The sequence below is a fragment of the Glycine max genome, chromosome 20 (assembly GCF_000004515.6).
Source record: "Glycine max cultivar Williams 82 chromosome 20, Glycine_max_v4.0, whole genome shotgun sequence".
NCBI lineage: Eukaryota > Viridiplantae > Streptophyta > Magnoliopsida > Fabales > Fabaceae > Glycine > Glycine max.
This window is the reverse complement of record NC_038256.2, coordinates 4,498,804-4,570,892: the sequence shown is the minus strand read 5'-3', so window position 1 is coordinate 4,570,892 and position 72,089 is coordinate 4,498,804. Positions and strand designations below refer to the sequence as shown.

Genomic DNA, 72,089 nt, shown 5'->3' with positions numbered 1-72,089 from the left:
TGCATCATGATGGTTAGTCTTTTTCTATATATCTATCCAAAAGCATATACTACACACCGTGTCATGAATTGGATTATTGTAAAGAGAAGATGGAAAACTATATTTACCAGTATTTAATATGGTAGTGCTACGATGAATGTCTAACATGATTATATTTCTCCATCTTCATCAAGGAAGATCTCTGGGTGTACTGCTGCCCTAGTGAAATTTAGATCTCTCTTTAGCTTGCGATGGTCGAATACTTCAACTTCAACCAAGAAGGCTGAACTAACTGGTCTATGATCCAAGAACTTAATTTCTGCATGTCCATATTGTAGTTGTTTTATTCCTTTGCCTAGCCACAATATACGATCACACCTGCAAAATCTTACTCACAAACTACTGCACTTTACATTGCCTATTCAATAGTGTTTTTCGTTTTTGGCAGGTGAAAAGTTTAGATTAGGGAAAGTAGCTATTATAATATATGATGTACCAATTTTAATATTCATAGGTTTGTAACCCTATGTTGCACTTACCAGGTTGGATATCTTTTTTTTTCCTCTTCTTTTGGCCTCTCACCAACATATCTATTAGAGTTAATTTCATGCTTGTAAGTGGGTGGGAAGTTTATCAACCCCTCTTTCCATCCATCAAATACATGCCCCATACACAATTCTTTGCTTAGCTACAGACAAATTAGGTTAACCAACTAGAAGTTATATAGGATAGATTGTATTAATTATAAAGAACATAATATAAAAATGTACAATTGCCTATCTTGCTCATAATAACATTGTAAAGAGCAGAAAAATGAAAACAACAAACAATGATTAGTTAATAAAAATAATGGTCATTTACCCTTCACGTGCTTAGTTAATAAAAATAAAATATCAACAGCTAATAACATATTTTTATAAAGCCAGTCAAGCCCAAATAATAAGAGATGGTTTGTGTAGGGAGTTATCATTAGCTAACATCATGGCCAAAACAAGTAGCTAAAGTAGAATCCTTTATAATACAATTTTATATTAATTTTAGCATTTTAATGACATGCCATTTTCTTAAAAGGAAAATTCAGTTATTTTACATATGCATTGTGTAGTGCAAAGTAAGCATGCTGACCTTTATGAACGGGACAAGAGGAAGTTGAACAGAAGTTGGATAACAACCAGGATTAGCAACTAGACGTGCATTCTTTATTTCCTCCCTTAAAACCTCTGTCAATCCGTATATAGCTTCTTTTAGATAACAATATATACATTTCACTGTATTCAAAATTACTGCTTATGTTTGTCACTTACACATTTTGTGATGTATTGGTTGTAGGTAATACTTTTTGAGAGGCATTGGAAGTTAACGTGCGTTTATCTTCTTGTTGCTTTAGTGAAGATACATTCATATAGTTTTTAACCTACCATCACCGCACTGCAGGTATGTATTTTGGTATCCCCCTTAATTGTTAGAATTGTCTTAATATATGAATTTTTTTATTATTAAAATTGTATGCATTATGAGTGAACCTTAGTTTCTCATTTGAGGTTCAATACAATGATTAATACAGACAGTTTGGATTAATCATTATTTTGAATCTTAAATTATCCGTTTGGACAGTTTGGGAACACTTTTTTTTTTTTTACTTCATTCACAATCATAGGTTAAGTATGTTGTGTTAGATTTGATGAAATTTCGGTGTCTCCATATTGCTTTGTTCTCTGGGTGCATATGTGATCGTGGTCAGTTGATGTGACTGCTTTCATTTTGTGTATTTAGAGACCAATGCGAAATGCTGCCGAAATTTCATCAGATTGATCATAACATACTTAACCTGTACGAATGAATGAAGTAAGAAATAATGTTCCTAAATGGGATAAGGCGGGCCTTACCTTTATATGAAAAAGTGAGATTTTCATGCATATATGATAATGTAGTCGGTATGACAGACTACAAAACATGGATCAAAGTTTGATTAAATCACTGCACATAAGTGACGAGTATCAGAACGGGGTTTAAAGTTTCTTGCATTTTGCACAAGAAAATGGATCAGCACTAGGTGGAAAATATTTTTGTCCTTTTGTTAAATGTGTCAATGAGAGATGTCAGTCAGTGAATGACATTAGATCACATCTTATATGTGAAGGCTTCAATCCGACTTACACAAATTGGATATAGCATGGTGAATTGGCACAAATTTCAACTGCCCCTGACACTAAGTCAAATGATGCATAAACAACAGATCGTATGGAAGACATGATACGCGATCTTGGGCAAAAGGGTTTTCGACAAGTTCATGCTTTATTATGAAAAATTAGAAATAGATTTAAAGATGCCTTTGTATTTGGGATGCACATCCTTCACTCAGTTATCAACGGTGTTAGGTTTGGTCATCTTGAAGGCTAGATTTGGGTGGAGTGACAAAAGCTTCACTGACTTGCTTGTGTTGTTGAAAACTATGCTTCCTAAGGATAACATGTTACCCAAGAGTCACTACGAGGCAAAGAAAATATTATGTCCCGTGGGTATGGAGTACTAGAAAATTCATGCATGCCCTAATGACTGTATTTTGTACAAAAATTAGTTTGTGGAAATTCACAATTGCCCAACATGTGGGGTATCACGATACAAACTGAACAATGACCAATGCAATGATGATGGAAGCACAAAAAAAATCGTCCAGCAAAGGTTTGTTGGTATCTTCCAATAATACCAAGGTTTAAGAGATTGTTTTCTAATGCGGAGGATGCAAAATACCTTTGATGGCATGCATATGGTAGAATAATTGATGGTTTCCTCTGGCATCTAGCTGATTCTCCATAATAGGAGAAAATTGATCGATTGCATCCGAAATTTGGACAAGATCCCAGAAACCTAAGGCTTGGTCTTGCTTTAGACGGAATGAATCCCTTTGAAAACTTGAGCACCAACCATAGCTCATGGCCTGTTTTGCTAATGATTTACAACCTTCCTCCTTGGTTGTGCATGAAGCAGAAATACATTATGTTGTCTATGATGATACCAGGTCCAAGATAGCCTGGAAAAGATATTGATGTCTATCTGACTCCCTTGATTGAAGACTTGAGAAAATTGTGGGTTGAAGGGGTTGATGTCTATGATCAAAGTGTTCAACAAAGCTTCAGGTTACGTGCAATGATATTTTGTACCACAAATGACTTTCCGGCTTATGGGAATTTGAGCAGATATAGTATGAAAGGACACCACGCATGTCTTATTTGTAATTAAGACATGAGTTACATTCAACTTAAACATGGAAAGAAGACAGTATACACAAGGCACCAAAGATTTTTAAAACCTTTTCATTTGTATCAGCAATTGAAGAAAGCATTTAATGGACAAAGTGAGGTTGAAAGTGCGCCTAAACCCTTAGGTGGACATGAAGTGTATGATTGGGTGAAAGACATCTATACTATCTTTGGTAAGACACAAAAATGGGATTTGTGTGGGAATAACATTTGGAAGAAAAGGTCAATATTTTTTCATCTTCCTTACTGGTGTGATCTACATGTACAACATTTTCTAGATGTCATGCATGTTAAGAAAAATGTGTATGATAGTTTGATTGACACCCTTCTTAATATTAAGGGCAAGACAAAGGATGGTTTGAAATGTCGTCAAGATTTGGTTGACATGGGTATACGAGACCTACTACATCTAGTTGCACAAGGTTATCAAACATATATGCCCCTAGCATGTCACACAATGTCAATGATAGAGAAGAAAAGTTTTTGTCATTGTCTTAAAAATCTTAAAGTGCCACAAGGATAATCTTCAAATATTAAGAGCCTTGTGTCAGTTAAGGATATGAAGTTGGTTGGTTTGAAATCTCATGATTGTCACGTGTTAATGCAACAACTGTTGCCAGTGGCCGTTTGTAGTATCTTACCTAAAAAGGTTAGGTTTGTCATATGTCGCTTGTGTTTTTTCTTTAATGCTATTTGTAGCAAGGTTATTGACCCTCAGCAGTTGGATAACTTGGAGAATGAGGCTTCGATCATCCTTTGTGAATTGGAGACGTATTTTCCGCCATCATTTTTTGACATCATGATTCACTTAATAATTCACCTTGTATGGAAGATTTGGTTCTGTGGTCCGGTCTTTTTATGTTGGATGTATCTTGTTGAGCGGTACATGAAGGTGTTGAAAGGATATACAAAGAATCAATATTGACTAGAAGCAAGCATTGTTGAAAGATATGTTGCTGAAGAAGCTATTGAATTTTGTTCAGAGTATATTAATATCGCTAAACCAGTCAGGGTTCCTGAAAGTCGTCATGACTGCAACATTGAAGGTAGGGGTACACGAGGATTCAATGTTGTAACCATGGGTCACCAACAGTTGTCACAAGCTCATTTAGACATATTAAACAACACAGCAGAGGTGATCCCATACATAGATGCTCACAAAAAACATGTCACCGCTACTCATCCAAAAATGAACAAGATGAGGTTGTTGCAAGAGCACAATAGAACTTTCATTAGCTGGTTTAGAGAAACAATCTTGGCAGATGACAGTGCTTCAAAGAAATTAAGATTTTTAGCTGTTGGTCCAAATCTAAATGTTCCAACTTGGAAGGGATTTGATACCAATCACTATTCTTTCTACATAAAGTCATAGGATGCAAACAATAGCGTGCAAAACAGCGGGGTCAGTGTTGACGGTCATTCGAATCACTTTTGTAGTGTTTCTGATAACAATCCAGTTCAAGCGTTCATGCCTTACTATGGTGTGATTGAAGAAATTTGGGAGCTTGATTACTGTGAATTTAGAGTGGTTGTTTTCAAGTGTTTGTGGGTTAATGGAAATACTAAAGTACGTAAAGACAAAATAGGATTTACTTTGGTAGACCTTCAAAAGGTTGCTTAGAATGATGATCCATTCATCATGGCAGCGCAAGCTAGATAGATGTTTTATGTCCAAGATCCATGTAACTTAAGTTGGTTAGTTGTTCTACAAGGGAGAACAACTTGTATGGGTGAGCGGATTGATGGTTCAACACTTGATATCAGCGAGATGCCGACTTTCTGTGAACAAATGCCTTTCTTAACTGGGGAACTTCGAGAGGATGATGAACATGCAAATCGTAACAATCATGATGAAGGTGTATGGGAGAACATTCGTACATAACTGCGTATGAACAAAGTAATGTGTTGGATCAAGTGGCCTCGAAATAATTAAGAAGGGGGGGGGGGGTTGAATTAATTATGAACGTGTCTTGACTAATTAAAAATTTATCCTTCTTAATGTTACTAGATTCAATTTGGCTTTTACTACTAAGTTAATAAAGTAAAGAACAGAAACAATAACTTAATCAAAAGTTAAAGCGGCAATTTAAAATACACAGCGGAAATGTAAAAAGTGTAGGGAAGAAGAAGACAAACACAAGATTTATACTGGTTGGGCAACAACCCGTGTCTGCATCTAGTCCCCAAGCAACCAACGGTTCTTGAGATTTCTTTCAACCTTGTAAAATCCTTTACAAGCCAAAGATCCATAAGGGATGTACCCTCCCTTGTTCTCTTTGAACAACCAAGTGGATGTATCCTCCACTTGAACTGATCCACAAGAGATGTACCCTCTCTTGTTCTCAATATAACAACCCAAGAAGATGTACCCTCTACTTGTACCACAAAGGATGTACCCTCCAATGTGTTAGGACAAAGAATTCTTAGGCGGTTAGTCCCTTGAATTTTCTGTGAGGGGGATACAAAAGATATCTCAGGCGGTTAGTCCTTTGAAATCTTTTGTATAAAGGGAAAGGGAAAAAGATATCTTAGGCGGTTAGCCCTTTGAAATCTTTTGTCAAGAGGGAGAAGGGAAGAAACAAAAGAATTCTCAAGCGGTTAGTCCTTTGAATCTTTTGACAAGAGAAAGAAGTGAATGAAGAAAAAGAATAGCACAAGTTTTTAGTCAATGAACTTTTCTTGAAAGAGAAAGTATTGAACAAAAACTCCTAGAAAGATGAAGAGAAATGAATGAAAGAAATTAGTCTTAGTTGTATATGAAATTCGTGCCATGGTCACATATTTATAATCATTTGATGACTCAAGTTAAAGTTTGTGACTCTTGGCAATTTCTTTAAAACTAGTCACCTTTTAAAAATTGTGACTCTTTTGAAAACTAGTCACTTAAAAAGTTGTGACTTTTGAAAAAATCTTCAGAAACAAGTCACTTTAAAATTGTGACTTTAGGAAATTTATTTTTCGAAATCAGTCATCGGTAATCGATTACCATTATAGTGTAATCGATTACACATCAAAAGATGTGACTCTTCATGTTTAAATTTGAAAATCAAAACGTTTAGAAACACTGGTAATCGATTACAAGTATTGTGTAATCGATTACAAGTATTGTGTGATCGATTACACAAGTTTATAATGATTTGAAAATGTTTTATCACTAGTTGTGACTCTTGAAATTTGAAATCTAACGTTTTAAAACATTGGTAATCGATTACATGATTATGGTAATCGATTACAGCTTTGTAAACCTGTTTTGAAAATAATGCTGGTTACTGGTAATGAATTTCAACTAATCGTTTGTGTTGTAATCTTGTTTAATCACCTCTAAAATAAAATTCAATCGATCGTTTATGTTGTAACCTCGGTTAATCATCAAAAAGGTAAGTTTCAACCGGTCATTTACTTTAAAAGATCTCTTTTAATGAGTTGAGAAATAACCAAGTGAAACCAAAGAGAAAATCAACTCACAGATCAAGCTTTTGTCCACAAGAAAATCATTTGAATTCATTTAAAGGTCCAACGCCTTAATGCCACCCTTTTTTTTCTTTTATCGGTTAAAGCAAACCATTTAAAAGTCTAAAATCAACACCCTGCATAACTTTCTTGCTTTTCAAAGAACTACGTAGGTATGAGTTCCTCATGGCAATTGAGAATATGTAGGAGCAAAAGCCCCACTTTTGTCGACCCCAAAAAAGATAAAAACATATAAAAGGGAAATAAAATAAATTTGAAGTCATGATTTTGCATATTTGATTAAAGGCTGTCGTCCCTTATGAGAAATTCCTACTTTTGTTGGGTGCTAATACTTTCCCCGTGCGTAAACAACTCATGAACCTTTTATTCTTAAAATTCATAGACCCTCTTTGGTTTTTCTAAAATTTTTCTCAATTAAACGTTGGTGGCAACTCCGTGTGTTTTCCTTCCTTGGAAGATGCACCTGTGAGCCTCGCATCGCCCTCTTGCTGAAGGGTAGGTTGCGATAGTTGGCGACTCCACTGGGTATTGTTTTTAGAGAGTTAGGCCATTTTAATCTGTGTGCATTCCTTACTATGACTTTCTCTTTCGTTTGTTTCCCTTTATTTCTCTTATGTTCTTGTATGCATATAACTCTTTGATGCTTTTAGTGTAATTGTTTATTTAATGTATGCATTGATAAATATTTGTTCATTTGATGCACATACAACACCTACACTTTTTTTGCACACACGGTGAGTTGTTAAGGGCCCTATACCCGGGTCCATGGGAACATAGGAAGTGGAGGTGAATCTATGGTCATGCTAAGTCTCCGACTTGCTTGATGACAGTGAAATCTCATCTAAAGTTTTTCTCTTTGATGATACGTTGCCGCTGGTAGTCCCTATCACCACAATGTTGATGTCAAAGGGTATGATACCTCTAGAAACCCTTGAAAGTTAGATACAACCACCTTGGGAATTATCACTAAATACCTTTTAGTTCCCCCCATTTAGGTTCCTGAAACAGGGGCACGAAGGAAACACACTGCGTGTTTGTTACCTTGATATTGCCATGCATATCTTTGTAGTGTCATGCTTATGTGCGTCTCTGTTGTGTCATTATTTGATGATGTTACCATGCTTGTATGTCTAGTATGTTTCTCTTTTGTGCTATCAACCTTGTGCTCTCACACATGGATGCCTATATTGCATCACTCATGCATTGCATTGGTCTCATTATTTTGTCACGGGAAGTCGGAAGGTCCGCATCACCTTCTTAAATGTATGCATGGGGCACTGTGGTGATGACTGCAAATGAACCATGATGCTCAAATGTTGTGAGTAAGAAGATATGATCTTTCGGGCTCTCGTGTCTGTAAAACGCATTTGTGTCATGCATAGCATAAGCAATTCTTCATGCATTCATCGTATTTCCTCCATGATAGGGTGTCGAAGTATTGATCAAACAAAACTTTTCATTCTTGCAAAAAACATGGGATCAAATCAAGCACCTTTGTCTAAGAAAAAGTTCTATCAAGTCAAAATTAAAAGCCCAGAGGTTGCCAGTTTGCAAGAATTGGGGCAATTGATGGACCGGCTCCAACGCTAAGCCTTTCGTAAAACCTATGGGAAGATTTGGGGTCTAGCTATGATAGAAGTCTCTACGGAAGCCATTGCATCCCTCACTTAGTATTATGATCAGCCCCTAAGGTGCTTCACATTTGGGGACTTCAGCTAGTGCCGACTATGGAAGAGTTTGAAGAGATCCTGGGATGTCCACTAGGAGGAAGAAAGCCGTATCTCTTTTATGGGTTCTATCCCTCCGTGGCAAGAATAGCCAAGGTAGTCAAAATCATGGCACAAGATTTGGACCGAGTAAAGAAAAATAGAAATGGAATAGTCGGAATACCAAGGAAGCATTTGGAGGAAAAGGCGAAGGCATTGGCGGATCAAGGTGAATGGGCTTCGTTCATTGATGTCTTGGTGCTATTGGTATTTGGAGTCATCCTCTTTCCAAATGTGGATGGGCTAGTGGACCTAGCGGCGATTGATTCCTTCCTTGCTTATCAACATAGCAAGGAAAGTCCGGTCGCTGCTATTTTGGCCGATGTCTATGACACATTCGACCAAAGATGCAAAAAGAGCGGTGCGAGAATCATCTGTTGTACACCTACTCTCTATGTGTGGCTAGTCTCACATCTCTTTCTCCATGAAAGTAGGCCCGCTTGTCCCCTGCAAGGTCACAACATATGCACCGAGAAAGGGAAGGCAATCTGGGAGCAACTCTTGGCTAGTGTGGTAGGGGCATCTATTAATTGGTTCCTCTGGTGGAAGGAAGGGATAGTTGGGGTTTTGTCTTCATGTGAAGGATTCCCAAATGTTCCCTTAATGGAAACGAGGGGTTGTATTAATTATAATATCATCCTTGCCATAACACAACTTGGCTACCCCATGAGAGGAGCACGTCAGAGGAAAGCATCACGCCTTTCATCGCACGGGATTTCAGTGACCCCAATGCGAAGATACTTCAAGGAGTCTGTAAGGCATGGGGCACAGTGCAAAGGAAAGATAAAGAGCTTAGGGGAAGCAGTAATGGTATCATCGGCGACTATCATAAGTGGGAGACAAGTTGGAGGCTTGCCAAAAGTCCAAAAGGAGTTTGTCCGAACAATTGGGCAAGACGGAAGAAAACATGTGGGCCATCATTGACCAATACAAAGAGAAGCTAAGTCTAGCAGAAACCCATGAACAAAGACTAGAGGATGAGTATGCAAAGGTATTAGTCCTGCAAGCAGAAAGGGAAGCAAGAGAGAGAGTAATCGATTCATTACACATAGAAGCAATGATGTGGATGAATAGGTTCGCTTTCACCTTGAATGGGAGTCAAGAGCTTCCGAGATTGCTAGCCAAAGCCAAGGCGATGGTTGATGTATACTCGGCCCTCGAGGAAGTTCACGGGCTCCTTGATTATTGTCAGCATATGATCAATCTGATGGCCCACGTAGTTAGGAATCGCTAAGGTGTTTGTAATTTCACTTTAATTTTGACGAGATGAACAATTTTGTTCCTTAATAAAAATGAGTTTGGTTCAATCCTATGTTTTTGCTCAAAACTCTATGCGAACCCAATACTTCGACAACTTATCTTTGGCATGCACTCATGTTTAGTTTCCTTGTCACATTACTCACTGCATTTTTGTCCTTACCCGAGAAAACACCATAACTAAACATGCTCTAAGGCACCCCTATCAAACCCATTCTATGACTAGAGTCATGGGTGACGTAGAAGAGGTGCAAGAATAGATGAAGGCCGATATGGTGGCCTTGAAAGATCAAATGGCTTTCGTGATGGAAGCCATGTTAAGCATGAAAAGACTGATAGAAAGTAACGCTACCACGGTTGTCGCTGCTAGCGTTGCCGTCGAGGCAGATTATTGGATTTCCCCTGTAGTTACTTTTTGGTCCACTTTTTCTTTATACAAATATGTTCAAGGGAAATTCGGTTTGCTGGAAAGCGCACCGGATCGTCAAGTATTTAAAATTAAAACGGATGAATCCGAGTATCGAACTCAGGAAACTAGTCTTAGACAGGGTTAAATTCAGAAATAAGGCATTGTTGAAAGAAACATTGATAATTGATGGTTAAGAACATAATTAAACTAAATCTAGGCTAAAAATAGTAAAAATGCAAGTAAAATTGACAGTTGTAGGTAAAGATGTTGGGTCTTTCTAACAAACCAGCTGATGTATATAAAGATGTTTATCTAATTAATCATGCGTTTGTGTTCTATACTATAGCCTAAATTACTAAACCTCGATCCCTAGTTAGACTGAATCAATCCAAGCTTCATCCTTAAATCCCTCTTGTTGGACTAGGCTCAATTTAGATAGCCCTCCTAGGTTTAGACTAACTTAAACTAAGCTTCATCCTTAGATCCCTCTTGTTGGACTTGACTTAGCTTAAATAGCTTATGAAAGTTTAGACTAATTTAGCCTAAGCTTTGTCCTCAGATCCCTCTTGTTGGAGTAGACTTAGACCAAACAACATTATTGTAACAACATATTTAAAATCAAAACTTAATCTACAGATCCCTCTTGTAAGACTAAGTTTCAATCCTGCTTCATTGAAGTTTTAAGGCAACAATACATTTCCCAATGCTAAAGTCACCTAACTATGCACATAAATGGGTGATCAGACGAAGAGCATACAAAATTTAAGCATTAAAAGAATCATTGAACACAAGAAACACAATCAATTAGATATTAAAATAATTACATCAGTTGTTCTTTAGAAATCTCCAACAAGGGTGTTTAGCCAGCCATTACAGAAGAAACCCTAACAATAATGAGATTACAAAACCTAGGTATCTCTGCAAAAGCTGCTCCTCTTGCTGCCTCCAGAGCTATTTTCCCGAAATAGACATTGTGGTGTGCTCTGGAATGTTGTAAAAATATGTTGTAAAAGTGTTGTGCCTTAATTCAGCACAAGACAGGCTTTAAATAGGCTCTGAATTCGTGATGTTGTGCTTAGCGTCACCCTCATGCTTAGCGCGAGTAAGTGGATTTGAGCTAAGCGCCAGTTATGTGTTGAGCCTGGCTGAAGACGACTGCTGCGCTTAGCGCACTAATCTCGCACTTCGCGCGTGGCCTTGATACTGATGCTCTGGTAAATTCTTCTGTCATGCTAAGCGAGCTGAAGCTTCACTTAGCAGTGGATGCACGCTTAGCCCATTGATGAGCTAAGCTCAACTGTCACTTTTAATACTTCATAACTTAGCCTCTTTTTCACCTGAAATTGCAGAAATTTCATCATTAAATCCAATGGACATATTCTATAGACAACTTTAACAATAAAACAAGATCTATTTACAAAATCACTACAAAATAACCATAAATTGGGGGAACTATACATGTTTTGGAAAATGTTTTCAATACAAAAGTTAGTCGTATAAGATGACTAAAAAACTCCCCCAAATTTATAGTTTTGCTTGTCCTCAAGCAAAGAAATAACAGTTCACTTGTCCTCAAGTGACAAGCTACAGTGGTCACTCAAAATGGTGCTTTCTTCACAAATAATTCAACCATATGAACTGAATATCATGGACTGCTTCAATCAATTGATTTTCACAAACATGCAACTTTTCAGAGATCGGAACATACACATTAGAGTCACAACTGAAATAAGCTAGTAAGGATTGCAGAAATTGAGGAAGGATCATCAGCCACAACCTCACAGTCATTGTTTCACTCAAGCTCAAGTGTTTAGGCTCATTCCATCATAAACAACTAACACAAGTCCCAACCTTTGCATTTCATCTCATGTCACACAACAATGAACACACAAAATGAATCCGAAGGAATTTCTAGGCTTGTAATGTGGTTAGGCTTCCAACAAATCATGGTTTTTCTAGGATTCAAAAGCTTAGGTTCTAGGACAACATTCATCCTTAGATAAACCTTCAATTTTTCATTCATTCACATCCCATACTTGCCTTTTATTTAGGCACTTAGCTTCATTTCATTATTTTGCAGCATACACACTTATTAATTTCATTTGTACTTACAGTTTTTTTTTTGAACACAAGAAACAAAAACATTATGTGTATATACAGCAATAGTGTGTGTATGCTATTTACTTTGACCATTTCAATTCTTACCAAGTGCCTCCCCCAAATTTGGAATAAATTTACCTTGATGATTACTCCCCCAAATTTGGGACAAATTTGCTTTGAATCACACTTCCTGTAGATGATGCTCTCCTACAACCTAAGTCAAGGTAGCAGAAGATAACACTGTAGGCTCAGGGTTCAATCAATCGATAATTCATTCAGCTCAAACTGGGTACAAGGGATAATTCATTTAAGCACATGGTCAACTTTTTGGCTAAGTGGCTATCACAATCAAACATGGCCTTCATCATCCTCAATTTCATGCATTCAGTCCATACTTCAGAGATTCACGCAAAAATTAGTACTAAATGATAGTCGTTTCTCTCAAAATTTAAGGATCACACTCTCACCGGGATACGATTAATGTATTCCTTCACAATCAATCTGACAAGCTAACTAACATTTTCAGTCATACTTCCGATCACATGCTCATTCTCTTCTAATGGCTACAAGCTTGATCAAAACAATTATCTAATCATTCCAATCCACTCAAATCATACAATTGCTCATTCAAATCATTCTCAAACACTTATTTCATACCAAACAATCCACTGCATATCATATTCAATTAGTTCACTGTTCAAACATGCTTTTGGTACAAGCAAACAACTCAAGGTGCTGAAATTTAAATAACTAAAATTTAAAGAACTGAAACATAAAAACTGAAATTAAAATGACTGAACATAAATAATAAAATAACTAAAAATAAACTAAAATGTTCAAAATGCACAAATTTAAATGTCTTGCTCTTGTGGTTGCTCCTGTGCATGCTCATTAAGGTCCAACACCTGAGCAGTTGGTGAATCCTAAGAGATAGGCTGCTCTAACTCAGATGCTGGTGCAGATGGTATGGCATCATCTGGTATGGATGCTAGGGATGGCTCTGGGATCTGGTCTGTAGAAGTCTCCTCCTCCTCCTGAGCCATGTGTACACCTGCATCAAAATAAAAGGGCTCAGGAGGGGTGAGCTCATCCTCCTCCTCTGCTGCTTCTGCTCCTGGCTGCTCTGGTTCAGGCTCCTGGGCTGCGGAGGCCCAACTCCCTCCAGAAGGAGAAGGGTGGGCTTCTGGCCAAGCCACTTGCACATCAAACTCATCCATGCTCCTTTGTCAAACTCATCTGTGGTGTAAATATAAAGTCTGAAGGTCCTGTAGATAGAGGAACTAGAAGTGGTATCTGTGTAGATGTAGGAGGAATAACTGAAGTCTAAATGGGAGGTACTGGAGCTGTGGAAGAAGAAAGAGCTAGTGTCTCTGGTGCTGCTGAAGTAGTGGGGACCTCTGATCTCTTACCCCTAGCCTTCCTTGGCCCTCTAAATGTCACTGTTGGATCATCAAGATTCCAACAGTTCTTCTTAATATATGCCATGTTAATGGCAGGGCTCAAGTTCTCCAGGGATATAGAATCTGATTGGATTCCTCTGGCCTTGTATAGAGCTATGATCAAGGCAGGGAATCCAAGTCTGGATGAGTCATGCTGTGCAATCAGAGAGATCTGGTGGGAGAAAGAAGAAGATTTCTCCTTAGCCCCAAAATTCTATGAATGTGATCAATTTGGGCACATGAGATTCAATTGTCCTATCTTTAAAAGAAGAATGGAAAAATCTGACAAGAGGAATTTCAAAGAGAAGAAAGAAAAGAAAGCATCCATCACACTTGGGAAGATAATGTCATAAATTCTTCAAGTGATTCAAAAAATAAAATCATATGTCTGGGTCTCATGTTGAAAGACTATAAAAGCGGAGAAGAGGAGATGCATCAAAGGTTATTCATATTTCTCCCCAAGATAGTGAATATGTGATTTATGGAGAAAACAAACAAAGGCCACTTGATCATCAAGCCCAACAAGTGATATCAATGATACCAAAAAGGTCAATTATCTTTGATTAATTACTTTTGATTATTTTTGCCTATGATTGAGTTTTGATGCTTGTTTTCTGCTTAAGTTTTTGATTGTCATTGATGATTATGATTGATAGTTATGTTGATTGTCTTTGATAATTGTTTTTGATTGTGTTTTGATGATTGCTTTTGATTGGTTGTGTTTGATTGTATTTGATGATTGTCTTTGATGGTTGTTCATGATTGAGTTTTTGATTGTCTTTAAAGAATCTATTAAACTTTTCAAATTAGTTTCATATTTTAAGAAAACTATTTCAAATTTTGAAAAGGAAATTTTAAAATTGAAAATTTAAATTTGAATTTGAAAATTGAAATTTGAAAAGTTAAATTTGAAAATTTAAATTTGAAATTAAAATTTGGAAGTTGGAAGTTGGAAGTAGAAGTTATTGGAAGTTGAAAATGGAAGTTGGAAGTGGGAAGGGGAAGTTACTGGAAGTTAAAGTTGGAAGTTGGAATTTGAAATTTAAAATTTAAAATTTGAAAATAGAAATTATTGTGCATAGTTAGTTGATTGTTAATTTAATTAATTTGATTTGAAATGTTTGATGATTGATTGTATTTGTTTGTGTTTGAAGGTTATGTTGATTATTGATTACTTTTGATGATTTTTTTTATTATTATATATTTTGATTGTTTTATAGTGGATATGTATTTTTGTGGGTGCAAAATAGTTTGTTTTAATGCCTTTTGGTATCACTTGACTCTCATACATTGCAACAAGTGGTTTTCTCCTCTCTGCTCATGATTTATTTTTATGTTGACAAAGGGGGAGAGATAGATAAAAGATAAGAGAGTAAGGGAAATTATCTATTCTTTATGAGACAAATTTTTATATATGAAATCTATGAAATCTTCAACTATCTCATATAAGCAAACATTGCAAAACCAAGGGGGAGTAAAACTATGTTTAGATTCTATGTGGTTTTGAATTATGTCTGTTTGGATTATATTTTGGTTATGAATTATTTATGATTTTGGTTGGTTATGACTTATAAGTGATCTTTGTCCACTTCATTATTTTATCTATATTAATTCCCACGATCTTTGGCATTTTGATGTTGCCAAAGGGGGAGAAAAATGGGGTAGTAGAGAAGCTTAGAAAAGGCTTAGAAATCAAGTGATCATCAATTCCAAAACATAGGGGGAGTGAACGCGCAATATATTATTTATATACATTGCTTGCTTGTATCTTGATTTCAGGACTTAAATTGTCATCATCAAAAAGGATGAGATTGTAGAAGCAAATGACTTTGATGTTTTGATGATGATTTAATGCAAATGATGGAAATGCGCTTTTCAAATTTAAATTCAAGACAATGATTCAAGAATACAAGACACAACATCAAGATGATCACTAGTATTTTAGGAAGGGAATTCCTAATTGATATAGCAAAAGGTTTGACCAAGTAATTTAAGTCAAAAATTGTTTTTCAAGAGATTTACTCTCTGGTAATCGATCATCAGTGGCCAAAAATGGTTTACAACAGCTACTAAATATTTGAATTCAAATTTTAGACTGTGTAATCGATTACATAATATTGGTAATCGATTACCAGCAGTTAATAAACGTTTTAATTCAAATTTTAAAACCTGTAATCGATTACCAGAGGAGATTTTCAGAAAATAACTTCCAAGAGTCACATCTATTCAAATGGTTTATGAATGGCCATCAAAGGTCTATTTATATGTGACTTGGAAGCATGAATAGAGAGAGTTTTCATTGCCCAAAAAGTTTTATCCTCTCAAAAGATTAAGAGAGTTTTTCTGAATTGAAATGTCTTATCCTCTAAAAGATTCCTTGGTCAAACACTTGCATATTCAATAAGGAATTGTGATTGATCTTCATTGTACAATCTATCTCTTTCAAGAGAGATTTATTCTTCTCTTCTTCTTACTTCTGAAAAAGGATTAAGAGACCGAGGGTCTCTTGTTGTAAAGGATTCCTGAACACAAGGGAAGAGTTGTCCCTGTGTGGTTCAGAATTTGTAAAAGGAGTTTTACAAAGAGAGTGGAAAATCTCAAGTGGGTTGCTTGAGGACTGGACATAGGCACGGGAAGTGGCCGAACCAGTATAAATCAAGTTTGCATTTCTCTCTTCCCTTAAACTTCTTTTATTTATTGCTATTTATCTTTGGCTTGAAAGAAGTTTATTTTGAATTGTCTTTTGAGTAATTCATGTTAAGGATGCATTGTTAATCTAAAAAGAGAGAGTGAAATTTTAATTGGGAAATAGTCTTTGTATCTTAATTCAACCCCCCTTCTTAAGATAACTGAGGCCATTTGTCTAACAAGTGGTATCAGAGCAGGATTCTTGTATAAAGTTTAAAAACTTCAAGAATAGATATGGCCTCATCCAACTTTCCATTTCTTGAGGGAAATTCTATTAATAGACCTCTTATGTTCAATGGCGAGGGTTATCACTATTGGAAAACCCGAATGCAGATCCTTATTGAAGCCATAGATTTAGATATATGGGAAGCCATTGAAGTTGGTCCCTTTATTCCTACAAAGGTAGTGGGAAATGCAACTATAGAAAAACCAAGAGAAGAATGGAATGATGATGAAAGAAGAAAGGTTCAATACAATTTAAAGGCCAAAAATATAATCACTTCTGCATTAGGCATGGATGAATTTTTTAGAGTCTCAAATTGTAAAAATGCAAAAGAAATGTGGGATACATTGCAAGTAACCTATGAAGGCACAACTGATGTCGAGAGATCTAGAATAAACACTCTCGCACATGAATATGAACTATTCAGAATGTTTCAATATGAGACCATAGAAGATATGCAGAAGAGATTTACTCGTATAGTTAATCATCTTGCATCATTGGGAAAAATATTTCATAATGAAGATCTTATTAACAAAGTGTTGAGATGTTTAAGCAGGCAATGACAATCAAAAGTAACAGCAATTGCAGAATCAAGAGATCTCACTAATATGTCTCTTGCCACTCTCTTTGGATAACTTCAAGAACATGAAATGGAACTTATGAGACTCCATAAACATGAAGAGAATGATATGAAGAGAAAAGGAATAGCACTCAGAGCCTCATCATCTTTTATTCAAGAAGAAAGTGACAAAGAGGACTTGATTGAAACAGAAGATGATGATGATGATTTCAAACTCTTTGTGAAAAGGTTCAATAAATTTCTGAGAAACAAAAGAAATAAAAGGGAATCAAACATCAATACAAAGAAGAAAGAAGAAGACTCCTCCTTAGCCCCAACATGCTATGAAAGCAATCAACCTAGGCACATGAGATTCGATTATCTTGTCTTTGAAAGAAGAATTGAAAAATCCGACAAGAGGAATCTCAAAGAAAAGAAAGAAAAGAAAGCATAAATCACTTGGGAAGAAAATGACAAAAATTCTTCAAGTGATTTAGAAAAATAAAATCATAAATCTGGGCATCATGATGAAAGACTATGAAAACGGAGAAGAGCAAAGGTGATACATTGATAGCAATTTCTCCAAACACATGGCATGCATCAAAGTTTATTCATATTTCTCCCCAAGATAAATGGATATGTGATTTATGGAGACAACAAACAAAGGCCACTTGATCAACAAGCCCAACAAGTAATATCAAATGATATTAACAGGTCACTTGTCTTTGATTGATTACTTTGATGATTTTTGTCTATGATTGTTAACTTTTGATCGAGTTTTGATGCTTGTTTACTCCTTAAATATTTGATTGTCATTGATGTTTTTGATTGATAGTTATGTTGATTGTCTTTGATAATTGTTTTTGATTATGTTTTGATGATTGCTTTTGTTTGATTGTGTTTAATTGTAAGTATTTGATTATATTTGATTGGTGTGTGTTATTTGTTTGATTAATACTTGTTTGAATGAATTAAATACATATTAGTGATGATGATTGATAGTGTTAGATGTATTTAGCATAGACATAGGTAATTTTTTGAGGAACTAGCCTAGTTTATGCTCTAGTAATTGATTACCATTCAGTGTAATCGATTACACAAGAACAGGCAGCCTGTAATCGATTACAACATCCTGTAATCGATTACCAGAAGGCTTACTACTCCTGTAATCGATTACCAAAACTTGTAATCGATTACATCTCGTCCTCCTCTATAAATACCTACGAAACCAGTTATGCTGCGCAACCTCATTCTCGTTCTCATGCCTCCTTCATCCCTAATCTTCAAATTCTCATATCTTCCTCAATTCTTCACCAAAACACATCCCGTAAAGCCCAATCTTCCTCTTTTTCACTCCTCTTTCGATTCCACCGATTGAAATTCACTAAAACTTCATCAAATGACAGAATCGTCAAAGAAGAGAAAGGGATCATCCTCCTCCACCGCTGCTGCTGGCCATCGCCGCCACGGACCATCCGAAGCACCCACAACACCTATCCATCCTTCCTTGTCATCTCCAAGATCATCCACTTTGTTTTCTTCCGATGATCAACGTCTACGGTACCTCTCTCAATTTTCTTCTAGGATCATTTTAGACCCTAAGTACCTAGACATAGATTTCTTCAATGATGAGACATTTGATTGTTATCAAGTGTTTCAAAATTCTGGCTTGGTAGATTTCATGTCTTTAAAATTGCCTTATTATCCTGAACTTGTAAAAGTCTTTTATTGCAATTTAAAAATTCAGGATGGCATTCTTTCTTCTGAGGTGCATGGTATTCCCATGATCATTGATCAATCATTGTTCTTTTCTTTGACTAAACTACCCAGTCAAGGTGCACCTTTTGAGGGCACCATTGTTGATGACTGGAAATTTGATTATTCTAGTCATGATGCTCGCCGTATGGTTTGCAATGACCAGGCTGAAATGACCGGTAGATTGCTGGCCGGATCATTAACTTTTGATAATCGCATCATGCACTACATTATTGTTAGAATTTTGCTTCCCCGATCTTCAAATTTGGCTCAAGCCTCTAAGGTGGACTTATTTTAATATGGGCTTTCCTTACCGGTCGTCAGATCGACTGGGCTCACTTGGTTCGGTACCAAATGCATAAGGCATTACGGGCCAATGCACCTCTCCCTTATCCTCAATTGGTCACTCTATTTCTCCGTCATTTTCAAATTTCGCTTGATGATGAACCATTTGTTCAAGTCAAGCGTTCCTTTGCTATTGGTGCTGGTGCAGTGACTTCTTTTGGATACCGTAAGGATCGGAATGGTCAATGGCTAAAGAAAGATGCACTTCCTCCTCAAGATGAGCGTACTCCTTCTCCTCCTCCTCAGCGAGATGATTCAGCCCTCATGACTGAAGTTTTTTTCGAGTTACGGGGTCTTCGTACTTATGTTGGCGAATGTTTTGATTCTTTAGATACTCGCTTTGCCGGCAAGGATATCCGTCTCACACAGCTTGAAGAAGATGTGGGTTATATTCGTCAGAGCTTCGACCTTCCACCACCACCTCCACCTTCTTAGAGTTTAGTTTCTAATTTTCTTTTAAGCCTTGTATTTTGGCTATGGTAGTTAAGTTATCATTTTTTGCACTTTATTTATCTTTTAATCTTTGGACTTGAGTCTTTTATGTTTAGATTCTATGTGGTTTTGAATTATGTCTGTTTAGATTATATTTTGGTTATAACTTATTTATGATTTTTGTTGGTTATGACTTATAATTGATCTTTGTCCACTTCATTATTTTATCTATATTAATTCCCATGATCTTTGGCTTTTTGATGTTGCCAAAGGGGGAGAAAAATGGGGTAGTAGAGAAGCTTAGAAAAGGCTTAGAAATCAAGTGATCATCAATTCCAAAACATAGGGGGAGTGAACGCGCAATATATTATGCATATACATTGCTTGCTTGTATCTTGATTTCAGGACTTAAATTGTCATCATCAAAAAGGGGGAGATTGTAGAAGCAAATGACTTTGATGTTTTGATGATGATCATGATGATTTGATGCAAATGATGGAAATGTGCTTTTCAAATTTAAATTCAAGACAATGATTCAAGAATACAAGACACAACATCAAGATGATCACTAGTATTTTAGGAAGGGAATTCCTAATTGATATAGCAAAAGGTTTGGCCAAGTAATTTAAGTCAAAAAGTGTTTTTCAAGAGATTTACTCTCTGGTAATCGATTACCAGTGACCAAAAAATGGTTTACAACAGCTACTAAAGATTTGAATTCAAATTTTAGACTGTGTAATCGATTACACAATATTGGTAATCGATTACCAGCAGTTAATAAACGTTTTAATTCAAATTTTAAAACATGTAATCGATTACAAATATCCCGTAATCGATTACCAGAGGAGATTTTCAGAAAATAACTTCCAAGAGTCACATCTATTCAAATGGTTTATGAATGACCATCAAAGGTCTATTTATATGTGACTTGGAAACACGAATAGAGAGAGAGTTTTCATTGCCCAAAAAGTTTTATCCTCTCAAAAGATTAAGAGAGTTTTTCTGAATTGAAATGTCTTATCCTCTGAAAGATTCCTTGGTCAAACACTTGCATATTCAATAAGGAATTGTGATTGATCTTCATTGTACAATCTATCTCTTTCAAGAGAGATTTCTTCTTTTCTTCTTACTTCTGAAAAGGGATTAAGAGACCGAGGGTCTCTTGTTGTAAAGGATTCCTGTACACAAGGGAAGAGTTGTCCCTGTGTGGTTCAGAATTTGTAAAAGGAGTTTTACAAAGAGAGTGGAAAATCTCAAGTGGGTTGCTTGAGGACTGGACGTAGGCACGGGAAGTGGTCGAACCAGTATAAATCAATTTTGCATTTCTCTCTTCCCTTAAACTTCTTTTATTTATTGCTATTTATCTTTGGCTTGAAAGAAGTTTATTTTGAATTGTCTTTTGAGTAATTCATGTTAAGGGTGCATTGTTAATCTAAAAGGAGAGAGTGAAATTTTAATTGGGAAATAGTCTTTGTATCTTAATTCAACCCCCCATTCTTAAGATAACTGAGGCCATTTGTCTAACAGAGGAGAATATGAATCACGTATGTTTTGATGATGTCGAAAAGAAATCACTTGATTATCATCATAAAAAAGGGGGAGAATGTGAATGAATGTATACATGATTTTGATGATGCCAAAGAAGAATCAAACAAGGCCGCTTCAAAAGGATAAACACTGCTTCAAGATTAATACAAGATTGCTTCAACAAACAAAGTCTTGCTTCAAGATTTCTTCAAGATCAAGCCTTGCCTTAAAACAAAGGGTTTCAAAGTCATCCAAGACTCTGGTAATCGATTACCAGGCAGTGTAATCGATTACTAGATGGGAAGTTTGAGAAATAGCTATTAAAAAGGATTTTGAATTTGAATTTTGAACCTATAATCGATTACCAGATGTTTGTAATTTATTACCAGCAATGAAACTCTTGAAATTCAAATTCAAAAGTCATGACCCTTCAAAATATAATAATGCAATCGATTACCAGAAACCTGTAATTGATTACCAGTGAAGAAGTTCAGAAAAAGCTTTTTGAAAAGACATATCTCTTCAAACCATTTTGAAAAGGCTTCTTTTTCTGCATTTTGAGCCTATCATTTAGAAAGGGGTTAAAAGCTTGTTAGTGGGAAAATAATTCACACCTTCTTAAGTTACTGAGGCCATTTGTCTAACAATTCTGACGGCAGGGTATTACTGGCTCACCGTGGAAAATGACTGTTGTATCCATGTGAGAAAATGCCACAAGTGCCAGGCATTCGCGGATAATGTCAATGCTCTGCCCATGCCTTTGAACGTATTGGCAGCGCCATGGCCCTTCTCTATGTGGGGAATAGATGTGATTGGAGCTATTGAGCCTAAGGCTTTAAACGGACATTGCTTCATCTTGGTCACCATTGACTACTTCACCAAATGGGTTGAAGCGGCTTCATACGCCAGTGTAACAAGGAGCGTGGTGGTTAGGTTCATAAAAAAGGAGATAATATGTCGGTATGGGTTGCCTAGGAAGACTATCACTGACAATGCCACCAATCTGAACAACAAAATGATGAAAGAGATGTGTGAGGATTTCAGGATCCAACATCATAATTCCACGCCTTATAGGCCCAAGATGAATGGGGTAGTTAAGGTGGCAAATAAAAACATCAAGAAGATCGTTCAGAAGATGACCATGTCATACAGGGATTGGCACGAGATGCTCCCTTTCGTGCTGCATGGTTATCGAACCTCAGTACGCACATCAACTGGGGCAACCCCGTTTTCGTTACTGTACAGGATGTAAGCCGTGTTGCCGTTTGAAGTAGAGGTCCCCTCTTTAAGAATTCTGGTAGAGTCCCTGTTGAAAGAGTCAGAATAGGCCCAACCACACTTTGATCAGCTCAATCTTATAGAAGGTAAGAGATTGACAGCCATGAGCCACGGGCGATTATATCAAAGACGGGTGAAGAATGCTTTCGACAAGAAGGTACGCCCATGCAAGTTCAATGAAGGGGATCTTGTCTTGAAGAAAGTATCACAAGACTAAAAAGACAATAGGGGAAAGTGGGCCCCAAATTACGAGGGACCTTTCATCATGAAGAAACCTCAACTCTTCGGCCATAAACCTTGACCCAGGATAGGAATTTCTACCCTTACCCTTGGAAGAAAGAACAAATGGATCTCTCCAAAAGGAGCTTCTTTTACCCTCGGGTTATAAATGTGCTTCAAAAGACAAATATGAGGGATGCCTGAAGTAGTCACCTCCCTAGTTGCCACCTAAACCTTTGTGCCCGCGCTTGTTCCTCGTCGAACTAAAGAGAAAAGAGAAAAAGCAAACAAGGGAAAGGCTAGAACACCCAAAAGCCAAATTTCCCACCAAAATCCAACTTCCTAAAAAAGTCCTATTGATCCATGATTATGCATGTTATCTTTGATTTGATAGGAAATGATTTGCAAAGTCAAGTCATGACATATCTGTGGTTCGGAATTAGGATGAAACACTTGCCTGTGTGAGATTTATACACTTTGAGCAGTTTTCCTCTATTTCAATTGGACCCAGTGTTTCTTCTAAATGCTCATTTAGAAACGAAATTCTAATATCCCAAATCTCATTTGTGGCTACGGGAAATTCTATCAACATGCTCTCCTTCCCCTGTAGTCACATCGTTTTTTCTTCAAAAATATATGTTGCTCTGACTGGTCTGGAGGTTTGTTTCTTTGCTATGCGTGTTCGCGTTTTAGTTGAAGGATTCACCGAGACTATTTTAGTCTCCCCTTCGTCATCCAGAGACAATCAGGTCCGATGGCACGCAGAGACAAATATGGTCATCTGCTCCTTTGTCAAAGACTCAATGTCTTTTGACTGAGACTATTAAAGTCTCCCCTTCGTCATCCAGAGACAATCAAGTCCGATGGCACGCAGAGACAAATATGGTCACCTGCTCCTTTGTCAAGGACTCAATGTCTTTTGACCGAGACTATTAAAGTCTCCCCTTCGTCATCCATAGACAATTAAGTCTGATGGCATGCAGAGAAAAATATGGTCATCTGCTCCCTTTTGTCGAAGACTCAATGTCTTTCGACCGAGACTATTCCAATTTCCCTTCGTCATCCAAAGACAATCAAGTCCGATGGCACGCAAAGACAAATATGGTCATCTGCTCCTTTGTTAAAGACTCAATGTCTTTCGACCGAGACTATTAAAGTCTCCATTTCGTCATCTAGAGACAATCAAGTCCGATGGCACACAGAGACAAATATGGTCATCTGCTCCTTTGTCAAAGACTCAATGTCTTTCAACCGAGACTATTAAAGTCTCCCCTTCGTCATCTAGAGACAATCAAGTCTGATGGAACGCAGAGACAAATATGGTCATCTGCTCCTCTTTGTCAAAGACTTAATGTCTTTTGACTGAGACTATTAAAGTCTCCCCTTCGTCATCCAGAGACAATCAAGTATGATGTGTTGGATCAAGTGGCCTAGGAATAATTAAGAAGGGGGGTTGAATTAATTATGAAAGTGTCTTGACTGATTAAAAATTTATCCTTCTTAATGTTACTAGATTCAATTAGGCTTTACTACTAAGTTATGAGAAAGTAAAGAACAAAAACAATAACTTAGACAAAAGTAAAGCGGAAATAACAAGTACACAGCGGAAAGATAAATAGTGTAGGGAAGAAGAAGACAAACACAAGATTTATACTGGTTCGGCAACAACCTGTGCCTACATCCAGTCCCGAAGCAACCACCGGTTCTTGAGATTTCCAATAACCTTGTAAAATCCTTTACTAGTAAAGATCCACAAGGGATGTACCCTCCCTTGTTCTCTTTGAACAACCAAGTGGATGTACCCTCCACTTGAACTGATCCACAAGAGATGTACCCTCTCTTGTTCTCAGTATTACAACCCAAGTAGATGTACACTCTACATGTACCATAAAGGATGTACCCTCCAATGTGTTAAGACAAATAATTCTTAGGCGGTTAGTCCCTTGAATCTTTGTAAGGGGAAACAAAAGACATCTTAGGCGGTTAATCCTTTGAAATCTTTTGTTTAAAGGAAAGAGGAAGAATCAAAAGAATTTTCAGGCGGTTACTCCTTTGAATCTTTTGGCAAGAGGGAGAAGGAAGAATCAAAAGAATTCTCAGGCGATTAGTCCTTTGAATTCTTCTGGCAAGAGAGAGAAGGAATGAAGAAGAAGAATAGCACAAGTTTTTGGATAATGAACTTTTCTTGAATAAAGAAAGTTTTGAACAAAAACTCTTAGAAGAATGCTTTGAATGAATGAAATAAATCTGAAAGTTGTTTTTTTTTTTAAATTCGTGCCATGGTCACATATTTATAGCCACTTGATGGCTCTTAAAAAAACAAGTTAAAAGTTGTGATTCTTGGCAATTTCTTCAAAACTAGTCAATTTTTAAAAGTTGTGACTCTTTTGAAAACTAGTCACTTAAAGGTTATGACTTTTGAAAAAATCTTCAGAAACAAGTCACTTTAAGAATTGTGACTTTTGGTAATTTATTTTTCAAAATAAGTCACTGGTAATCAATTTCCGTCATAGTGCAATCGATTACACATCAATAGATGTGACTTCATGTTTAAATTTGAAAATCAAAATGCTTAGAAACATTGGCAATCGATTACAAGTATTGTGTAATCGATTACACAAGTTTGAAATGATTTAAAAAAGTTTTATCACAAGTTGTGACTCTTGAAATTTGAAATCTAATGTTTTAAAACATTGGTAATCGATTACATGATTATGGTAATTGATTACAACTTTGAAAATCAGTTTGAAAAGAATGTTGGTTACTAGTAATCGATTACTGCCTTTTGGTAATCGATTACCAGAGAGTAAAACTCTGGGTAAAAGATTTTTCTTTGAAAAATTATCTTGAACAAAATTATGCTATTTAATATTTTGAAAAACTCTTTTAATACTTATCTTAATTGAGTCTTCTCTTGAATCTTCACTTTAATCTTGAATCTTGATTGAACGACTCTTTTATTCTTGAAACTTGCTTTGATTGAACGACTCTTTGATTCTTGAAACTTGCTTGACTCGAGTCTTTGGCATCATCAAAATAATCTTGGAAAGCATTGCTTCCACAATCTCCCTCTTTTTGATGATGACAATCTTGAAATCAAGAGAATACATGCAAGTTTTGTTCTATCTTTCACTCCTCTCTTTCTCCCCCTTTCTTTTTGAATTTATGCTTAATTTTAAAGCTTTGAAAATATAATATCTTGATTTCTAAAATACCCATTTTCTCTCCCCTTTTGGAAACATCAAAAAGGCCAAAGTGCATTGTAACATAAAATCATACACAAATGGATAAACATACAAGAAATGTATTCATACAAGAAAAAGGAGAAACTTATAAAAAATTAAACAAGATAATAAATTATCCACAAATCATAATAAAAGCATATGTATCAAATAAGTCATAAGACATCATAACATAAAACAAATCATTTGTCTAAGTCACTAACATTTAGAAGTCCTAATTCTCTTCTAATGGTGTAGAAAGAATCTTTGGGTAGTGGTTTTGATGTAAGCTCCATTGGAGCTTGTAGGCCTAGGATCTTCTTCATCAATGGATTCCTTTGCTTCTTGGAAGATAAATGGCAGCGGAATGGAGAAGGAAGAGAGAGAGGAGACACCACATCAAGGAGAAGATGAGTCTAGAAGAAGCTCACCACCATAGGAGGCCATGGATAAAAGCTTGGAGGAAGAAGGAGATGAATGAAGGGAGAGGGAGAGAAGAACATGAAATTTTGTGCTCTAAAAGAGCTCTGAAATCTGAAGTTAATATTCAAATGATCAAAGTTGAAAAAAATGCACACACATGACCTCTATTTATAGCCTAAGTGTCACACAAAATTGGAGGGAAATTTGAATTTCAATTCAAATTTCACTTGAATTTGAAATTGAATTTGTGGAGCCAAACTTTGGAGCCAAAATTTCACTAATTATGATTAGTGAATTTTAGTTATGGTTCAGCCCACTAATCCAAGATCAATTCCAAGATTTTCCACTAAGTGTGCTTAGGTGTCATGAGGCATGTAAAGCATGAAGGACATGCACAAAGTGTGACTATATGATGTGACAATGGGGTGTAGTAAGCAAATGCTCACCTCCCCCTCTAAAATTTAATTGGATTGGGCTTCTACCAATTCAATTAAATTTATTTCCAACCACACACATCAAATATTCACTTAGTGCATGTGAAATTACAAAACTACCCCTGATACAAAAACTAGTCTAGGTGCCCTAAAATACAAGGGCTAAAAAATCCTATATTTCTAGGGTACCCTACCTACAATATGGAGCCCTAAATATAAGGATCAAATATAATGACATCCTAGTCTAATATGTACAAAGAGAATTGGACCCAAACTTGGCCCATGGGCTCAGAAATCTACCCTGAGGTTCATGAGAACCCTAGGGCCTTCTTCAGCAGCTCTAGTTCAATCCTCTTAGAGCCTCTTGCTCATGGCTCTAGTGACTGGTCCCTTCCTAGGGAGGATTGCATCATCCTCTTAGAGCCTCTTGCTCATGGCTCAAGCTACACATCTAGTGCAATGCTTATGGACATCTTTCTTCATATGGGGCCAATAAAACTTTTTTTTGAGTAAGACAAGGGTCTTGTCTATCCCAAAGTGGCCCATGAGCCCACCCTCATGGCTCTCTGTCACAAGTAATTTCCTAATGGATCCTTGGGGTATGCAAAGCTTTCCCTCTTTGAACAAATACCCCTTAGCCAAATAGAATCCATCTTGGGCCTTTTTCCCACAACTCTCGTAAATGGGAGAGAAATGTTCATCTAAAGCATACAAGTCCCTAAATGGGAGAGAAATGTTCATCTAGGGAGCAAAACAATGTGTGTATCCTAGAGAGGGCATCAACTACCACATTTTTTCCCTTTTTGTATTTGAAAACATATGGAAATTGCTCTAGCTACTCTACCCATTTTGCATGCCTCTTGTTTAACTTGCTTTGCCCTCTAATGTACTTAAGTGATTGATGATCACTATGAATGACAATTTCCTCGGAAACAAGGTAATGTTCCCAAGTTTGGAGGGCTCTTATTAAGGCATAAAGCTCTTTATCATATGTGGGGTAGTTAAGGGTGGCACTATGAAGTTTTTCACTAAAATAAGCAATATGGTGCCCACCTTGTAACAATACAGCTCCAACTCCCACTCCAGAGGCATCACATTCTAGCTCAAAAGTTTTAGAAAAGTCAGGAAGAGCTAGAACAAGTGCCTTAGTAAGCTTTTCTTTGAGCAAAGCAAAGACTTGCTCTTGTTTTTCACCCCAGGTAAATGCCACATTCTTCTTCACCAGCTCATTGAGAGGTGATGCAATTGTAGAGAAATTAGGAACGAACCTTCTATAGAAGCTTGCTAACCCATGGAAGCTCCTAATATCTCCCACACTTTTTGGCGTGGGCCATTCTTGGATGGCCTTGATTTTCTCAAGGTCCACTTGGACCCCATTTCTAACAACTACAAAACCTAAGAAGACTATATTATCTACACAAAAGGTACACTTCTCTATATTTGCATAGAGGGTGTTTTTCCTAAGGACTGAAAGAACTTGCCTGAGATGTCCTAAGTGATCATCTAGGCTCCTACTGTACACTAAAATATCATCAAATTAAACAACTACAAATCTACCTATGAAATCTCTTAAGACATGATGCATAAGCCTCGTAAAGGTGTTTGGTACATTAGTGAGCCCAAAAGGCATCACTAGCCATTCATACAAACCAAACTTGGTCTTGAAAGCAGTTTTCCACTCATCACCCTTTTTCATCCTGATTTGGTGATAATCACTTTTAAGATCAATTTTTGAAAAGTTATTGGCACCATGCAACTCATCAAGCAAATCATCAAGTATAGGAATAGGGTGCCTATACTTTACAGTGATGTTGTTGATGGCCCTGCAATCTGTACACATTCTCCACGTACCATCCTTTTTGGGCACCAACAACACTGGCACAACACATGGGCTTAGGCTCTCTTGGACCCAACCCTTCTCCAACAATTCTTTAACCTGAGACTCTATCTCCTTAGTCTCCTGAGGGTTAGTCCTATAGGCTGGCCTATTAGGAAGGCTTGCTCCTGGGACTAAATCTGTTTGGTGTTCTATTCCCTTTAAAGGAGGTAGCCCAGGGGGTATCTCTTTGGGAAATATATCACCAAATTCATGTAAGAGTTCTTGGACCTTTGGGGGTAAGGTCTCAAATGTAGGAATTGTGGTAGTGCTAAGGGATGTTTCCCTTGATAGGAGAAGGTAGAAAGATTGTTTAAGAAGGAGTGCTCTTTTAATATCACCTTTTGTTGCAAAATGATTTTCCTTCTTAACAATCTTCTTGGAGGAATCCTTTTCCTCTTTTTCCTTCCCCCTGGCCTTTGAAGACAAGGCCTTACTATCCTTCTTTTTCTTTTGTTTTTCTAATTTTTCTTCCTCATCCCTCTTATCTTTCATAGTTAGTAGATCTTTGGCCACCTGTGAAGGTGTTTGAGGATGCAACACAAATTTAGTGCCAAGATGGGTGAAGGTAATCTCGTTAGTTAGGGCATTATAAATGATCTTCCTATCAAATTGCCACGGCCTTCCTAAAAGAATATGTCCTGCCTCCATGGGAACTATATCACAATTAACTTTATCCTTATATGTCCCAATGGAGAAAGGTACCTTCACTTGTTGGTTAACTATGATTTCCCCTTGCTCATTGAGCCATTGAAGTTTATAAGGTTTTGGGTGGGAAATGATAGTGAGGTTCAACTTGGAAACTAATTTTGTGCTACAACAATTGCAACAAGATCCACTATCCACAATGAGAGAAGAAGTTTTATCTAAAATTTTGCATCTTGTATGAAAGATGTTCTCTCTTTGGGATTGAGATAGATCACAAGATTGACCTCCAAGGAGCCTTCTAACCATTAAGAGGTCACCTTCTTCATGGGGGTAGACTTCCTCACTAGACTCTTCATCCCTTACTTCATCTTCACTTCCACTAGAGGAAGGGCAAGAAGTAGTCTCCTCTTGACTACTATAAATGTCTTGACCCCTCATGATCATGGTTTTCTTTGTGGGGCATTGAGAGGCAATGTGACCTCTCCCAAGACATTTGAAGCATTTAATGTTGCTAGTCCTTTCTTGGGAACTAGTATTAGGGGTGTATTTCTCTATGGTCTTACCCTTATCTTCCTTGGGTTTTGAAGGTGCAGCCCCTAAAATTCCATGGGCTTAGTCCTTCCTTGGATAAGAGTGAGAGCCATAAGATTTTGAAGAAGGCTTTCTTTTAAGTTGTTGCTCCACTCTTATACAAAGTTGGACTAGCTCGTTTAGGTCCCTATATGGAAGGAGTTCAACCTTGTCCCTCACTTCCATATTAAGCCCACTAAGGAACCTAGCTATGCTTGTTCTTTCCTCCTCTCTAAGTCCAGCTCTTAAAAGGAGTAGTTCCATTTGTTGTCTATATTCTTCAACACTCATACTCCCTTGTCTAAGCCTTTGGAGCTTGTCCATAAGCTCCCTCTCATAGTAGGAGGGAATGTGTCTCTTCCTAAGGGCACTCTTAAGATCATTCCAATACTCTACTGGAGGATCCCCATGAATCCTTCGTTCCCTAACAAGGGAAGTCCACCAATAGAGGGCATACCCTTGAAAGCTAAGGGTAGCCAATAGAACTTTTCTCTCTTGGCTAATATGATGGCAAGCAAAGAGTTGTTCAACCTTCATTTCCCAATCTAAGTAGGCCTCAACATTATCTTTTCCATGGAAATATGGGAGGCTAATGTTAACCTCTTGAAGCCTTCTATCCTTTTCTCTCCTTGGGAGTGATGTTTAGTATGTGAACTATGACGCCCTCTATAATAGTCGCTAAGTTCTTCACTTAAACTCTTGCAAGATTCATGACTACTATAGGAGGCATGTTTTTCTCTTTTCATTTCTTTCATTATTTTTCTTCTTTCTTCCTCTCTTATTTTCTCTCTTTCATCTTGACTTATTTCTTCCACTCTTTTTTTACCTTTTTCTTTTCTCTCTTGTTTTTCTTTCCACAACTTAAGGGATCTCAACTCATCTAATATCTTATACAAGGGGTCTTTAGGAGTAGAACCCTCACCATTAACACTAGATGAAGAACGAAGACTCATGTTGGTTCCTAAGTTATGGTTCTTTCTTGTTGGGGGTTTGAAAAAAAGGTAAAAGAAACTGTGGTTGAAACTAGCCAAAATAAACACTGAAAGAGGTGTGAAAGATAAGGTAAAAACTAATTGGTAAAAGGCAAGCTATCTAGGCGGTTTGACAATGGAGGGTAAAGGAAATAAGCTATGAAAGTAAGCAAGAAATTAAAGTGCAAGAAATGCAAACTAGGCGGATCCTAAGAGTGTTTGGATGACCTCATTTAAGGTTCATCCTAAGGGAAAATTGCCTAAAATTATTACACACAAATGGAAGTAGGGTGACCTATTGGAGGCTCCCAACTTACTTCTAATGAAAGGTCTTTTTGTTACAAAATTTGAAAGCAAAACAAATTGCCAATTACAAAATTACAAAAAAAAAGTCCTCAATTGTGGTGGCTATTCTCTCTTTAGTGTTTCACTCAATTTGAAGTGCTTCTTAGTCCAATAACCCTTAAAGTGGTTGGCCCCTTGCTTCTTTACTCAAATTCTTCAAGATATGGCACCAATACTCCTTTCCAATTCCCTATATGGCAACTCACAAACAAGGAAACAAAGAGACAAGCAATAACCAAAGACAAAAAAAATTGAAATGAAAGCTAAACCAATAGAGTTTTAACAAGACAAATTTCCAAGGATTATTGAACAATTAAAGCAATGAAAAGCACAAAAAAAGCAAGCTAGGACTCAAAGAGAAACCTAGAATGGCTCTAGAGTAGAGTAGAAAAACTAAACAAAAAAAAAAAGACTCAAGAAACCTCTAGTTTTGGCACTTGTTTTCACAATAATTTTCAATTTAAATTTCAGAACTAGGATTGGTATAAAATAGGCACTAATTATAGAGCAAATTTCGAGCCAAAACAACAAGCACACTTTCCTTTCACTTTTTTTTTCCTGGACACTGATTTTTCTGTCAACTTGTGTGATTTTTCTTATTTTTTTCCTTTAATCCAAATCGCTTGGTTCTTTTTTTATAATTTTGGTCCAGATGTCTAGAAAATTCAGTAAAACTTTCAGCTCAAAAAACGTAGTGACCAATTCCCAGTAATTTATACAAGTTCGTATGTTCAAGCTGCCAGCACCAGCGATTTCAACCTAGAAATCAAGAGTAGTGTTTACGTTGCTTAAGGCTTGGATAGTTACAATTTGTGTTTTCTTATGCTCAATTATCTTGAATAAAACAATTCAAGAGAGCTTAAGACTTATTTTGATTCACAAATCCAGCCACAACTCTGCACCACAACTCAACTTCATCATATGCATCATGTAGGAAACTTAGAAAACAAAAAAAAGTTCAAGAACAAGACTACTTCTAGGAATTGATTTAGAACATGTTATGAACTAAATAACATGCATGAATTAGACTCAAAATTCAAAAGATAGGATAAGAATGACAAGAATACATGAACAAATGTATCTAGAATTCAATCAACAAAATAAAAATTCAGCACAAACTTAGAACATAATGTGACAATTACTATGACTAAACATGACTCTAAGACAACATGGATTAAGTGATTTACACTTAGATTTTTGTGTTTTTTTTTCTAATAAATATTTTGGAAGAAAATTTATATCTAAAGGTTCAGCACAAGAATATTATGAATGAAAAATATAACCTAAAATCAACACAAAAAACATGATTCAAGAGTAGATCTACAAAATTTGAACCATAGAAATGCAAGAACAAGTGTAGATCTAAGATTTAATCGGTTTATTTTTTTGAATCTACTCTAAAGAGCATCAAACCACAAGACAATGGAGGATATACAAGGAGAATAAGATAAAGAACAAGGAATTAAAGAGAATTCACCGAACAAAAAGATAGAGGAAACAAAAGAACATCACCTAGATGAAGATGCTCTTGATACCATATGATGTAAGCTCCATTGGAGCTTGTAGGCCTAGGATCTTCTTCATCAATGGATTCCTTTGCTTCTTGGAAGATAAATGGCAGCGGAATGGAGAAGGAAGAGAGAGAGGAGATGCCACTTCAAGGAGAAGATGAGTCTAGAAGAAGCTCACCACCATAGGAGGCCATGGATAAGAGCTTGAAGGAAGAAGGAGATGAATGAAGGGAGAGGGAGAGAAGCGCACGAAATTTTGTGCTCTAAAAGAGCTCTGAAATTTGAAGTTAATATTCAAATGATCAAAGTTGAAAAAAATGGACACACATGACCTCTATTTATAGCCTAAGTGTCACACAAAATTGGAGGGAAATTTGAATTTCAAATTTCACTTGAATTTGAAATTGAATTTGTGGAGCCAAACTTTGGAGCCAAAATTTCACTAATTATGATTAGTGAACTTTAGTTATGGTTCAGCCCACTAATCCAAGATCAATTCCAAGATTTTCCACTAAGTGTGCTTAGGTGTCATGAGACATGTAAAGCATGAAGGACATGCACAAAGTGTCACTATATGATGTGGCAATGGGGTGTAGTAAGCAAATGCTCACCTCCCCCTCTAAAATTTAATTGGATTGGGCTTCTACCAATTCAATTAAATTTATTTCCAACCACACACATCAAATATTCACTTAGTGCATGTGAAATTACAAAACTACCCCTAATACAAAAACTAGTCTAGGTGCCCTAAAATACAAGGGCTGAAAAATCCTATATTTCTAGGGTACCCTACCTACAATATGGAGCCCTAAATACAAGGATCAAATATAATGACATCCTAGTCTAATATGTACAAAGAGAATTGGACCCAAACTTGGTCCATGGGCTCAGAAATCTACCTTGAGGTTCATTAGAACCCTAGGGCCTTCTTCAGCAGCTCTAGTCCTATCCTCTTGGAGCCTCTTGCTCATGGCTCTAGTGACTGGTCCCTTCCTAGGGAGGATTGCATCAGGTTTTGTGAAGATGTCTGCGAGTTGGTTTTCGTTATCTACAAATTCTAGAACACAGTCACCTTTTAGGACATGATCTCTAAGAAAATGATGCCTAATTTCTATGTGCTTGGTTCTAGAGTGGAGGACTGGGTTCTTAGATATATTTATGGCGCTTGTTGATGCAATCCTACCCCGCAAGGGCATTGGATAGAAGACTCCAAGTAGATTGGGCTAGAGATCCATGGGAAGGCCCTAGGGTTCTCATGAGCCTTAGGGTAGATTTCGAGCCCATGGGCTAAGTATGAGCCCGCTTATCTTTGTAAATATTAGAATAGGTTTTTCCTTTGTTTGGGCCTTGTATTTTGGCCATTCTAGTAGTATAGGGTTTTAGCCTTGTATTTCGGGACATTTTGAGTAGTCTTTGTAGTAGGGAATTTTTTTTTGTATTTTCATGTTTTTTGGAATATGGGTGAGCTTAGCTATTATAGGGGGTGTGTAGTTAAGCTCTAGCTTCTCATCTCAAGGAGGTGAACTTAGCTATTAGAGAGGTGTGTGTAGCTAAGCTTTAGCTTCTTTAGGAATCTTCTTAAGGAAGCTTTTCAAGGAGGTGAGCATAGTTATGAGAGGGGTATGTGTAGCTAAGCTCTAGCTTCTCAAGGAAGCTACCTAGTCTGTAAATAGAAGCATGTGTAACACTTATTGTAACTTTGATGAATGAGAGTCTTGTGAGACATACTTCAAATTTCCACTTCTCTCCCTCTTTTATTCCTTCAATTTCGTGCTCCCCCCTCTCTCTTTCTCTCCCTCTTTCTTTTCCTCCATTGAATCATCCTCTCCAAGCTTCTTATCCAAGGCTTTTCTTGGTGGTGAAGCTCCTTCTTCCATGGCTTATTCCCTAGTGGATGGCGCCTCCTCTCACCTCTTCTCCTTTGTCTTCCGCTGCATCTCCATGGTGGAAAATCACCATTAAAGGACCTTATTGAAGCTCAAAGATCCAGCCTCCATAGAAGCCCCACAAGCAAGCTTCCATCACTTGTGTTGTCACATTTTATGGGAATATGGTCTAATACATTCCATAATCGGATATTTGTTGTTTCATCCATAGGATATGTGCACAACAACTACCAGTAGAGATGCATTCTGCTTCGATTGTGGATAATGCTACACTATTTTGCTTCTTGTTGTGCCAAGAGACAAGAGCAGACCCTATGAATTGACATGTGCCACTAGTGCTCTTCCTATCTGTTTTAGATCTGGCAAAATCTGAATCTGAGTATCCTATTAAATTGCATAAAGAATTTTTAGGGTACCATAATCCTAAGTTAACTGTTCCTAAGAGATATCTTATGATTCTTTTTACTGCAATTAGATGTGAAAACTTTGAATTTGATAGAAATCTTGCACACATGCACACAATAAACATAATATATGGCCTACTTGTAGATAAGTAAAGTAGAGATCCAATCATACCTCTATATTGTTTTTCATCAACGGGTTGATCAGACTCATCTTTGTCAAGGTAGCAACCAGTGCTCATAGGAGTAGCCAAGTGTTTTGAGTTCTCCATTCTGAATCTCTTGATGAGTTCCTTGCAATATTTTGCTTGTTTGACAAAGATCCCATCATTTGTTTGTTTGATTTGTAGTCCAAGAAAGTAATTTAACTCACCCATCATGGACATCTCAAACTCACTTTGCATGTCAATAGAAAACTCCTTTCACAAAGATTCATTAGTAGATCCAAAGATTATATCATCAACATAAATTTGTACCAATAAGATATCATTATTCTTCTTCTTTATGAATAAGGTGGTATCTACTTTTCCTCGAATGAAATTCTTTTCTAATAGGAATTTACTTAATCTTTCATACCAAGCCCTAGGTGCTTGTTTTAACCCATAAAGTGCTTTTTTTTAATCTATAGACATGATCTAATTTTCGCGAGTCTTCAAAACCGGGAGGTTGTTCTACATATACCTCCTCTTGGATTAGACCATTTAGGAAGGCACTCTTGACATCCATTTGATATAGTTTAAAGTTCATAATAGATGCATAAGCTAAAAACATCCTAATGGCTTCTAATCTAGCTACGAGTGCAAAGGTTTCTTCATAGTCTATCCCTTCTTCTTGGTTGTACCTTTTTGCAACTAGTCTAGCTTTATTTCTAATTACTATACCATTTTCATCTAGTTTATTTCTAAATACCCATTTTGTTCCTATAATGGGGTAGTTATGTGGTTTCTCAACTAGTTACCAAACATTATTTCTCTCAAATTGATTTAACTCTTCTTGCATAGCAACTATCCATTGATCATCTATTATGGCTTCTTTAAAAATTTTAGGTTCTATCATAGAAAAAAATGCCATGTTATTGCATAAATCTTTGAGAGGGTGTCTAGTTGTTACCCCTTTTGAGATATCTCTGATGATATTGTCAAGAGGATGATTTCTTGAGGTTTTCCATTCTTTGGGAAGATCATCATTTTCTTGTGCTATGTCATCTTGAACATCCTTGTTTTCTTCATTTCTCTTCCATTTTAGATTCCTTTCTTGATTGTGCATTTCTTCCAAAGAATCTGCAATATCATCAAGAAACTCCTTTCTCGGAGAGGTAATATTAGTTTCATCAAAAGAAACATGTATTGATTCCTCAATTGTCATGGTTCTTTTGTTGTATATCCTAAAGGATGATTGTTTGTCAACATGTGGATTTTTTCCAGCCGAGTTAAGCTGCTTAACACCAATTGCTGCGTAATTCATAGGGTTTTGTGACGTTTCGGAAGGAAATGAGCAAAACACCTAAAAGGGGGCAAAATGGTCAATTTGGGGGCATTCCTCAGCCCCTGGGCCCCTTAGAAAGCTTCAAGGTGAAGCAACAAGCTCGCCTGGGTGAGCTGTGTTGCAACCTCCTCCCCCCATTTTGCTATAAATAGTCGTGGGGGACTGAAGGAAAAGGTTCAGCATCCTTAGTAAGCATATTTCACTGAAATTAGTGAGAAGAAGGAGAAAAAAAAGAAAAATCAAGGTTGAGGCGCTTTCGTAATGTTTCCATGAACATTCTTCGTCGTTCTTCATCCATTCTTCATTGTTCATCATTCTTCGACCGATTAGTTTTCGATTTCAAAGATGTGAATTCATTCTATGCACCCTTAGGGGTCCATTCTTGCTTTGTATGTCTTCATCTTCATTCTTCTACCATCAGTATTCTTTTTCTTTGTTTTAAGCGAGTTTCAACCGATCGTTTAAGTTGTAATCTCACTTAATCAATGTTAAAATAAATTTCAACCGATTGTTTGTGTTGTAATCTCGTTTAATCACCTTTAAAATAAAATTCAACCGATCATTTATGCTGTAACCTCGGTTAATCATCAAAAAGGTAAGTTTCAACTGATCATTTACTTTAAAAGTTCTCTTTTAATGAGTTGAGAAATAATCAGGTGAAACCAAAGCTAAAATCAACTCACAAATCAAGCTTTTGCCCTCAAGAAAATCATTTGAATTTTTTTAAAGGTCCAATGCCTTAATGCCCCCCCCCCCCCTTTTTACTTTTATCGGTTAAAGCGAACTGTTTAAAAGTATAAAATCAACACCCCGCATAACTTTCTTGCTTTTCAAAGAACTACGTAAGTTTGTTTGTACAGTTACAATTTCTGTTAGACTAATCTTTTAGTAAGCTACTGAGTCAGCAGTTAGTTAGTTGCTTCTATGACAAGCTTTGATGTTCTATACATATATACTTTTTTGTCTGTAAAACGCAATTAAATGAATAAAATTTTGTTTCCCTAAATTCTCCCTCACTCTCTATGTACTTTGTACTCTAAACTCCATTTCATGAAAGCAACAAATTTTGTCATCCACTAAAATTGCCTCATAAGTTGGGAAGTTCGCAAGCAAACTGCAAAGCGACCAAATTCTAAATTGTTTGTTCGCATTGGTGTAGGCTCATCAATGTTGTTTACATCTATTCATCTGCATATCTGTAGGTCATTATTAGATGTGTACATCATCTTTTTTTTGGGTAATATATTTGTAATTGTCAACATACATTTACTCATTATACCATCTAGAAAATGGGATAGATAACTTTATAATTAATCTTTGTGATGTCATTATGTGGCACACTAGCTACCTATTCTTTCATAGTTCATATGTCATACTTTAGGTAGCTTTAGGTGCAACACATATGGTAAAAAATTAAAGTAAAATAAAAAAAAATATTTGACATATCTTTGAGCATAAAGGTTCATGTAGATTCTTTGTTTAAGATAGATATGCTTTTGTATAGTCATAACATTAAACCTTTGTTAACTAATCATAAATTTTTGTTTATTAAAATGTTGATCTTGTTAAACTTATCAGTTATCAGTACTTTTTTTTTTGCGAAAATGTTAACCAATAAGTATGTGTCTGTATATTTCATTTTGTAAGTGTATATGTTCTGTTGTTTCACGATTGGTATATTGAAATCTCTTTTCAGGTATTGTGGATCTTTGGAGCCAATGCCTATGCCTGCAGGGAGTGGTGGTATTGCCCATGCATTGTTTGTCTCCAAAGATTGTAGAATTCCCAACATTCGAATCCAAACCCGTCAACTTGAGAACCTTTTGGACAAGAGGATTATTGTGGCAGTTGAATCTTGGGATCGTCAGTCTCGATATCCATCAGGCCATTATGTGTGAACTATTTGGGAGATAGGTGATAGAGATATTGAAATCGAGGTATGGAATATTGGATTTTGTATGATTTCAATCTTTGTATCAATAGTGGGAAAAGCAATGAATAAGTATGTGGCAACTTCTACTTATGCTCTCTGCCAACTGCCAAAGTAGTATTATTGCCAAAGTACTATTTGGGGTACAATATGCTAGTGGTACAGTCTTGTGTATAAGATATTGTTGAAAGTTAATAATGAAATTTGAAATTATTGTTTGGAGCTTTTCATATATGGAATTTTCTTATGCAACCTTCTTACAAGTGGAATTTTATTACAAATATTTTTCTTGTCTTTTGCAGTCATTGCTAAAGCTCTTAAGATATCAACAGGCCTATGTCATCTACGATAAAATGGAAAAAATTTCAAGTGATTGGTGTACCAACATGTTTGGCCCAGCTCGCAGTGCTTACTTGTTGGTGATAGGCTCAATGGTTTACTTGGCTTAGAACATTTTTGGTGAAAATGCTTTATTTTGATGTGTTTGACTCATTGCCTTGTATACAAAATTACAATGCTTTATTTAGGCTTAATGGATTGGCCTCAATTAAAAGAAATGAGATTAAAAAAAACAAACTTTCTAAGACGGTTCTATAGATAATTGCCTTAGAAAGTATTATATTCTAAGACGGTCGTGATGTGTAGACCATCTGAGAATGTACTACATTCTAAGACGGTCTTAAGGTACGACCATCTTAGAATGTACTATATTCTAAGACTTGTTGGATCAAGTGGCCTCAGAATAATTAAGAAGGGGGGGTTGAATTAATTATTTGTGAACCTTTACTAATTAAAAAAAACTTATCCTTCTTAATGTTACTAGATTCAATTAGGCTTTTAATAGAATGTTAAGAAAATAAAGAACAGAAATAGAAACTTAACCAAAGTAAAAGCGATAATTAAAGTGCATAGTGGAAATTAAAGAGTGTAGGGAAGAAGAAGACAAACACAAGAATTTATACTGGTTCGGCAACAACCTGTGCCTACATCCAGTCCCCAAGCGACTTGCGGTCCTTGAGATTTCTTTTCAACCTTGTAAAAGCCATTACAAGCAAAGATCCACAAGGGATGTACCCTCCCTTGTTCTCTTTGAACAACCAAGTGGATGTACCCTCCACTTGAACTGATCCACAAGAGATGTACCCTCTCTTGTTCTCAGTTACAACAACCCAAGTAGATGTACCCTCTACTTGTACCACAAAGGATGTACCCTCCAATGTGTTAAGACAAAGTTCTTAGGCGGTTAGTCCTTCGAAACTTTGTGAAGGGGAAACAAAAGATATCTCAGGCGGTTAGTCCTTTGATATCTTTTGTTTAAGGGAAAGGGAAGAATCAAAAGAATTCTCAGACTGTGTCGTTTTGAATTCTTTGAAAAGGGAGAAGGGAGACACAAAAGAATTCAGGCGGTTAGTCCTTTGTTCTTTTGGAAAAGGGAGAAGAGAGACACAAAAAGAATTCAGACAGTTAGTCCTTGTCGAATTCTTTTTGGCTAAGGGAGAAGATAATGAAAAAGATGAATAACACACCTTTGTTTTCTGTGAAAGAACAAGGTTTGGAAAGTAGAAAACTTAGAAAGATTTTGGCAAATGAAGAAGAAGAAGAAATTCAGGAAGATGTTCAAAAAGTTGTGTAAAAAGTTATATCAAGTTTTTAAAATGCAAGTCAAGGTCTTGCTTTTATAGACTCTTCCTGTCTGGTCAAGAAAACCAATGGAAGAGTTATAACCTTGAGAAAATCTTGAGAAAACCATTGGAAGAGTTACATCTCTTGATTTTTATTCAAAACTTGTCACTAGTAATTGATTACCAAAAACATGTAATCGATTACACAAAGCATTTTATGAAAAAATGCGACTCTTCACAATTGAATTTGAATTTCAACATTCAGATACACTGGTAATCGATTAACGTTGCAAATTCAGTTAAAAGCTTTTGAAATCAAACTTTGCCACTGGTAATCGATTACAGGAAACTGGTAATCGATTACCATAGAGTAAAAACTCTGGTAACTTAGAAAATTTTGAGAAAAACTCTTTTGAAAAACAAAACTGTGCTATGTTTGTTTTTTGAAAAATCTTTTCAATACTTCCCTTGTGAAGTCTTCTTGATTTCTTCTCTTGAATCTTGAATTCATCTTCTCTTGAATCTTGAAATCAAACTTCTCTTGATTCTTGAATCTTCTTGATTTCTTCTCATGAAACTTGAAATTAATCTTGATCTTGAACTTGTTGACTCAATCTTGAAATCATTTCTTTGGGCTTTTTGTCATCATCTTTGTCATCATCAAAACTACTTGAATCAACTTGATTCATCATCATGAAGCTTGCTTCTAAAATCTCCCTCTTTTTGATGATGACAAACCTGAAATCAAGAAACACATACACATTCTTTTTCCTAGTCGATCACTCACTTAATTCTCCATATGCTCCCCCTTTGTTTTTGAGTTTAAGCTTCACTTGAAATTAAATTACTTAATTATATGAGTTCTTGATTTAATCCCTATTTTCTCTCCCCCTTTGGCATCAACAAAAAGCCAAAGTGCATAAGACATACATGATTTTAAAAAAATCATCCACATAGCATCCATTGTAAATCAATCATAAAAGATTCTAAACTAATCATGAAGCAAGACATGAATAAACCAAATTAAAATATAAACCACAGTCATATAACATAATTCATAAATGTTCATTCATACTAAGCAAATATTAAAAGAAATACTAAATGTTCAAATGTCATAATAATATAGCCAAATACACGACTAGAAATCAAAGAACTAATAATACTAAAGATTAATAAAGTCTAAGACGATGGTGGTGGTGGTGGTGGTGGTGGTAGATCAAAGCATGTGCAGATGTAAGTGACATCTCCTTCAATCTTGGTGATCCTTGAGTCCATCTCATCGAATCGCATGTCCACTTATAATTCCAAAGCATCAAACCTTTCACCAACATAGGTTTGAAGACCATCGAACCTGTCCAAAATCTTTTGAAGAAGAGAGGAATCTTCTCCAACTGGTAAGTTTGCTTCATCATCAATGGGTTGAGCACATTTTTTTACCCAAGAGTCATCATGCTCTTTGCGGTAACCAAAAGATGCAATCACAGCAGCACTGATCAAGAAGGATCTCTTGATTGGAACATAAGGTTCAGGATCAAGAGGGATATTAAAGTATTGAAGGAAAAAAGTAACTAGGTGTGGATATGGCAATGGAGCATTTAATCACAATGCCTTATGCATGCGATATCGGACTAAGTGTGCCCAATCAATTTGTCGGTCGGTATGAAAAGCCCGCATGACAATAAGATCTTCTTCAAAAACCTGAGCAAGGTTTGAAGATCTTGGAAGCAAAATACGCACAATGAGATAATGAAGGATGCGGCTTTCAAAAGCCAATGAACCGGCAAGCAGCCTTCCGGTCATATCCGCTTGGTTGGTGCAAACCAACCGGCGGGCATCATGTACAGAGTAATCAAATTTCCAATCATCATTTAGTGCACCTTCAAATGGTACACCCTCATTAGATAATTGGGTCAAGTCATAGAATAGGGATTGGTCAATGACCATTTTTATCCCATAGACCTCAGAAATCAAAGTGCTTTCTTGAATTTCGAGGTTAGAATAGAAAGCTTTAACTAATTCAGAATAAACAGGCAATTTTAAAGACATGAAAGGAATGAGGTTTGAGTTCTGAAATGCCTGAATGCATTCAAAACTCTCATTGGAAAAGAAATCCATGTTAATGAATTTTGGATCGATAATGGAACGAGAAAAGAAAAGATTTGTGTATCGTATCCATTGTTCTTCTGATGAGAACAATGAGGAAGAGGAAATGGAGGAGGGAATCTACATTTCTTGAGCCTCGGAATGTCGTTGGCTTCGACTCGAAGTCCCTTGTGCTTCTTTGATGGTTCCGACATTTGAGGAAGTTATTTGAAATTTCAATCAGTTGAAGTGAAAGAGAATGAAAAAAGATGAAGTTTGGGCTTTGTGGGGAGTGATTTGGATAAGAAATGAGTGAGATATGGCAAAAACAAGAATTGGGAATGAGGGTTCGCGAGAAAATGAAGAGTTGCAGTTTTCAGATTTTGAAATCTGAATATATAGTAGCAGACACGCGTTGTAATCGATTACAACATTTGGTAATCGATTACACCCTTCTTAACTGCCTGTAATCAATTATACTATTGTAGTAATCGATTACCACAGAGCATTTCAGCCAAAAACAAATGGGTGAAAAACTCTTAAGGGAAAATGGATTTGAATGAAAATCAAAATACTATTTTTAAAAAATATATATATAATATTAACTTTTTGAAAACACTTTATGAAAGAACCTTTAAGTAAGTAATTCTCATATCATATTCAAAATCATGCATAATTAAAAAAAATTGTATATATTCAATTATATCAAAATAATCAACACAGGTATTGAAGAATAATGATCATAGACATTATCAAATATTTAAACAGAAACTTCATGCTTTGAGAAAGAAAATTAACTCAATCATAGACATATAAACACATACTCACAATTTCAATCAATCAAGACAAACAAATAAAATTTTGTTAGTCATCATAATCAAATTAATTGAAAGGAAAATTTCAACCAAAATAAAATTTTAAAAGAGAATGGTTTTGATGTTACCTTTTTCATGATTAAAGTATCTAGATCTTCAAAGATGGAAATCATACTTTTACTTTTTGCTTAATCTTCTTGAGAGATGATCTCATCACTCTCATAGTCCTTGGTTAGAAGGTTGATTTCCTTCTTTGAACCATCAGATGAGTCATTGTCATCCCATGCAATGTATGCCTTCTTGGTCCTTCTTTCTTCATACTTTTTCTTATCACTCTTCTCAGGCCATTCCTCATTTGAGGGACAATTTGCTTTGATGTGACCAAGTTGGTTGCATTTGTAGCATCTAAGAATTTGAGAGTCTTCTTGAGATCTTCTTCCATTGTTGAAGTTCTGACGCCTCTCGATTCTTCTCTTCTTGACAAATTTTTGAAACTTCTTCACAAAGAGTGAGAAGTCTTCTTCATCTTTTGATTCTTCTTCTTCATTTTCTTCTTGCATTGATGAAGAGGCTTTAAGTGCTATACTTCTTTTCTTTTTGTCAGTTTCTTCATTTTGATTAAGTCGTTGAAGTTCCATTTCATGTTCCTGCAATTTTCCAAACAAAGTAGCAAGAGACATAGAGGAAAGATCTTTACTTTAAAAAATAGCAATTACCTTAGGCTGCCATTCCCTACTTAAGCATCTTAAAACTTTATTAATTAGACCTTCATTAGGGAAGATTTTTCCTAAAGAGGCAAGATGGTTGACTATATGTGTGAATCTTTTTTGCATGCTATGGATGTTTTCATTAGGGTTCATCCTAAACAATTCATATTCATGTGTAAGGGTATTGACTCTAGATCTTTTCACGTTAGTGGTGCCTTCATGTGTAAGTTGGAGAGTATCCCACATCTCCTTGGCATTTGTGCAATTTGACACTCTAAAATACTCATCAATTCCTAGGGCTGAAGTAATAATGTTTTTAGCTTTAAGATCATACTGGATTCTTCTTCTATCTTCTTCAGTCCACTTATCTCTAGGTTTTTGTGTTGTGGTGTTAGTACTTACATCTACTACGGTGGGTATGTAAGGTCCTATTTCTATTGCTTCCCAAATGTTTAAATCTATGGCTTCAATGAAAATCTCCATACGGGTTTTCCAATAGTGGTAACCCTCACCATTGAAGAAAGGTGGCCTATGGATGAAATTTCCTTCAGGAAACAAAGAATTTGAAAGGGTCATGAATCTTGAAGTGGTTAAACTTTCTACAAGATACCTGCTCTGATACCACTTGTTGGATCAAGTGGCCTCGGAATAATTAAGAAGGGGGGGTTGAATTAATTATTAGTGAACCTTTACTAATTAAAAACAACTTATCCTTCTTAATGTTACTAGATTCAATTAGGCTTTTACTACAAAGTTAAGAAAGTAAAGAACAGAAATAGAAACTTAACCAAAGTAAAAGCGATAATTAAAGTGCATAGTGGAAATTAAAGAGTGTAGGGAAGAAGAAGACAAACACAAGAATTTATACTGGTTCGGCAACAACATGTGCCTACATCCAGTCCCCAAACGACCTGCAGCCCTTGAGATTTCTTTTCAACCTTGTAAAAGCCTTTACAAGCAAAGATCCACAAGGGATGTACCCTCCCTTGCTCTCTTTAAACAACCAAGTGGATGTACCCTCCACTTGAATTGATCCACAAGAGATGTACCCTCTCTTGTTCTCAGTTACAACAACCCAAGTAGATGTACCCTCTACTTGTACCACAAAGGATGTACCCTCTAATGTGTTAAGACAAAGTTCTCAGGCGGTTAGTCTTTTGAAACTTTATGAAGGGGAAACAAAAAATATCTCAGGCGGTTAGTCCTTTGAAATCTTTTGTTTAAGGGAAAAGGAAGAATCAAAAGAATTCTCAGACTGCGTCGTTTTGAATTTTTTGAAAAGGGAGAAAGGAGACACAAAAGAATTCAGGCGGTTAGTCCTTTGTTCTTTTGGAAAAAGGAGAAGAGAGACACAAAAAGAATTCCGGCAGTTAGTCCTTGTCGAATTCTTTTTGGAAAAGGGAGAAGAGAATGAAAAAGATGAATAACACACATTTGTTCTCTATGAAAGAACAAGGTTTGGAAAGTAGAAAACTTAGAAAGATTTTGGCAAATGAAGAAGAAGAAGAAGAAGTTCAGGAAGATGTTCAAAAAGTTGTGTAAAAAGTTCTATCAAGTTTTTAAAATGCAAGTCAAGGTTTTGCTTTTATAGACTCTTCATGTCTGGTCAAGAAAACCATTGGAAGAGTTATAACCTTGAGAAAACCATTGGAAGAGTTACATCTCTTGATTTTTATTCAAAACTTGTCACTAGTAATCGATTACCAAAAACATGTAATCGATTACACAAAGCATTTTATGAAAAAATGTGACTCTTCACAATTGAATTTGAATTTCAATGTTCAGATACACTGGTAATCGATTAACGTTGCAAATTCAGTTAAAAGCTTTTGAAATCAAACTTTGCCACTGGTAATCGATTACAGGAAACTGGTAATCGATTACCATAGAGTAAAAACTCTGGTAACTTAGAAAATTTTGAGAAAAACTCTTTTGAAAAACAAAATTGTGCTATGTTTGTTTTTTGAAAAATCTTTTCAATACTTCCCTTGTGAAGTCTTCTTGATTTCTTCTCTTGAATCTTGAATTCATCTTCTCTTGAATCTTGAAATCAAACTTCTCTTGATTCTTGAATCTTCTTGATTTCTTCTCATGAAACTTGAAATTAATCTTGATCTTGAACTTGTTGACTCAATCTTGAAATCATTCTTTGGGCTTTTTGTCATCATTTTTGTCATCATCAAAACTACTTGAATCAACTTGATTCATCATCATGAAGCTTGCTTCTACAAGACTATCCCCGTAAGACGACCATCTTCGAATGTACTACATTCTAAGACGGCCTCGTGCTATAATCGTCTTAGAATGCACTATATTCTAAGACAGTCTCCATAACACGACCGTCTTAGAATGTAGTACGTTCTAATATGGTCCTGACGTCAGACTTGTTGGATCAAGTGGCCTCGAAATAATTAAGAAGGGGGGGTTGAATTAATTATGAACATATTTTAACTAATTAAAAATCTATCCTTCTTAATGTTACTAGATTCAATTAGGCTTTTTTAAGTTAAGAAAGTAAAGAATAGAAATAGAAACTTACCCAAATGTAAAAGCGATAATTAAAAGTATACAACGGAAATTAAAGAGTGTAGGGAAGAAGAAGACAAACACAAGAATTTATACTGGTTCGGCAACAACCTGTGCCTACATCCAGTCCCCAAGCGACTTGCGGTCCTTGAGATTTCTTTTCAACCTTGTAAAAGCCATTACAAGCAAAGATCCACAAGGGATGTACCCTCCCTTGTTCTCTTTGAACAACCAAGTGGATGTACCCTCCACTTGAACTAATCCACAAGAGATGTACCCTCTCTTGTTCTCAGTTACAACAACCCAAGTAGAGAGACACAAAAGAATTCAGGCGGTTAGTCCTTCGTTCTTTTGGCAAAGGGAGAAGAGAGACACAAAAGAATTCAGGCGGTTAGTCCTTCGTTCTTTTGGCAAAGGAAGAAGAGAATGAAAAGGCTGAATAGCACAAGTTTTTGAACAAAGAACTTTTCTTGGAAGAGAAAGTGTTGATCAAAAAGTTTTAGAAAGATGAAGAGAAATGAATCAGAAAATTCAGTAGAAAGAGTTGAAAGATATTGAATGATGTTGAGAGAAGATTGAAAGATAGATGATTGATGATTCTTTATAAAGATATTGAAGGATTCATTAATTCAACTCATGCCATGGTCTCATATTTATAATCTCTTGATGACTCAAGTCAAAGCTTGTGACTCTTGGCAATTTCTTTAAAACTAATCACTTAAAAAGTTGTGACTTTTGAAAAAATCTTCAGAAACAAGTCACTTGAAGAATTGTGACTTTTGGAAATGTATTTTTCGAAATCAATCACTGGTAATCAATTACCATTAAGGTGTAATCGATTACACATCAACAGATGTGACTCTTCATTTAAATTTTGAAAATTAAAACGTTTAGAAACTCTGGTAATCGATTACAAGTATTGTGTAATCGATTACACAAGTTAAAAATGTTTAAACACAAGTTGTAACTCTTGAAATTTGAAATCTTAACGTTTTAAAACATTGGTAATCGATTACTACCTTCTGGTAATCGATTACCAGAGAATAAAACTTTGGTAATAATTTTGTGAAAACTTCTTGTGCTACTCAATGTTTTGAAAAACTTTTTAGAACTTATCTTTATTGAGTATTCTCTTGTTTCTTGAATCTTGAGTTTTGAATCTTGATCTTGATTATTCTTGAATCTTGATTCTTGAATCTTGAATCTTGATTCTTGAAACTTGATTCTTGAATCTTGAATCTTGATTCTTGAGTCTTTGGAATTTGCTTGACTCTTGATTCTTTGACATCATCAAAATAACCTTGAAAGACATTGCTTCCACAAGACCGTCTTAAAATATATATAACACATTCTAAGACGGTCGTCTTGAACCGTTGTCGTAGACCCATTAACTTTTTACGACACGCGTTTCAACGATGTTGCATAACCGACGTAGTATGTTAAAAATAACCTATGTAAATAATGGTTTTTTTAGTAGTGTTGATAGTTGCAGGATGTTGTAAGTTATTGATGATTCACAAACTCCATGGTTGTTGAAAAATGGCAAATTGACCACACTGGATTTCATTTACAAACTATTTCCCAATAAGGGTCCATTTTGAAACATATTGCGTGGGGTCTGTTTTAGTAAGCATTTCGCCAGCATGATCAGCGAATCCATCCACGTGGCAGCTTGGAGTGCATTTCGCCATTGGGTTTGGCGAAATAGTCAGCATTTTGCCATTGGGGTTGGCGAAACAGGCTTGGCAGAGTGGATTTCGCCATCCTCATTGGCGAAATAGGTGTAGAGAGTGGATTTCGCCATCCTCATTAGCAAAATTGGTGCTGAAATCGTATTTATTATTAGAGATTTGATTAAAAATCCTTTTCAATTATAAAATAAAATATTAATTGATGCTAAAAAAAAAGTATATGTATTTATTAGCATCGATTAAGAGATTTGATTAAACGATTTTAGCATCAATTATGCTATAAAATAAATACATTTATTAGCATCAATTATCTTATAATTATAAACGATTTTTTAATCTTTCCAAATTTGTTTCGCTAACACCACTCGCGAAACATGTTCAGGATGGTCACGTGAATGTACTCCAAGCCTGTTTCACCAACCCCAATGGCAAAATGCTAACTGTTTCGTCAACCCCAATGGCGAAATGCACTCCAAGCTGCCAAGTGGACGGATTCGTTGATCGTGCTGGCGAAATACTTTTACCAAAACAAACCCCCCTGTAATATGTTTCAAAATGAACCCTTATTAAAAAATAATTTGTAAATGAAACTCAGTGTGGTCAATTTGCCCTGAAAAGTAATATGACGAACTCAATGTATGAAATTTTGTTTGATAAAATTATTTGAGGTGTTACAATGGAATATATAATATACCGAGACTAAGGATATGAGTGAGTAAATTTTTCCACGAGCACTTACAAGATAAGAAAATAAGAAAAACAATTAAATTTTTTATAAGTGCATAAATTAATTTATAGAAGTTATCTAATCTTTTAAAGAAATTATGGGAGATAACTTTTAAATTAACTTATATATGAATTAATTTTAATTTATAAAAAAAGTTGCTTTTATTTTTTTATTTAAAAGTACTTTTGGATAAGCTTATCTAAACATGTCCGAAACAAACAGGTTTTTGAGTGTTGGACTTGAAGTCCCTTTTTATGCATAATAAAAGAAAAACTTACGCAAACAACCTCACAAAATAAATGCTTTAACAATTGGTTTCTTATACTATTAAATGGGAGACGAGACTGATATATTTGATAGTAAAAAATTTTTGGTCATCGGTCATAAAATTAATATAGATATCTTTTAATTTATTGGGTTACATACTCTAATTTCACTCACTATATGTAATTATTGTTAATTTAATAAATTTTTACACACCATAAAAGTTAAATATAAATTCTTTTGATAAATAAATTATTCTGACGTATATAAACATAACGTGATATTACACTGTATCATTGCATCAAACATATGAATTAGTTGTTAGTAATTTATATATGCGTTTAGGCTGTTCCGAATTTATTCGTTTAAGACATGCTTAGTCTGATCTACTTCGTGGTCTAATCCAATATCAAGAATGCTAGGATTCAACTAATTGGATAATAACACATTGACGTAAAATATGACTCATTCAATTCATTTTATTCTGAATTCTAGTTCTTACATAGTTTGACTTTCAGTTCCATGACTACGTAATTAATTAATAACTCTGAAATTTGTCATTATCAGTCCCCTTATTATTTTTTTTATTTTTATACAAACCCTTAAATATTGGCCAAAGCACAAGCCAATCTCATAGACACGCATTTCATTGTTTTCCACGCGGTTCAATGACCTTTGTTTTTTTCAATCAGCACTTCCGTCATCTTTTGGATAAGACAAAGTACAAAGATTCACGTTAGCTTTGAAAACCTGTTTGGCATCAATTATTGAGATATAGTAGTGCAGAATTCGCCAAATATATCCTTGGTCAAAATAATTAAATAAATTATCATTGTATTATATTATATACAAAAAGTGATCGATCATATCTAGCTTCACATTCTTCCAAAGCATGTGGTTAGAACTGAATCAAGATAAGGAAGATAATTCCAAAAGTATGAACTTTAATTTAGAGGCAGTTAATTAACTCCTTATTTACAAATACTGTCAATGAGACATTGAAAATCCAACTTTTAATATAACAGATATTTGACATACTTCTACATAGAATCTAGATGATATTTTATAGATGATACTTATCGTCATGACTAGACAACAATACAAGCTCTTTTTTTTTTGTTTCTTTTTTTTTATTCCTATTGGTTTTATCCTAGCAAATCATACATTTGTTTCACATATATGGGTTGGTCAATGGTGCTACTCTGTTTCACTTGGTACTTCCCTGAATCTGCTTCATAATTGTAGTTCATTTCAACCGGTTGAGATTTCACAAAAGGGTCAAATTCAATATTGGCATTGTTAATTTGAAAATCTAAGGTTGGGCAATAAGAGCCATCAGATAAAATTGGACCCAAGTAATTCATATCCAAAAGGTAAGCAAGGGACCAAGTCCTAGGAAGGTTCATCATTTTCTGTTCAACATCTTGATTTGCAGCTGCAAGATTAGCAATTTGGACTTTAGGCTGTGCCTCTTTGTGCTCCAATGCCTTTACCATGCTCTTCTTCTTATAGATCCTGCACAAGACCCAGTCATCCAGCTGATAACACATCCAACAACACCAAGGGAAATGTCAATTATAAAGCAACATTGAATACCAAATCATATTCTAAAAGTTAATAAATTGTTAACAGAGAATGTCACTATTTATAGAGGAAATCCTGAGTTTGCATGTCTCGAGAATCCTAACACAAACTCAAGGTCTCCTCCGTAGGCAGTGGTTATCTCTGACGTGAACATAAAGTAACAAGAATGTGGCAAAGGATTAAATGGTTTACCCTCATGGATCCAATTTTCCTGCTAGATGGTATTTTTGATTCAGCCAATCGATACTCATGCATGATCCAATCTGTCTTGGCACCCTTTGGTGGCCTACCCTTGTAAAAGACTAAAGATTTCTTCACCCCTACATGCTTAGATCCACTGTAGATTGCCTTGTCTGTGCCAGTAGCCTTCCAATACCCTGACACGGTTGCTCGGTTAGGCCTCACCCCATTTGGGTACTTCCTGTCTCTTGGAGTAAAGAAATACCATTCATTTTCTCCAAATTCTGTTTTATCTGCATTCCATGGTAATTTAATAACAAGTGTGTTAGAGATGTAATATAATACCATTCATGTCAAGGTTTTTAAAACAATTTGCAACTACAATTTCAGCTGCAACGTCAAGGTTTTTTGGCCTGTCTGTGACTGCAATTGTGACTATCACCCATTTGTTCGTAATTTATCTTAATGTTAAGGATCACGACAAAACCTTCAAACCTTAAGTAATGTATCTTCACTTAACAGTTTAAGATTTGAGATTTCTGTTTTGACATATGGTACTAGAGACTTTATGACCAAGTGGTTTAGAATTTAATCCTTGTTGCCCTATTATTCTAATAAAAAAAGTTGAATTTCTGGATAAGGTAGGAAGGCTTGTACATTGTTCATGTTTTACCAACAAAGAGCTCTTTCATGAAGGAACATAATATAGAGATGCAATATAATTGGGATTGTTAGTTAATGACAAGTGAATTATGCATAGAGACATTATAATGGTGTAATAATACACAAAGTTATGCATAATAAGTTGATAACAAAGCTAATAATTTGGCAAGATGTTACAATTAATATACCTGGCAATTCCCATGGATCAAACTTATAGAGATCCACTTCTGGGATGATAGATGCAGGGCATGGCTTTGAGGTGGCTTGGTTACAAAGGTAATACACAATCAGTTCCTCATCCGTTGGATGAAACCTAAAGCCAGGGGGGAGTTCAGAGCTTGTTGTGCCACCCTCCATTGAGTCCAAAATATCAATTTGGTTTGGTACAGGAAAAGAGGAGTTATTATTATTATGAAGTGAAGGCAAATTGGAGAGGCTTCAAGAGAAATAATAGTATTGAAGGTGTTTGAAATGTTTGCAATGAGATTGGTGTTACTTTTATATTTGAAAGGTGGTTGTTATTTGAATCAAGCATGAACGTCCCAACGATAAGTAAGGTATTAAATAAATTTTAAAAGTATTTTTTCTTTAAATGTATTGGACTTTTTAATAATATATTTAGTCTTTTTATCAACACGTGAGATCATTTTTATTTTATAAATACTAATAACACTTTTTTTTAAAACTAATGAACTTAAAGTATAAATTTTAATTGTTTTATCCGACTGCGTTGCATGGCTATGATTGGAAGAATTTTTCCTATTCCTAGTACATGCGTCACCTGGCATGCCCGCACCAATGGGGGTCAGAACTGTTTCACATGTATATCTGTTACTGACTTTTGCACATGGTTCTTGAACCAATGCTTGCACGTCTATATCCATATTGAGTAATATTATTCAATTCTCTATTGGAATGCTATTGCAGCTTTATATATATTCCCACATAATATTGTGTAGTCAGCAGCCAAACTAATAGTTAAAAAATGAGAATGTTTTCACCAAACTAATACATCTTTGTTTGGTCCATGCAATAATCGTTGAAGAAAAAATAAAGAGTAGAAAAGTTGGACTTTTTGCTGATCTTTTCTTTTTTGGTGGAAGTATGTGACTAGAAATGATCTACTTAACTCTTGAGAGTTGTCTACTTGCATCAAGAATTTGCTGTGGTTTATAAAGATTTCGGAGTGAAAATTGTCGCTAGTTTTTCACTCATCTATTCACGCCTGTACCTTGAATATTGGTAATAAATACAATTTGGTTAGACATATGAATATGATTAGGTTTAATGGGTAAAATGTGCTTTTAGGTCTTTCAATTTTTAGTCAAAATTAGTCTTAAATGTGGGAGAGAAGCTATAAGTGTTGTTTTAGAGTTTCTGTATTAAAAATACAAAAAAAAAAAAACTCTAGTAGAAAAAGTCTTAAAAATACTTTTAACTTTATATTCAAAGAAACTCACACTACTACAAATATTGCCTTTTACATCACCTGTGCTACGACGGTTATTTAGATAACCGATTTAAATAGTGACGCGGTGGCATTTTTGCAATTATTTTGAAAAAAATTACATTTTACGACATACATTCTAAGGCGGTTATTAAAAACCGCCTTAGAATGTTATATTATATAAAATTTACGACGGGTTTTAGTGTAAAACCGTCGTAGTTGGGTTAAAAAAAAAAAACAAAGCCCGTTAAAACCTTCCCCTCTTCGTTACTGAACCCTAGCCCCTCTCCCTCCCTTTCCCTCAGATTTCTCACTTCCTTTTCTCCTTTCCATTTCTCACCTTCTCCCCCTCTCTTCATCTCTTCTCTACCCCTTTTTTGGTTTTCCTTACTCTTACGAATCAAAACCCGCAACTTTGGACGTCGTTGGAGGGCTTTCGTCGCTACCCACCATAACTTACGAGGTAAGTACTCTAAATTTCTCATTTCAGGAATTTGAAGCCTGTGCTTTGGCTAAGTTTTTTTTTTTTACCTTTACTCACATTTTTTTACCTCTTCCTTTGTTGATGTTGATTGCGATTGGGTTAAAAATATTGGGTGAGGTCTACATCATAGCTATGTTGCTAGATTTTTGTTGGTATGAAATTAATTGAGCGAAACTAATTGGATGTATATTTGCTGAGTTTTTACAATAATCAATCCATGTTAACACCCGCTTTCCCATTTTGATATTGCTCATTTGAGAAAATCAAATGATTTCAGAAAAAAAATACTTTTCGTTAGGAAAATCACAAACAAACATTTATTCTTTTGCTTTTTCTGAATATTGCTCCCATAGCAGTGATGACTCTTGTCAAACCGTGAGAGAAGAGAAGATTTTCATAAAAAGTCTCATGTTGGTGACCTTCTTTCCCCTCATTCTTCTTTTCTCTCTTCTTCTACACTGTTTCAGGGGTGACCACTGGTAGCAAGGTGTATTAGGTCCAATTCATAGTACCTGAAAGCACACTTTACTCAAAGTGGGAGGAGGTGTTAGTAGGTATGTGGTAGCATAAATTTAAATTGATATTTGTTGATTGTTAGTACTTTTTTTTGGTAGTTAATGGGTTGTATTTATCACAATTCATGTTAACTGCAAATTTGCAGTCTTGTTTGATTTCTTCACTGATAGCATTCGGTTAGAAGATTCGGCTTTGCCCAAAGGCTCCCAAATGAAATTTGATGCCTTGAAATCGAAATCAGTTAGACTGGACATCAGCTTCAAGTCCCCATCACATACTGGACTCCAGACTACAGAAATTGTGATTTTCCAATGTCTATAGGGCCCTCAATTACATAAACTCTTCCTGTTTCTGTGGTTATTTATATTGTTTTTTCTTTTTCTGTTGGATACCTATCCATCTTTTGGTCAAAAGGACATGCAAGCTTGCGTGTGTGCACCATATGCATGCACACACACAGATGTATGCCCTAGTTCAAGAAGAGAGTAACCTGCTTTATTTGTCTAATCATAAATCTTGAAGAAATTTCTTTATTTATTTGATTGGGATAGACTATTTTTTGGAAAATAATTTTTTCCCCAAATCTCACTCAGGAAGTTGGAAAAATTTCTTTGAAGTTGTACCAAACATGCTAATTTGTATGAACAAATACCTTCAATTTTTTTATTAAATTATCTTTTTTTCACAAATATATTTTAACCCCAAGCCTAAACTTAGGGTGGGTTGTTAGGATTGCTTTGTTACATATGTAGAATGCAGAATTAGATGGCTACCTGTGAAATGGTCCACTTATTTTAACAACATTGATGAGAAGAAATGCAACAAAAATTGTACTTCAAAGAAGCTTGATGTCATATATATAAAATGCTTTGATTTATATCTTATATTTTCCTCTTGTACCTCCTCCCTGGAATATTTTTAAATAATTCAGCTTGATCCCATGGTTTAGTTAACATATCACAAGAACTTGGATTAGACACAGCATAACACAACTATTTTTTATTTTTTGTGTTGATTGTTAAGAGCAGCAGAACTGAATAAGTCCATCGGTTGGGATTGTTGAGATCCAATGGGCTGTCAACAAAATCAACTATAAGTGAATTAGTTGTTCTATATTCATCTTTGATACTGTACTTGAGGTCAAATGTATCATGTGGTTCTCTTTATTTTGCTTGGTAATTCAAAGTAATGATACTGCTTCCTGTAGGTTAAGGAGTTGACAGCGCAATTTCCTGCTGCTACACTGTTTCAGGGGTGACCACTGGTAGCAAGGTGTATTAGGTCCAATTCATAGTACCTGAAAGCACACTTTACTCAAAGTGGGAGGAGGTGTTAGTAGGTATGTGGTAGCATAAATTTAAATTGATATTTGTTGATTGTTAGTACTTTTTTTTGGTAGTTAATGGGTTGTATTTATCACAATTCATGTTAACTGCAAATTTGCAGTCTTGTTTGATTTCTTCACTGATATTATGCATATAGTCGTGTTTAACCATCTTTCGTGGCATTTATTTGTGTTCTATTTGATTATGTGACTGCTCCGGAATAGAGTATTTATGCAATATCTTGATTTATAGCACCAGAAATGGTAATGGCAACTAACAAAGAAGAATTAATTAACTCATTGGAATGATTGTATATAAAGAGATATTGGTGTGACACCTGTTGAGAAAAAGATAACTAAAAATTGATTAAGGTTATTTCAACATGTGCAAAGAAGGCTATTGAAGCAAATGATGAGGAGAGTAAATCACACAGTTTTAAGCTCTGTCAAAAGGGTAGACGGAGACCAAGAAGAATATTGAAAAAATTATTAAAAGAATGTCAAAGTGAATAATATTTATAAGAATTTGGTTTTTAATTGAGTTCAATGCTGTCATGTGATTCATGTAATGGATGCCACCTAGTGAGATAAGGTTATTGTTGTTGTAAAATTCTCTCATTTAGCAGCTCTTTAGTAATTTTTGAAATGTAAAGTCTCCATCTTAACTCTTGAACATATATTTTAGCTGATAAGCCTTTTTAAACTTGTTTCCTTAAGTATTGAACAAATATATTTTTCCTGTTATTTCATCTGTCTCAATTCAACTCAGCCCTCCAGTTTGTGAGCTCCACGTGAATGACCTGTAATTAGTCTTTAAGGGCTCAACTGACAAAACATCTTAATTAAGCACTTATTCAATAAACTGATAACATGAAAGCTTATCCATAAGCTTAGTTGTGAATCTTATTGAATAAAAATATCTTATACGAATGTCATAAGCCATTTTCACTAGTTCAAATAAGCTCTTCCAAATCTCACCTTCTAACTTCCTGTAGCAAAAGTACTGCAGAGTTTGCTTGAACCCTTTTTTCCATCCATCTCTCTCTTCCCAAACCTGAAATTTTAGTGGAGCAACCTTTTCCTATTTCTTTGGAAGGAAGCTTTGGTAATGTCATAATCATAACTTTTTCTTGTTATCTGACTGACAAACAACTCTTCTGCATTAGAGAATCATAACTCACTGCAGGCTTTCTGACTCTTGATATTTTTTACAAAAAACTTCATTTAGAAGTTTTCTGGCCGTAATATTTGACTCCACTGTTCAATGTTTAAACACCAAATTATCACCGCAGTCCTCTATGTTGGTTCAACACCAAATTATCACCGATTCTCACTTTGACTAATAATATCCTTTTTTTATATATAGATCAAACAAATTTATGTAATATTACTTGATTGGTGATTTAATTAGTTAGAATAAAGTGATGAAGCGGCAACAGAATGCAGGGGACCAGTTTTTGCAGACGAAAATTGAAGAAGCTGGGCACTCGTTTGGTTTCTTCTTGGTCTTCTTGTTCTTCTTTCACCATATCCATATGTTTCTCACTCTCTGATTTGTTCCTATTCCTTTTCTTATATCTCAATTATTGACTGCAAATCTGCATTGCCACTTGACCGTGCCATCATGCACGTGCATACGTCCACTTCTGTTCAATGTCCTTTTCACCTTCACTCATATTCATTGAATATATTGTTGTTATAACATGTAGTTGCTACTAGGCATAAATTTCAAGTATAGGTGCTTCAGCAGCCTCAACCTTATGTATATGATTAATGTCAGTAGCTATTCTCTTTGTTTTGTTATCTAGTCACCAGTCATGGGTGTTGCTTAAAAGTTTTATATATAGTCATAGCTAGGCATAATTTATATGTAGAATTTAATACAATATAAATAATTACATTCGTCTTAATTTATTTTTTAACTTTATGAGTTATAATTAACGATTAGAGTTTACAACCCCAATAATTACAGTAGCTATTCTGGCCGTAATATTTTTATCCTGTTTTCTAATCCTTTTAATTTTTGTGAGAAGTACAGATGTTGTTGTGAAACCTCCCTTTGTGTACATCGATCAGGTAAAAAACTCAATTTCAAATAGGATTGAAACTTCTGCCCAGAATTCTTGGGTGGGAAAAGGTGAGGCTTTCACGGGAGAAATCAGGTTAGCTTGCTTTTTCCTGTTAAGTTTCACAATGTCAATCGATCCTGGGACTTCTGTTTTCTTTATGGAGAATGTTAGGCTTGTTGGTTGGTGATGACAGATATAACACATTTTTCTCTTCTCTTCTTATTTCTTTCTTTTGTATAAAAATTGTAATTTTTTTATATAAATTGCGTTACTATAAAAAATAGTTATATACATTACACTGATTACTGTACCAATCCACTAAAATTATATAAAGATCTAGCAACAACAGACTTGAGTATTTTATATTAAATTCAAATTTCAATACTACGTTTATGAGGGAAAAAAATAATGTTGGACCTCCATCAAGTCACCTTTTCCTCTCCCATATACAAAAGGAAAAATGGATTATTCCTTCAATTTTTATTTGCATGATAATGGACTATAAGTCTTGGTTGTACATGGAGTTTGAAGCAGCCAATATAGCACCTCCTATTCCAGATCCATCTTTAGTATGCTCTATCACCACATTACAGAATGACTTTTCTGTTCCTAGCAGCTCTATGACTGAATCTTGCAAATAAGCCCTGTATTGAGGATAATTTTCATATAATACATTCGCTAAGCCTAAGATCACTAGCTAATTAAGAGTTGTCAACCATGGTTTGTCTTTACATTCTTGCCTTCTTCTCATTCTCCAGTTTTTGGTGCAGATGATTTATGAAATAAAAGAGTAAGCTGATCAAGAAAAAACATATTTTTCATTTGCTCCATCTGCTGGCCTTCTTTTTCCATCAGCAGGTCCAAATCTTCAAAATGAACAAGCTTATCTTGGATATTTTTCATCTACAAAACAGAATATCCAGTATTTAGCAAATATTTTCAAACTTTGTAAATGCAGATACCGTCAAATCAAACCTTGACATATGACAGACCTGAACTTCTATAATCTCAGAAATTGCTTTTTCCACATCTAACTCTTCCTTCTCAAGCTGTATGTTTGCATGCAATCGAGATCCTTGAAATGAATCTTAAGTATTACCACCGTTAGACGTGATACCAGCATCTGCATAAAACATAAAGCCACAATTCTACTAAGGAAATTGAGTTCAAAAATTAATTTCTACACTTTAAACTCGTGGAATCATAGAGAACATATATTAATTACATATAAAAAAAGATGGAAAAAAGAGAAGAAACTAACAGTTAAATATTTCTATTAGAGTGTAATGTTCTTCTGTAGTTATTCCAAAAGTCAACCATTGAAAAGAGGAAATGACAAATTATTCCAGCGATTTTTACTAAAGATCAGTTGCAATGCTACATTTAGAAATTATTCCAATCAAACACACAACACAATGAAGATTGGTCCATCCATTCCCAGATAAATCACATTAAGACAGATGACAGATTAATTCATTCAGAAGCCTACAATCTTAGCCTGTGTTAATTATCATTCTCACCTTGCAGCAATGTATTCCTTGGAAATGCCCGATAATTTATTTTAGTTGCTTTGTAAACCTCAGACAGAGTTGTCAATGCAGCTTGAGCAGCAGCTTGTGCAACCTCTAACCCAGCCAAAGCAGACAGGAAAGCAGCCTGCAAGAATTTGAATAAAAAGTGTCAACATATTATATATATTATATTAATAACAATACAAAGGCTTTTGAAGAGATCATTCTTCATTGGGCAGTTCAGCTATCCCGAACCATGTTAAAAATTTAATCATGACCTCAGTATACTACTTTTACGTACTAGTATTTCACATCAACGAAGTTTCAAAGCCTTCACACAAATGAACCAATGAATGACTTTTTCTTTCACTTAAATTGGATTCAACCTGAAGAGAAACGACCCAATGGAAACAAAACACAAAATGAAAATTAATTATAGGGTGGGTATTATATGCATTTTTTTAGCAGATACAATAAAACACATTGCTCTTGTTTGACAATAATATGATCATAACTCTGCATCATCTTAAAAATCTGGTCCACAAGGAGTATGCTTTTAAATAAAATATATTTTGAATAATTATTTTTAAAATTACTGTTGAAAGAGTCAGTTTTATATTTCCAATATCAAATAACAAAATGGTGCTTATTTACATAATAACAAAATGATGACTTTCCTTCTTCCCTTGTTTTGATTATAATATGTATCTTAACTTCTCTATATATTTTCATTATAATATGTATCTTAACTTCTATATAAAGATAGCAACTGGATAAAGCTCAATCAAAAATGATGCATTGTTATTTCACTTAAAATAAACCTCTTTACTGGTTGTACTATTTTATAAACCTCAAACATGATGCATTGTTATTTGAGTATGATTGATCCAGCTGATAGTTTCCCCCATTGATGGTACAGATTATATGTCCTCATCACGACATTTGTGTTAGTGTTTTCCCTGTAACTGCATCCCCGCACTCGTTGTCGTTGACACTGAGCATCTTTCGAGGTATGTCTATTTTTAAAAAGTGGTATGATTGTAACATGTCATTGTTCAAATATTGGTATTGTTTCATGTTACTAGTTAGTTGCATTATGAGTGAACCTTAGATGCCCGTTCGAGATTCGATACATTGATTAATACGGATAGTTTGAATTAATCGATGTATTGATTCTTGAATTGTCCGTTTGGACAGTTTGGGATGACATATTTTTATAGTTGAATCATACGTAGAGGTAAATTATCTTTTGAATGATTTGAAGAAATTTCGGTATACTGCATTTGACATTGTTCTTCGGGTGCATATTTGATAGCGGTGATTGTTCACACATTCACCGCTTTCATCTTGTGTACTTGAAGACCAATGCGAAATGCTGCCGAAATTTCATCAAATCACTCGAAAGAGATTTTACTTGTACGTTTGATTCAACTATAAAAAATGTCTTCCTGAATGGGATAGGGCCACACCTTCAATGCAAAAAAGTGAGTTTAGCATGCATCACATATAACTTATTGATTGTCATGAATAGCAAAGACGAAACATGGATCGAAGTTGGATGAAAGCAAAACGCATCAGTGATGAGTATGAGAACGGGGTGGAACAATTTCTACAGTTTACGCAACTTAATGCTGAAAGTTTGAGGGGCAATTATTTTTGCCCATGTGTTAAATGTCTTAATGGTAGACGACAGTCAGTTGATGAAATCCGATCACATCTGATATGTTACGGCATCATTCCGAATTACACAAAATGGATATGGCATGGGGAATTGGCCGACATTCCAACTGTTTCTCAGTCTCAGGCGGTTCACGAAGACAGCGGAGAGCGTATAGAGGAAATGATCCGTGATCTTGGACAAGAGACTTTTGAGCAAGCGCATGCACCTCTGTATGATACAATAGAATGTGATTCCAACACGCCATTGTATCAGGGGTGCACATCTTTCACGCGGTTGTCAGCAGTGTTAGCTTTGGTAAACTTGAAGGCAAGATTTGGGTGGAGTGATAAAAGCTTCACTGAATTGCTGGTCTTATTGAAAAACATGCTTCCTGAACAAAACACTTTGCCGAAAAATCACTACGAGGCCAAAAAGATTTTGTGTCCAGTGGGAATGGAGTACAAGAAGATCCATGCATGCCCTAATGATTGCATATTGTATAGAAATGAGTATGCAGAACTACGGCAATGCCCCACGTGTGGGGTATCACGATACAAAGTGCAACATGATGAATTAACTGATGATGCAAGAACCAAAAATTGTCGTCCTGCCAAGGTGTGCTGGTATCTTCCAATAATACCAAGGTTTAAGCGATTGTTTGCTAATGCACAAGATGCAAAAAACCTTTCATGGCATTCGGATGATCGAAAATCTGATGGATTACTGCGACATCCTGCCGACTCGCCACAGTGGAAGACAATTGATCGTTTGTATCCAGAGTTTGGGGATGAGCCAAGGAACCTAAGGCTTGCTCTTGCTTCTGATGGAATGAATCCTTATGGTAGCTTAAGCAGCAACCACAGTTCGTGGCCTGTTTTACTGATGATTTACAACCTTCCCCCATGGTTGTGCATTTTGCGTAAATACATTATCCTGTGTATGATGATCGCGGGTCCAAGGCAGCCAGGGAATGATATTGATGTGTATCTTACGCCATTAATCGAAGACTTGAAACAATTGTGGGAAGAAGGGGTAGATGTGTGGGATGCAAATGTGCAGCAGACGTTCAGGTTACGCACAATGGTGTTTTGTACTATTAATGATTTTCCAGCATATGGAAATTTAAGTGGATACAGTGTGAAAGGGCATCATGCATGTCCTATCTGTGAGAAAAACACAAGCTTCATCCAACTCAAGCATGGAAAGAAGACAGTATATACCAGACACCGAAGATTTCTAAAAGCTTTTCACCCTTATCGACGATTGAAAAAAGCTTTTAATGGAAGTCAGGAGAATGAAGGCCCCCCGGAAGCATTAACCGGAAACCAAATTCATGATCGCGTAAAGGACATTGTAACCGTGTTTGGCAAGTCCCAGAAGAAGACATCATCTCCCAACAACATGTGGAAGAAGCGCTCAATATTCTTTGATCTTCCATACTGGTCTGATCTATATGTGCGTCACTGTCTAGATGTTATGCATGTCGAGAAAAATGTGTGTGATAGTTTAATTGGTACTCTTCTTAACATTAAAGGGAAGACAAAGGATGGTTTGAAATGTCGTCAAGACTTGGTTGACATGGGAATACGAGAGCAGTTGCATCCCATATCACAAGGTCGGCGAACATATTTACCCCCAGCATGCCACACACTGTCAACAGCAGAGAAGAAAAGTTTTTGTCAATGTCTGCGGAATGTCAAAGTTCCACAAGGATACTCTTCAAATATCAAGAGCCTTGTCGCCCTCAATGATCTTAAGTTGGTTGGCTTGAAGTCTCATGATTGCCATGTCTTAATGCAACAATTATTGCCTGTTGCGATTCGCGGCATCTTGCCTGACAAAGTTAGAGTTGCCATAACCCGTTTGTGCTTTCTTTTTAATGCCATATGTAGTAAAGTCATTAATCCTCATCAATTGGATGACTTGGAGAATGAGGCTGCCATTGTCATTTGTCAGTTAGAGATGTATTTCCCACCATCATTTTTTGACATCATGGTTCACCTAATTGTTCATCTTGTGAGGGAAATTCGGTTGTGTGGTCCGGTTTTTTTACGGTGGATGTATCCAATTGAACGCTACATGAAAGTGTTGAAGGGATATACCAAAAATCAATACCGACCAGAAGCTTCCATTGTAGAAAGGTATGTTGCTGAAGAAGCTATTGAGTTTTGTTCACAGTACATGGAAACAGTTGAAGCTGTGGGGGTACCGAAAATTCGTCATGACCGGACACGAGGAGGTCAAGGGACACGAGGCTTCAATGTTGTTACCATGAGTCGACAAGATGTGTCACAAGCGCATTTGTATATCTTGAATAACACACAGGAGGTCGTTCCATACATACAAACTCACAAACAATATCTAACATCTATTAACCCAAAATTAAACATGATGAAATTGTTGCAAGAGCATAATAGAACTTTCATGAACTGGTTTAAAGAAACAATTATGACTGATGACAATGCTTCCAAAACATTAAAATTGTTGGCTATTGGTCCGAATTTAAATGTCCCTACTTGGCAGGGGTATGACATAAACAATTATTCATTCTATACAAAGTCACAAGATGATAAAAGTAGTGTGCAGAATAGTGGGGTGATTGTGGAGGCTCATTCTGAGCACTTTTCTAGAGCATCTGATAACAACCCAATTGAATCCTCAATGCCTTATTTCGGAGTTATTGAAGAAATCTGGGAGCTTGATTATAATCAATTTAGAGTGCCAGTATTTAAATGTAAATGGGTTAATGGAAATACCGGTGTTCATAAAGATGAAATGGGATTCACTTTAGTAGACCTTAACAAGGTAGGTTACAAGGAGGAACCATTCATTATGGCAGAACAAGCTAGACAAGTGTTTTACATCCAAGATCCAAATAATTGTAGATTATCAGTGGTTCTACAAGGAAGGCCAATTGGTGTTAGGGAACAAATTCATGATGCATCCCTTGACATTTGTGAGACTCCTCGTTTTTGCACAAAAATGCCTTCAATATGTGAACAAGCAGAGGTGGATGACGTACATGCGATTCGTCATGATCATGCTGAAGGTTTATGGGAGAACATTGCTCCTTAACCGCCTTGTATCAATGTAATGTTACAATATTATTTTATTTGTTATTGAGTTATATGTAATGTTCATATTTATTTTGTGTTGCGTACATGCTATTTTTAATCCTACCATATTAATCTAAATTTGTTTCATTTGGACAGCGTCATGGTGACACCGCCAAGGTCCCCTCCGCAGTCAGATGGTAATTCGGAGCCACAACCTAAGAAGACACGACAAAGCACACGTCTTAGAAGGTTGACTTTAAGAAGATTAGATCAGCCTAGACCAATAGTTAATGTGGATCCTGCAACTGGAAGAGCATCAGGCCCAGAGAAGCAAAAGTTCCACAGTTTTTTAGGGGTTGTAGCTCGAGAAAAGATCCCCATTGTCCACAGCAATTGGAAAAATGTGCCAGAAACTCTTAAGGACATGGTATGGGGGGACATTTTGGTAAGTCACATTAACAATTTGATGTATTCAAACATTGAGTTTATTTTCAAAAAAATGTTTACATGCACTAAAATTGACATGATGAATATGTAATGCAGGCTAAATTTGATATCCCAGAAGCTGAAAAGGCCAAGAAAAAAGTAATGTCCACGGTGGGCACTAGATGGAGGCAATTTAAGTCTTCGCTAACCACTAAATTTGTCTATGCTGACACACAAGAGTTAGACTTTGGTACACTACAAGAAATATGGTATGGATAAACAAACTTGGGACGAATTTGTTGCAAGTCGCAAGACCCCGGATTGGCAGGTAACATGTTTGTTCAATTTAGTTTAAATTTCTTTAGAAATGTACATTTTTAACAATTAAATAAATGCAAATAATATATTGTCAATGACAGGAAATTCGGAAAAAGGCAAAGGAGAGTCAAAAATACAATGACTGCCCCCACGTACTGTCTCGTGGGGGTTATGACTTGCTTGAGAAAAAAATGTTAGATGAGAAAACAAAGCAAAGACAACAGCAGGCACTTTTGACTGAGAATCCATTGTCTGATCTGGAGGAGCCGCCATCTCCCATTAAAAGGCACGTGAAGTGGAAAATGGCTAGAACCAAACGATATGGCCAGATGACATCAAAGGCAGCAAAAGAAATTTCGGATAGAATTGTGAGTTGCAGCATGATTATAATCAATTTGGAACTAATTTTTGTTTGCTTTATAATTACTACCTCATTAACTCTTTCAATATGTTGTGCTTGTTTTAGGACTCGTTAGAAGAGCAGACGACACAGGGTAGTTTTGTTCCCCATGGTCGGGATGACATCTTGAATACGGCCATTGGCAAACCGGAACATCCAGGTCGAGTTCGTGCAGCGGGATCTGGTATGACCCTTACTCAATTTTATGGTAGGGCAACACGTACGTCGAGTAGTTCCTCAGCAACACTAATGCAACAACAATGGGCTGACATTATTGGAAACATAAAGGAACAAGTAAGGAATGAATATGAAGAACAACACAAGAGGAGTCTGGAGGAATTTAAGAAGGAGTTGTCCAGTCAGATCTTCATTCAATTGAGTCAGATGGGATCACAATACTCTCCCCTTATTGAGGTGGATTTACAGGCATTGGCTGCACGTCTTAGCACTAAAGGAAGTAATGTAGAAACTGCTGATGTTGACCCATCAGGCGACAAAAATGTGAGCTTAAAACCCACTATGGGGTTATACGTGCAACGACAAAATACTACAGTGTTGGTGGCCTTGGGGAAAATATGTGAGGGTGGATCAGCCATTCACAATGTCACTTATGCTGATGATGTTGTGAGGGTGAGTGTTGACAAAGTTATAGAAGGTGATTCCGAAGTGCCCTTCCCGACATCAGAGATTCAATATGTCAAGCAGGCTCTTCAAACATTCATTGCATGGCCAACAAATCTTGTGAAAAAAGTGTCACATGAGGTAAATTTGGTGTTATTATATTTGTTGCATGACATGTTTACATGAATATATGTTAGTTTATGAAATTATGTAAATTGTTGTTTTCATTACACAATTAGGAGTCCGATACTAGTCCAAAGAAACTTCCTGAAACAGATGAAAGAGGGACGAATGATTTTGACCATGATCCGTTGCGTCAACTGATTAAGAGCCTATATTTCATGTACGACACACCTGTTGAGTTGAAGTGGGATGGCAGCAAATTTGGGCTTTCAAATGTTGATGCTTCATTCTTCTTGACATTCTCTGATGTAAATGAAATAGTAGCTGGATACAAATGTTTGAACATATCTATACTACAGTTATGGATGTTGTAAGTAAATTTAATATGATTCATTGATAAGTAGTATTTTGTATGCTATGCATCAGTATCAATTTTTATGTATAATTTATCAAAGCAGGTTTTTGGATGAGTGGAGCTCTACTTTGGGTCATGCTTCCGTGTATGGATTCCTTGAGCCACAATCGATACACAATGCAAAGGATCGACGTGCTGAATGTGAGCATTACTTACAAGCATGGCTCAAGGAATCGCAACGAGAGGTGTACCTAGGAGCTTACTTAAATCAGTAAGTACTATTAATTCAAATGGTTATAAATAATGTTGAAGTTCTACGTACCTAATACTTGTTTCTTGTAGGGGCCATTGGCAACTGGTAGTACTGTGTCCTGCGACCAATGTTGTTGCATGGTTTTGTTCGTTACGTAAGAAGCCTGATACTCATATCAAAACTGCAATTAACAAGTAAAGTTTTGTATTGTCCCTCATATCATGCAGTGTAATATTTTGTGTCAACCATTTGTTATCGTCGTATAGATGTTGATCATGCTATTATTATAAGCAGTGCAATGAAGTCAGCAAACACAACCGCAGATGGTACAAATAATCCAGCAACTCCTAAGTGGGTTGAAGTCAAGGTTAGTGATGCAATTAATCATTATTTTCCAGTATTGATCTTCAAATGATAACCTCAATACAATTGTTAGATCGAATTATTATTTATATTGAATGTAGAGCCATGTACAAAGCGGAGGGTATGAGTGTGGCTACTACGTGATGCATTGGATGTGGAACATCGTCGGTGGGGGTTTAAAGAATGATTGGAGCATGGTATGTTCGGTTTAACATCTTCAAATTACTATTTTAGTAGTATTTTCATTCATTTTACATCTTCATTAAATACACCCTTTGTATTCTTCATATTTTGTAGTGGTTTCTTGATGGAACGGCGTTAGACAACGAAACAATTACAACAATTCGCCAGAAATGGGCAGCATATTTTCTTAAAGTTCAAAGCATTCAATGTACAAAGTCTTAGTTGACATAGGAAATCTTTTGGTTATTGTGAACATTACTGAGACAAATGTCACTATATTGGCTTGTATTTATTTGGAAATATATTTATGAAACTTTGTGTTTTGTTGTCTCTACCGCTTACATTTTTGCTATACCGCTTATTCTTTTTTTTAATAAGACAGCAGACATAAAATTCACAAACTTCTAACTGCTGTACATACTTATTCTTTTATAACTATAAAGAAGCAATGCTTCTTATTGGCAATGAGATTTCTTTGCCTCTATCAGATTTAGAGTGAATGATGGGGAGGACAACTACACAACTCTTCCAAGAATAGACCCTTCTGTGAGCCAAAGGATCCCGACACAACATGGTAATTTTACATTTTTTATTTATTTGTGAATGAGTTTAATTTTTCCTTGTTGAGGCTTTTGCTTTGTAGGCAGAATAGCTGGCCCTAGGCAAACGACTCCAAGAAATTGCACAATGATTGGGTTGTAATTTTAGAAAATGTGAATATCCTAAGAAATTGCTTTGTAGTTTTTTCACCCAATTATATTGTGTAGCACTTGCTTCTTGCAATGAACTTATATGTAAAGATTTCTTTCTTTACTGGTTTCTAGGAGACATTTTTGGGGCACACCGGTCCAATCAGTCGGTGTTGCTTCTCTGCATCTGGAAACAATATTGCCAGTGCTTCTCTGGATGGAACTGTCATGTATCTTTTTGGGAGTTGATGTGAAGTATCACTTTAGTGGCAAAATAGAATAGCTTTCATGTAATTATTAGTCTCAATTACTTGGCTGTAGCATGTACTCATTTGCCACTATTTAGATCCCTTGTGTGTAGATATATTTAGAGCAAGCATCAAGTTAACATAAAATGATACACAATTAAATAAAGAAAAAAAGAAATAAAGCTTAATGCACTCCAATACATTTTTCTTTTCAAATTCCCCTTTATATGTTTTGCATCATTAATGCTTCTTTTTAACCTTTATATGAAATCTCTCAAGCAATTTTGCCTTTGTTTGCTCTGCATGTTTTAATGAAGGATATGGACATATGATACATCAACTCCAGTGTCTAGAAATGCAACCATATATTGCAGCACTGAAATTTTGTCACTTGACTGGGAATGTAAATCAGACCGCTTGGTATGTGAATTGATTTATCATGGTGATTGAGTTTATTCAGTTGTAATGATTATGAGATGAGATTATGAATTAAATTATTAAGTTGTTCCTCTTGATAAAAAGCTTCTTATAGGTACATCCGATGGGTGCATTAAGGCATGGAATGTGGATGCAAAGAGAGTTGTCTGTGACCTCAACACAACCGAAGCATTTCCAAGGTATTTCCTAATTATATATTGGCCTAATATGTTGAAGGTCCCTGCAAATATAGTAGTTTTTGTTTTTAGTCCCTATAATTTTTTTATAACTTGCAATGTTCGTTGTTTTTGGTCCCTGTCGTGAACTTGTTGTTAACATGTTTTACATCTTTGCAAATATATCTTTTTTAGTTTTATGTCCCTGCAAAATATAACAATTTTTTGTTTATGGTTCCTACACAGATAGCAGTTTTTGTTTTTAGTCCCTACTTTTAGGTCCCTATAAAATATAAAGGTTTTTGTTTTTAGTCTCTACTTTTATGGCAGTGACCAAAACAAGTGATGGTGAATATTGTTGGGATAAAAAATAAAATAATTGCAAGGACTAAAAACAAAAATGGCTATATTCGCAGAAACATATTTAAACCTTGTATATTTTCCAGGTTTCTGTGTATTGCCTTTTTAACTCTCCTACTTGTGGTTTTACAGTGTATTGGACATAAAGTGCAGTCCTGTGGAACCTATTTTTGTGTCTGCAGCAGCATCTGGAGGGTATTTGTTAAATTTCTAAATATTGAATTCTTTGTTGAACTAGTAATTTAATTTATTGATTTGATCCTCTGTTGTAACTTTTAATAAAATGTTAGTCTTATTATGATATGTATGTTTTGCTGTTTTGATTTCGGACATAAGGATGAACTATGGAATATGAGGACCTTACTTTCTTTGTAGGGCTGGTTCTAACTATATTGACAACCTGGGTTTTGCTTCACTTACTGTGTGGAACATGAAGACATGGAAAGCCATGGTATGTTCTTCTTTGTATAAAATGTTTTATGTTTATGTTGTTTATGGCTATTTTTAATTTTGGATTTCATAAAGACAGTCCTTCCTCTTGGAGAAGATCCACCAGCAATTACTTCTCTATGCTTTAATCACAATGGAAAGATTTTGGCAGCTTCTGCCGTTGATGGAACGATTCACATGTTTGGTATCCTTAATTTTGTTCATTTGATTGTTTCCTTGGTTTGATATACTTAGTGATTAATATGTGAAGTAAAATATAATGTAATTTTGTTGCTGTTAAACATATTTCCAATATAATTTGATTTGATTGTCATATTTCCATATTTCTATTGTTATTTGATTTCTTTCTAATTTCTCTTAATTCTTTAGTTTCTAATTATTTATCAATAATATCCATCACACTTAAATCCCCACAATTTCAACAATTGGTTGCATTTATTAAGTTATATCTTCCCTTGCTGGAGTTGCCAATTTGCTGGGATTTCTTGTTCAGTGAAATAAAATGGTGCATTTCTTTTAAAGATAAATGTATTTAGAATGTTCTAGCAGTGGCCACATGATTTGACAATCATGTCATCCTTAACTAGTCGAAGACATGTCTGCTGGTCTACAAATCACTGGCTGGCCTGCACATGATTCTTCCATCAGTTCAATTCTGTTTGGACCAGATGAGACTAGCATTTTTAGCCTGGGCTCTGATGGGAAGGCAAGTATTATAAATTTAATGTTATTCCAGCTTGTGAAATGGGTTGTACATTTATATTAATTTATTCTTTGTTGTCAGATTTTTGAGTGGAGTTTGCAAAATCAAGGTCAAATCCTGTGGTCGAGAGACTCTAGTAGGTATATTTCTAGTTTGACACCTTACACTTAGATGTACACTGTTTCTTTTTTCTTTTGTGCGGCTCAAAATAGTTTTTATTAGCCAAATGCAGGAAAATTTGATGCATGAAATAGAGGATTGTCATATCAGACTCAAGAAGTAAACAGACTTCATTATTTATGAATAAATTATAGAAATAATCTGGTTTTTTTAGGCCAGATTTTAGTACAAACTTCAACAAAGACAGGGTTTCTCCCTAACAAGGAATTTCCTCTTTCAAAATACCAGAAATTCCAATCAAGCATCTTAATTGCCTTCTACAAATTAGTCACACAACCTATATATAACTATCATGCAACATATAAATGCCTAATCCTAGATAACTTCCTAATACAGAATTATAACATCCTAATTACAATTTGGGCTTTGGGTCTAACAACTCAATAATATAAAATTGGTTTGGAAGGTTAGGATTGTCCGAGTCTTATAATGACTATATTGGCCATATTTTTTTTAGTCGATGTGGGGTCCCAATATTATAAGTGTAAATATTTTATTTAGAGTATTTGGCTTGCTTTCTAAAGCATTTTTATCCCGGTTCCTCCTATCCTTGGTTTTATACTTGTTTGAAGAAATAATTCACAGCATGACCTTTTTTTTTCCTTCCATAGGTTTTGTTACCCCCTCAATGATTCAAAATATTGCAGACATGAGATGGCATTAGATGCAAATGGGAGGAGACTCTTGGTAACATCCAGTTCATTTAGAGCACCCATATACCAGGTTAATGATTCGTGGTGAATTGTGATTAGACCATTGCCTTTAGGGATTATAATTATATAATTATCCATACATTGGTTTGACTTGTTACACCCAGTAAATTTTGGCTTTGAATATATCCGGTTATCTTGTTAGTTATCTGGAATTGTTGTGTCTGGTTGTCTTGTGTCAGGTTCATGGTCAAATATAAAATAAAAAATGCTATAGCATTGTTGTTTCCTTTAGCTTAAGCATGTGGCAGCCCTCCTTGAATTACAGTCCTAGCTTCTCTGTAGGAGACTCCTCACTATACAGAGAGCCTTGGTTGAAACCAGGGTTATCCTATCTTGTTGAAACATCTAGTGTCAAGGATTAACGCTTAAACCTTGAAGTTTATAACTAGAATGGTAATTTTCTTATAATTCCCCCCTCAGTGCTTAAACCTATTGCTGAAATTTATTTTAGTTATCAGACTGGGACAATAAGGATTGAATTCTTGATCACTAGGTCATGGAGATCTCATGCAGTCATACCATGTTAAGTACTAACTTTTAAAGTCTTACAATTTTTAAGTAGGCCCATGAGTATTTTTGATATCTTGCAATTTTGTCCAACTAGTTAAAATGGGCCATGGCTCATGTTTTGTTCTATATCTAATTAAACATTCCAGAAAATTTCAACCTGGAGACTCCTGGTCCCTAGGCCGTATCTTATGAAATGCCTTAACCTAATATAAGGCCAAACAAGTATATCTTGAAGACTCAAAGATCTCGACAAAAGGTTAGAAAATCTAGCTTGCCTTAATCCATTTATTATTAAGCCACTATTACAATATAATATTGGATTAATAGAAGAATTTTTTTTATTGAATACACAAAATTACAATACTATAATTTTTTTGTATGTTTCTCTATAATTTTCAAAATAATATTTTTTTTTTAGTTTCTTAATTAATACATGTTAACAAGACTCATTTGTAAAAAAAGAAGTAAAGTAAAATAGAGTGATATTTTATAATTACTTTTATAAAAATAAAATAAAAACTTAACTTCACAAACTGAAAACTATTTCTCAATGGAATGTTTTCTGAAACAATGATTTTCTTTTTTTCCTTTTGTAATATAGAAAACGGTATTGTTATTTTGCCCAGCAAAAGTTCAATTGAATGTAGTGCAAAGCAACTAAAAAACACATTTCCATCAAAACTCTAATCTGCAGCAGCCAATATCAGCTGGAGGACTAAAGTCCAGCGGCTTGACAAGCAAACAAACAGAAGGCAAGTCTTGCTTAAGTTTGCTTTCTTCCATGACTCCGTCTTAAATGTCTGCCATTCATTTATTGGATTGCGTCCATGACTACAATCTGTTCGAACTATTTCCTCAACCAAATCATTTTGCTCTCCTTGTGTTTAATTTCAGCAAGATTTTGGACTTTTATGTTTTCTTCTGCTTTAATCAGAGGAACAAGGCGTGGGTTTTCCTGCACATTTAATAGGTTCATTTTTTCTCACTTAAATAAAGCATTTCTTTTCTGTGATTCGTATTTCTTTCAGTTTCTGTTTGTGTCTCTTCTTTTGTTCACTATTTATTACATTTATTTGTTGCATTGTCTTCCTTCTTGCTTCCCATTTGCCAAGTGAGTGGAAAGGGGAAAAGAACAAGGCAAAGGGCTTTGTTGCAGTTGCAGTTGAAAGTGATGAGTGACAAGCCCAAAGAGGACCAAGAAGTGAATTCAAAACAGGTTTACTTGTGTTTCAATCTATTTGTTTGTGTCTGTCTTCAAATGGATG

General features: G+C 35.6%; 5 protein-coding genes and 2 long non-coding RNA genes across 8 annotated transcripts in view; 4 read left to right on the top strand and 3 right to left on the bottom strand.

Moving 5' to 3' along the window:
• LOC106797731 (peroxidase 20) overlaps positions 1 to 529 on the bottom strand; it is a 2,772-nt gene extending 2,243 nt beyond the window's left edge. Inside the window, exon 1 of the mRNA XM_014772590.3 lies at positions 108 to 529. The gene's annotated coding sequence lies outside the window, so the exon portion shown is untranslated. The remainder of the gene's footprint in view (positions 1 to 107) is intronic.
• A 49,446-nt stretch (positions 530 to 49,975) lies between these two features.
• On the bottom strand, positions 49,976 to 51,804 carry LOC100785110 (NAC domain-containing protein 2). Its single transcript, XM_003556741.4, has 3 exons — positions 51,458 to 51,804; positions 50,619 to 50,899; positions 49,976 to 50,380 (listed from the first exon to the last, which is right to left on the bottom strand). Exons 1-3 carry the CDS (start codon positions 51,624 to 51,626, stop codon positions 49,988 to 49,990), a joined length of 843 nt encoding a protein of 280 aa, XP_003556789.1. The 5' UTR covers positions 51,627 to 51,804; the 3' UTR covers positions 49,976 to 49,987.
• Positions 51,805 to 57,959: 6,155 nt separating this feature from the next.
• Positions 57,960 to 58,684, bottom strand: LOC102661464 (uncharacterized). 2 transcript variants are annotated; one of them, XR_420140.4, is made up of 3 exons: positions 58,630 to 58,684; positions 58,102 to 58,232; positions 57,960 to 58,012 (listed from the first exon to the last, which is right to left on the bottom strand). It is a non-coding gene; the product is annotated as an uncharacterized lncRNA (long non-coding RNA). The 2 variants fall into 2 exon arrangements; XR_001386874.2 differs by having other exon boundaries at positions 58,102 to 58,196; positions 58,630 to 58,649.
• A 1,479-nt stretch (positions 58,685 to 60,163) lies between these two features.
• On the top strand, positions 60,164 to 62,816 carry LOC100802425 (uncharacterized). The gene is made up of 3 exons (XM_041013510.1): positions 60,164 to 61,739; positions 61,815 to 62,583; positions 62,804 to 62,816. Exons 1-3 carry the CDS (start codon positions 60,164 to 60,166, stop codon positions 62,814 to 62,816), a joined length of 2,358 nt encoding a protein of 785 aa, XP_040869444.1.
• Positions 62,817 to 63,496: 680 nt separating this feature from the next.
• On the top strand, positions 63,497 to 65,854 carry LOC102669636 (uncharacterized). Its single transcript, XM_026127567.2, has 7 exons — positions 63,497 to 63,781; positions 63,880 to 63,921; positions 64,007 to 64,090; positions 64,182 to 64,448; positions 64,547 to 65,242; positions 65,341 to 65,594; positions 65,683 to 65,854. The coding sequence occupies exons 1-7, from the start codon at positions 63,497 to 63,499 to the stop codon at positions 65,852 to 65,854; spliced, it is 1,800 nt and encodes a 599-aa protein (XP_025983352.2).
• Positions 65,855 to 66,154: 300 nt separating this feature from the next.
• Positions 66,155 to 66,534, top strand: LOC121174330 (uncharacterized). Its single transcript, XR_005890379.1, has 3 exons — positions 66,155 to 66,199; positions 66,297 to 66,392; positions 66,493 to 66,534. It is a non-coding gene; the product is annotated as an uncharacterized lncRNA (long non-coding RNA).
• Positions 66,535 to 67,206: 672 nt separating this feature from the next.
• Positions 67,207 to 68,943, top strand: LOC100801896 (WD repeat-containing protein 91). Its single transcript, XM_014772364.2, has 6 exons — positions 67,207 to 67,297; positions 67,633 to 67,735; positions 67,838 to 67,932; positions 68,401 to 68,463; positions 68,644 to 68,719; positions 68,794 to 68,943. Coding segments are annotated over exons 1-6 (489 nt in total). The 5' UTR covers positions 67,207 to 67,295.
• The last annotated feature ends 3,146 nt before the right edge of the window (positions 68,944 to 72,089 follow it).

Bases quoted from the DNA above. Each gene is read 5' to 3' on its own strand.
- LOC100801896 (XM_014772364.2), top strand. The intron at 68,464-68,643 runs GTATTTGTTAAA...CTTTCTTTGTAG, and splicing joins TCTGCAGCAGCATCTGGAGG to GGCTGGTTCTAACTATATTG. The intron at 68,720-68,793 runs GTATGTTCTTCT...GATTTCATAAAG, and splicing joins TGAAGACATGGAAAGCCATG to ACAGTCCTTCCTCTTGGAGA.
- LOC102669636 (XM_026127567.2), top strand. From the start codon at position 63,497: ATGGTGACACCGCCAAGGTCCCCTCCGCAGTCAGATGGTAATTCGGAG. The intron at 64,091-64,181 runs GTAACATGTTTG...TGTCAATGACAG, and splicing joins GCAAGACCCCGGATTGGCAG to GAAATTCGGAAAAAGGCAAA. The intron at 65,243-65,340 runs GTAAATTTGGTG...TTACACAATTAG, and splicing joins TGAAAAAAGTGTCACATGAG to GAGTCCGATACTAGTCCAAA.
- LOC100785110 (XM_003556741.4), bottom strand. From the start codon at position 51,626: ATGGAGGGTGGCACAACAAGCTCTGAACTCCCCCCTGGCTTTAGGTTT. The intron at 50,900-51,457 runs GTATATTAATTG...CATGGAATGCAG, and splicing joins TGATCCATGGGAATTGCCAG to ATAAAACAGAATTTGGAGAA. The intron at 50,381-50,618 runs GTAAACCATTTA...ATGTGTTATCAG, and splicing joins GGAAAATTGGATCCATGAGG to CTGGATGACTGGGTCTTGTG.
- LOC100802425 (XM_041013510.1), top strand. From the start codon at position 60,164: ATGGATCGAAGTTGGATGAAAGCAAAACGCATCAGTGATGAGTATGAG. The intron at 61,740-61,814 runs GTCACTGTCTAG...TTAACATTAAAG, and splicing joins CTGGTCTGATCTATATGTGC to GGAAGACAAAGGATGGTTTG.